This window comes from Anolis carolinensis, unplaced genomic scaffold, assembly GCF_035594765.1.
Source record: "Anolis carolinensis isolate JA03-04 unplaced genomic scaffold, rAnoCar3.1.pri scaffold_9, whole genome shotgun sequence".
Lineage (NCBI taxonomy): Eukaryota > Metazoa > Chordata > Lepidosauria > Squamata > Dactyloidae > Anolis > Anolis carolinensis.
In genome coordinates, this window is record NW_026943820.1 from 24342974 (window position 1) to 24415062 (window position 72089).

General features: G+C 39.3%; 1 long non-coding RNA gene across 1 annotated transcript; it reads right to left on the reverse strand.

Annotated features, from left to right (window-relative positions):
* Positions 1 to 35133: 35133 nt before the first annotated feature.
* LOC134293572 (uncharacterized) lies at positions 35134 to 46456 on the reverse strand. Its single transcript, XR_010000524.1, has 3 exons — positions 46054 to 46456; positions 37038 to 37180; positions 35134 to 36209 (listed from the first exon to the last, which is right to left on the reverse strand). It is a non-coding gene; the product is annotated as an uncharacterized LOC134293572 (long non-coding RNA).
* Between the last annotated feature and the right edge of the window lie 25633 nt (positions 46457 to 72089).

The following is a 72089-nucleotide window of genomic DNA, read 5'->3' on the forward strand; positions in this document are numbered from 1 at the left end:
TTTCTATATAATAAAAATGAATTTGATTAATGGAAATCACTTTCAGGGAAAGGGTTACAGCGTTGTTAGAAATAAAAAATGATGTATTAATCCAATACTTTTACAGATGGTCCCAACCTCCTGACAACTGCTATTCATTTGAGATGCTATTAGCATGCATAATTATGCTAATTAAGTTGTAATTAAGCACCAATTCTTTAGAGGGCTTTTTCTTCTTCCTTTCCTTCCCTCTCTCTACTTTCTCTTATTCTCTCTCTCTCTCGGCCTAAACAACTCACAGCTCTCTGGAAAGAGGCAGACTTTGTTGTAACACAGAAAATAGGATCCCCCTTTATCTCCAAGACATGTCAACCAAAGAATGTAAGATATCTTCCCATAAGAATGTAAGATATCTTCCCATAAGAATTCTTCCGTTGTCATGGTTCGACCATCACCTGATCAGTCTAAGACTTACCGTGTCCCCAAAAAACCTCCGCAGGGGTGGGGGACCCATTAAGATGGTCCGCCCCAGGAGACTGATGGATCCTGATGGATTCCTGAGATCTCTTGGGGATTCTCCTGTCTTGGGCGCTGACGATCCTGTCGATGCCCTGGTAGAATAGCTACAATAGCGAGATTGGATTATTGCAACGCACTCTACGTGGGGCTGCCTTTGAAGACGGCCCGGAAACTCCAACTAGTTCAGCGGGCGGCAGCCAGGTTCCTAACAGGAGCGAATGACAGGGAGCGGTCTACGCCCCTGTTCAAGGAGCTCCACTGGCTGCCGTTCACTTTCCGGACCCAATTCAAGGTGCAGGTGCTGACCTACAAAGCCCTGAACGGTTTGGGACCCACTTACCTTTCTGACCCGCACGATCTCTTCGTTCATCGGGGGAGGCCCTCCTCTCTCTTCCGCCTCCGTCACAAGTGCGGTTGGTGGGGACGAGGGAGAGGGCCTTCTCCGTGGCGGCCCCCCGACTCTGGAACGCGCTCCCCAGGGAAATTAGGCAAGCTGCCACCTTGGAAGTGTTCAGGAAGAGCCTGAAAACCTGGCTCTTCAAACAGGCCTTTGAAGAAGTACCGCCCACTGTATACTAAACCCTGGTACTAGCGGGTCCTTCTGACCAGTTGTACCTCTTGGTTAACTCCTTGACGTAGCCTCAGTGTTCACCCCAGTCTAAGGCTCTTCCCATGACCTTGTAGCACCTTAACTTCCTTCTTGTTTACAAGTTCCACTCAGTGCACTTTGCCCAGCTCATTTTATGTTTTTATTGCTTTTATTTCTCAAGTGTTTTATAATGATTGTGATTTTTAATGCCTTTTAAATTTATTTGTGTGTTTTTGTATTTGATATTATTGTATGTTGGTTTTATATCTGTAAGCCACCCTGAGTCCCTCTGGGGAGATGGTGGCGGGGTACAAAAATAAAATTATTATTATTATTATTATAAGATATCTTCCCTTATCTACCCATAAGCATTGATAATACAGTAGAGTCTCATTTATCTAAGCCTCGCTTATCCAAGCCTCTGGATTATCCAACGCATTTTTGTAGTCAATGTTTTCAATATATTGTGATATTTTGGTGCTAAATTCGTAAATACAGTAATTACTACATAGCATTACTGCGTATTGAACTACTTTTTCTATCGAATTTGTTGTACAACATGATGTTTTGATGCTTAATTTGTAAAATCATAACCTAATTTGATGTTTAATAGGCTTTTCCTTAATCCCTCCTTATTATCCAAGATTATTATTATTATTATTATTATTATTATTATTTCATACCCCGCCTCCATCTCCTCGGGGAGACTCGGGGCGGCTTACAAATACAAAATGAACATACAATAACATCAAGTACCGAAAAATGTGCAAATGTAAATTAAAAAGAGATGAAATAAAGTCACAATCATTAATAAAACACAGGTTAAAATACAGCAATAAAATATTCACTTATCCAAGCTTCTGCCGGCCTGTTTAGCTTGGATAAGTGAGACTCTACTGTATTTGTAAACATAATGTCAGAATGTTGCACCATTTAGCCATGACTCCTTCCTATTAAAAAAACAAACTTTCCTTGTGAGATATATTTCTTCAGAAGTATAAATATGAAAGTTTTATGTGTGTATATGCCACTTGATATATAGTAGAGTCTCACTTATCCAACGTTCTGGATTATCCAACGCATTTTTGTAATCAATGTCTTCAATACATCGTGATATTTTGGTGCTAAATTCATAAATACAGTAATTACTATATAGCATTACTGTGTATTGAACTACTTTTTCTGTCAAATTTGTTGTATAACATGATGTTTTGGTGCTTAATTTGTAAAATCATAACCTAATTTGAAGTTTAATAGGCTTTTCCTTAATCTCTCCTTATTATCCAACATATTCACTTATCCAACGATCTGCCGGCCCGTTTACGTTGGATAAGTGAGACTCTACTGTATATTTAAACACTGGTATTATCCATGTTCAAACATCAGAAATCAAAAGAGCCATGTCTGTGTACACACGCACGGACACACACTTTTACACAGTTAAGTCCCCATCATTTTATACTACCACAAGATCTATATTACTGAACACAGATAATGGTTGATCAAATAATTAATGGTTTCCACTTGAAATGGCATCACGCAAATTGGAGCAATTAGAAAAAAAAGGGAGTGGGATGGTATAATTGCTCATAAAGCCAGAATTGCTGGCCTGCTGAGCTTCACTTTTAAAATCTATTTGCAGACAGCCCTCCATATCACAGATTAACTTTTATGGATTTTATTATGTATAGGAAATTCACCAAATTCTTCAATTGTGCTTATCCATTTTTGTATATGTGATCTTGGTTCCCCTATAATGCATACAATTTCTCATGGTTCCAGTTTGCTCAAATAAAGGAATTACTGTATATACTTGAGTATAAGCCTAGTTTTTCAGCCCTCTTTTTTAAGACTGAAAAAGCCCCCCTCGGCTTATACTCGGGTGAGGGTCCTGGTTGGCTTATATTCAGGTCAGCTTATACTCGAGAATATATGGTACATTTATTATTTTTCTCCATTAAGAACAATTAAATACAATATGAAAATATAAGACATATGGTTAAATCCGTTCATCCAAGATCCTCATGCTTTTGCCATAAATCATTCCATAAGATCACAACTAATTATCTACCCCAATCAGAGGTAGAAAAGCAATTTGATTATTCTTTCTCCAACTTGAATTTTGGGGCTGTTTCATTAACTGATATAATTTCAGATTGGATTTAAGCATCTCCGTTTACTTTGGCATTCCAACATCATTTTCTAAGTTGTTTGTCTCAAATTTCCCTGAAAGAAAAGAAACCCTAAAGATATCTGCCAAGAATTATGGGGAAAAAATATGCAAAATAAAAGTATGCACAATACTTCTCCAATCTGCCTATCCAAATCCAATTAATGATGGAAGTCAGGTTTTATTTTTTATTAAGCCTCCTTTATCGTATTTGCATGCACATTACTGTAGGCTTCAAGAGAGAGCTGTCTACTGCAGGAAAAGGTAAAGAAGAGTGAGTGGATTTCAGAATAGTCACTTAAGGAGATGAAAATGTACCAAGAAATTGTAATAACATAATATCAGTTTTGGCATGCTAATAACATAGGCTAAATTCAGTGACAGTGCTGCCAAGAGCAAATGTATTAAATGGAATAGGAATTGTTCTACACACCACTTCCAATCCCAGTAATTTCAATTAGCATTGGGCAGTAGAGTTGTGCAAAACTTCGTTTGTGACTTGTTTGTCTGATCTATTTCTTAAGATTCGTACATACGAAGCAATATTAAGAAACATGCGGGCTGTCCACACAAAAATCTTAAAATTCAAAACACTGACTGTGGTGAAGTATGAATTTTAATTTACAGTTATGCTTAATTATAGGTAGATGTTTCAAAAGGGTAAGTATTTGAGATAGCATTACTTGGGGGGTGGTAGCCACCTCAACTCTGAGGTGGGTTGCCATAGAAACAAGGAAGGAGCCAACTGCCACTTGGCAAGAGGAGGCATATTTTTAAAAAGTAGTCAGTCTGTGGTCAGGGAACCACAGGGAAGGCTGGTTCTACGGTGTTGAGAATCAGGAAAGTTTAGGCCTCTAGCCTGTGTAGTTTAAATAAGTCAAGTTGACTTATTTAGATTAGTAGCAAGGGTTTGAGTAACAAAGGGAAGAAAACCCTAGTAGGAGTCTGTACTGTAAAAAAGCTAAGAGAAAGATAGAGAAAGGTAGCGCATAGAGTGATCAGTTAAAGCAAGAAACATCAGTTTAAAGGAAAAAAGTTTAAAATCTGTTTAGTAGAAGGAATAGTCCCTTTGAGAGTTGTTTCATGGAATGTTATCAATGTAACCATTAAAGAAATGTACCTCTAAGAGTGAAGAAACATTGAAACCTTTAAGCTTCTGTACATCAATAAACTTACATCCAAGCCTCTGTTACGTATATTTTTAAATCAAGCTACGCTACACATGAAAGGAAAAGTAAACTTCTCATGGCAACCTGGTGGCGTTGTTATACTGACCTATGATTTTCAGATGAGTTATAAATGCCTCCAGGTCTCTGTTGTGGACACCGCTTCTCCCCTAAAAGGGCTGGGTTTGGTTCTTCCCGAGGAGGATGGTGAGGCTATAGTGGAGGGAGAAGCCCTGCTCTTTCTCCAAAGGGTTGCATCAAGGAGGAGGGAGGGATGCCTGGTTAAATGGTCAGGCTAGGAAGAAGCCCCTACGGCGCATGGCCAGCCCAGAGAGAGACAGACAGAGACCATACTCACATTGAGGTTTTAACGCAAGAAGCAACAGAATTCTGGGAAATACAGTTTAGGGTAACACCTTCTGAATTCTCTGCCAAAGGGGATCTCGCCTTCCCAAACTACATTTCCCAGAATTCTGCTTACCACCTTGTGCCACCTCCTCCTCCTCCCTGAATGTTTTGGTGGGAGAAAACCCATGTTCATTCTCTAAAGGAATTTTGAGATAAAGGGTGATTGTTGGGAGTTGAATCAACCCTGTGAGGTAGGCAAAATTGAAAGGCAGTAACTCCATAGTTTACCTAGTAGGTTTCCTATTTTTATTATTATTTCAAAGACTGGCTTCATCCCAATAGCTCTAAAAATGAGGGAGAAATGTTAAATGGGTCATTCAATTCCAAATCATATTAAATGATTCATAGAATCTTAGAACAGAAAGGGCTGCAAGGGACATCAATTTGAACCCCTTGCCATCCAGATTTTTCCACAACTAAGGACCTTATCCCATTAGGGCAGAAAGTGGAGGGAAATGTCTTCTTATCATAGCATTTCATGCCTTTCCATGTTTAAGAAAAATGAATAATTTATTTATTTTTATTATTTATTTACAGTATTTATATTCTGCCCTTCTCACCCCGAAGGGGACTCAGGGCGGATTACCATGAACACATATATGGCAAACATTCAATGCCAACAGACAAACAACATACAGTATAGACAGACACAGAGGCATTTAACATTTTTCCAGCTTCACGATTCCGGCCACAGGGGGAAATGTTGCTTCACTGTCCACTAGTGGCTGTACTTCCTCATTCCTTTCCTTGTGTTTTGCTGTCAGTTTTTTTATGGTGTTGTAAATTAGTTAAATTAGCCTCCTGCATAAAGCATACCTAAATCTCCCTACTTGACAGATGCAACTGTCTTTCGGGGCTGCATAGGTCAACAGCAAGCCGGGCTATTTAATGGTCGGGGGCTTAACCCGACCCGGGCTTTGAACTCATGACCTTTCGGTCAGTAGTGATTTATTGCAGCTGGTTACTAGCCAGCTGCGCCACAGCCCAGCCCATTTATTTAACACCCCCCACACACACACATACACACACATAATGGACTACATCCATTCTAGGAAAATCTGAGGAAGTGTAGTCTTTGCCCATAAAACTTTCTTTTTTTCTCTCTCGCAATCATGGAAGTCCAAAATCGATATTAAAGTCCTATGAAATACTGGTTACTGCTTCAAGGACCTTGAAGAAGAACACCCTTGGTATTTCGATTTTCCAAAAACAAACAAACCAAAAAACAAGAAAAGCCGAAAAGAAATAGTAACATGTTACAACAAACTGGGTATATATTGAAATTGCACAATTCCTAAAGAATAAATTAATACATTTAAAGATGAAGTTCCACTGTTGAAAGTACTCTTGCGTCGTTTGATGGGTTCCACGGGACTTCATTCTTAAAATGTTTTAAAGCATGTAGAAATGTGGTGAACCCTGTGTGATGAGGTCCTAAAACCTTTTGAAGCGATACCCATCCAATCTCTGTTTAAAACTTCCAAACAAGTCCATCCTCATAATGTAGTCTATTCCACTACTGAACAACTCTTACAGTAAAAGAGAGAGTTCTTCGTAAAGTTTGTATGGAATCTCTTTTCTTGTAATTTGAAGAGAACAAAAATCACCTAAGAAACTAACAATACTCAAAGTCAGAGGGGAAGAAAGTCCTGTCAAACCAGGTCAGCAGATATTCCTAAGCAACAAACAATTCCATTACACCATCAGCTGTAGAATAAGCTGGCGCTTCACCACGACCCAAAATCAACACATGTGTCATGTTTAAGATTGTCTTTGGCACTACATTCTCCTCTTTGCTCACTTGCCTCTTTGAGGAAAAAACCTTACAACCAAATCTTGCTCAGAGTGTGAAGTGAGCTTTGCTTAGTACATAAGCCAACAATGTTGATTCTTGTTTTTAAAAGGATTTGCACCCATTGCGGCAAATGTGCCCAATTAACCTTTGTGCTTTTGATGCAGAGCTAAGTGGAATAATAATCTTTTATGAGCTCTTAGCTTTGTGTGGTAGCTGACAGGTGGTTAAAAAAAGAAAAGTCAACTATTCCTACACACTAATAATGAGACACTATAAAACTCTACTTAAATGTTAAACTAAGAAATTTAACCTCTCCCTTAAAACACAATGTTAATCAACAACATAGAACTTGACTACACAAGCCCCTAACTTTGTACTTGTTATGGTTTGCAAAGGCACTGTACTGTGTGTGTTAACTGTAAAATGAAGTGCATGAAGCCAATTGGCTGAGCCTGCAAAGATCTGGGGATTAATTTGATACTGTCTCTGTTCTGCTGCTGCAGAACAAGTATGGACAAGTTTTCAGTTGCTGACTGAGTACTGCTGGTGAAGGAAGCAGTGTACTCAGAGAGAGGCCTTGCTATTTTGAGGCCTGTTTGATGCTGAGAAAAGAGGGAGAAGACCCAGGACTGTATTCCTCTCTGAAGCAGATTTGTGGACTTCTGTAAGTGATCAGAAGGGCAATTGTAAATACAGTAGAGTCTCACTTATCCAAGCCTCGCTTATCCAAGTTTCTGGATTATCCAAGCCATTTTTGCAGTCAATGTTTTCAATATATCGTGATATTTTGGTGCTAAATTCGTAAATACAGTAATTACAACATAACATTACTGCGTATTGAACTACATTTTCTGTCAAATTTGTTATATAACATGATGTTTTGGTGCTTAATTTGTAAAATCATAACCTAATTTGATGTTTAATAGAGTTTTCCTTAATCTCTCCTTATTATTCAAGATATTCGCTTATCCAAGCTTCTGCCGGCCCATTTAGCTTGGATAAGTGAGACTCTACTATACTACTGTTTTTTTGATTTCTTGAAATTAGTAAAGTTCCTGTTCTGCAAACCTGAGTGGCATGTTGTTTTTCTGTGGGTGACTCTGGATCACGGGCACATGTAAGAGGTTCAATCTATCATCATCAATCCGCTACAGTACTCACCACAAATGGGCCACTGGCTGTCTCTATGGAAGAGTTGTTCCAGGAGAGATTTACACTGAGCTAACTGCCTGGTGTAGAGGAGCCCATAGACAATTTTAAAAGAGAAGTTGCACCATCTATATGTCGAACTGTAAGTTGCAAGATTTGAATTGCCTGATTTTGTCTTTAGCCTGTAAATGTAGTTGGATTGATTGGTTATTTATAGCTGTCAATCAATGTTGTTTGCACCAGTTATATTGCTCCCTCAGCTCAATTGTTTGACTCCACCCTTTCCTGGAGCAGGACAGTGTTTCCTTTTTCATTCCACCATCAAGCTTTCTATCAGATGGACGTGAGAGAGAGACTTGGCTCTAAAAGCCCTTGATTAAGTTACCTCTCACACCAATTCTGAGTTTCTTACCCTTGAGACTTACGCTTCATGTTCAGGTCAACCTGAACGACGTTGAGGAGTCTCAAGCGCCTTCAAATAAGTTCTTTGGCAACAGAGGAAGACAGTGTCTTCAAACATAGGCCATTTGGACTGAGGCTGAGGATTGCTCCGGCATTCACAGCCATTGAGAAAGAGGGACCTGGAAAAGCTGCTCAGCTACAAAGCTCCTTGGACTTAAGACAACCAAAGACTGTAATGTATATTTTCCTTTACTCCTTTGAAACTTCCAGCTTATTGGGATAACGTTTTGTGAACAATAAAACCAGTTTTGAGTTATCTACAGTGTTTTGGTACTTGGGAGTTCCAGTTTCCCTAAAGGAGGACAAGAAGCAATCCCCTGGGGAAAGATGTCATGTCCATGCCTCTTTCACTAAGAGTTATAACCCCAAGCGCGATGGCACAGAAGTAGACACATTCATGGAGAATAAAGCTAACAATGATTGCTAATGCAGTTGTGCGCAGAACCCGTTTTCCTTAATATATCAGTTCTTTCATAGTTTTTTACCTTCAGGAGCACGTAACATGAAGCCTACGAAAATCAGCTCAACACAAAAGCAAGCGGGAACTGATCATTTGCTTCCCCTCCAATATAAAAAGAATTGAGAAATATATTGTCGCTTACTTGAAGAAGGGTAACCGAAATTGGAAAGGTACCCGGGAAAGCCAGTTGTAAACAATGTAAACAACTATATATCCTCTGTTATCCACGATGAAACCTGTTCCAGCAAGTAACTGTCCATTCAGTTTCCAGGATTAAAGACTCAAAAAGCAACTGAATGTAGAAATGCTTCTGGGTGAATCCAACAACTAGACCAGGATGGAAGCAAATGGATTCATGCATCCCCCCTAATCAAAACTGATGAATATTCAGCACAACCTTATTGCTGTCTGTTTCATCCAGGTGCTTTCACCTGGGTGTTTATACCCTGTGGGGCATCCAGGCATCTGGAATTTCACTGGATTTAATCCATCCTCTTATACATCATTCACAAGAAGACTTTCAACACTCTCTTAGTGGGCTCAGTATTGCTACTTTGGGAGATACAGCATTCATTTCAAGAGCATCTTTCCGCAGTACAGACAGCTGCTTCACCCACAGGGCACTTCTTGAGTAAAATGCCAGCTGTCCTCTGCTTCTTTTAAAGCAATTGCAAGCAGAGAGTATTTGTCCCTTGGCTTCCATACTGTCTGATCTTTACATTGGTGGAAGACTGTCATCCCCTCACCTCAGAGAGTTGTTCAAAAGTGCAGAAGAGCTTCAATCTGATTGTTAATCCCCATTAGAATAAATCTATTAAGTCAACGAAACACAAGCTGGCCCTCCAGATCTATTGATTCTGCATCCACAGAATCAACCACCCACAGCTTGAAAGTATTTTTTAATCCCAAAAGCGTTTTTCCACTTTCTGTAATGGATACTACTTGTAAGATCCCAGCCAGCCATGGCACCAGGGCCTGCAGTATTTCAGGACTTGCACTTTGACACAGATAATGCTGAGGATTATACTGACATTTCACCCTCCACGGAGGGGCCTCAGCAGCTACAGGTGTCAGAAGATATTGGCTCTGGAGACTTACTAATTGGGGAAGATTCTTCTATTCCTCCCTCACAGATAGAGCCAGATGCTGAGATGCCTGGGAACGAGGTTTTTAATCGTAGAGATTTTGTAACCAGAGAGAGAAGTGCAAAACAAGGGGCCCGTTGGAGCCAGAGACTGGCAAATAGACGGGATGATAGTTAGTGTCCCCATGAGAAAGTTTTGGGAATTTGTACTCCCTAAATTGTGAACAGTCCAGAATCTGTTAAAAGTGTTTCGCTCAGTAGATTTTCTTGCGGTGTCAACGTAGCTCTTCCTTGAGAGAGGTCTCCGTCTCCAGCTCTTGTTTGTTTCCAAGCCAAGTTTTCCAGTTCCAGTCGGGCCGTGCCGAGCTCCGACTCCTGAGTAGACCTTGACTTTACTCCAGTTGTTTCCTTGTTTCCTGATTCAAGTTTGCCTCAGCTTTGACAACCTTGCTGCCTTGATTGCTACGAAGTATTTCCAGTGGACTCTGTTTCTGCCAACCTTGTTTCTCTGTTTCAACTCATGGACACTTTGATTTCTTTGGAGAACTATTGTGGATTATAATATCTGACCTTTTCCTTTACCCATTTGGAACCACCATTGACTTTTTAAAAAGAACTATTCCTTATTCAAACTCTATACCTAATCTCCTTTGGATATATAATTGCTTTAATAAAGATATAGTGTGTTATATTGGCTCTTGTCTGGTTTTCGAATGCTCATGCTGCCTTGGGGTGCAACACTACTTTACTATGCCATTCTATTTAAAGAGATTTGAACATTCACAGATATTGGTATGGGGGTTTCTGGAGCCGAATGCCAACAGATGCGAATAGCCCCCTGCATCTGTGTTGGTTTACCAAATTCTTATTGACGCCATGGATTTATCCTAGTCAGAACTAACAACTGAATGTAGGCTGTGCGGCTGTAGACCAAAGGGTTATCTCAACCATGTTCCTTGAATGGACAACCAACTCCAAAAGTCTGGAATATATCATTACTTTTAAAAAAGTAAATAATAAACATAGGAATCAGATAAATTTACACAAATCCAATCAAAAAAGTACCTAAAATACAGTAGAGTCTCACTTATCCAAGCCTCACTTATCCAAATTTCTGGATTATCCAAGCCATTTTTGTAGTCAATGTTTTCAATACATCGTGATATTTTGGTGCTAAATTCGTAAATACAGTAATTACAACATAACATTACTGCGTATTGAACTGCTTTTTCTGTCAAATTTGTTGTAAAACATGATGTTTTGGTGCTTAATTTGTAAAATCATAACCTAATTTGATGTTTAATAGGCTTTTCCTTAATCCCTCCTTATTATCCAAGATATTCACTTATCCAAGCTTCTGCCAGCCCGTTTAGCTTGGATAAGTGAGACTCTACTGTAATACGTCTAATTTATTGTTGTTGCTTACTATCAGGTTGGCTTCATTTTCTGGCAAATCCTATGAATGAGAAACTCCAAGTAATCCTGTTACTCTGGCAAACTCAGCGCTGTGGCTTCCTTGATTGAATTTATCTCTTATGTGATTTTCCTCTTTTCCTAATTCCTTCTACTTTTCCCTCCTTGTATACTTTTTCCACCCTAAAGACCCACTTGGACATTCTGATTATTTTTGTCTGCATTTTTCTGGTAATTTGTCCCATCAGCCACTTGAATCAGGATTTCATCAGGTTGTCTCTATAATCAACACGGCACAAATACAACTTGAACTGCAATACCATAACTTCATGTGTATCTATCTACAGTAGTGCAACAGAATGCTATCCAACAACTCAGCTGAAGGGTTTAGCTCTTCGAAAAGTTTACCATATATACTCGAGTATAAGCTGACCCGAATATAAGCCAAGGCACCTAATTTTATCACAAGAAAACTGGGAAAACATTAACTCAAGTATAAGCCGAGGGTGGTAAATTTCAGAAATAAAAATAGATACCAATGAAATTACCCTAATTGAGGCATCAGTAGGTTAAATGTTTTTGAATATTTACATAAAGCTCAAATTTAAGATAAGACTGTCCAACTCTGATCAAATCATTCTTCTCATCTTCTTCAATGTAAATGTGCTTATGTATCCTTTTAATAATAATAGAGTAAAATAATACATGGAATAATAATAATAATAATAATAAATACAGGAAAATAATACAAGTAATAATAAATAGAGTAAAATAATAAATGCAATAATAATAATAATACAGTAGAGTCTCACTTATCCAACATAAACGGGCCGGCAGAATGTTGGATAAGCGAATATGTTGGATAATAAGGAGAGATTAAGAAAAAGCCTATTAAACATCAAAATAGGTTATGATTTTACAAATTAAGCACCAAAACATCATGTTATACAACAAATTTGGCAGAAAAAGTAGTTCAATACGCAGTAATGCTATGTAGTAATTACTGTATTTACGAATTTAGCACCAAAATATCACGATGTATTGAAAACATTGACTACAAAAATGTGTTGGATAATCCAGGATGTTGGATAAGCGAGTGTTGGATAAGTGAGACTCTACTGTAATAATAAGATCAGAGTGAAATAATACATGTATTATTAATAATAATAAAAATAGAGTAAAATAAATGTAATAGTAGCAACAATAATAGAGAAAAATAATAAATGTACCATATATTCTCGAGTATAAGCTGACCCAAATATAAGCCAACCAGGACCCTCACCCAAGTATAAGCCGAGGGGGGCTTTTTCAGTCTTAAAAAAAGGGATGAAAAACTAGGCTTATACTCGAGTATATACAGTATATTGTTACCGGAGTTTGGACACCTTTCTGCATTGGACTAAAACTCCCAGGCTGCATAGGCATTGGCTATGGTAGTTGTGGGATGGCCCTTGAGGCATTTTCCAATTCTAGGAGTCTATGACTCTATTTTATTCAATTTGGACATAATGCTCACCTATGACCATCACTAGGGAATAGTAAAACAGCTTCCCTTGTCCAATTGAAAATGTTAAACTTTCCTTCAGGGCGATTTTACTCAGGATTCCCCCAGTAGTTAATCATTTCACCCCTCTGGGACCATCAAATCTGAATTAAATTAAATGATGGTAAACACTAAGCGAGTTCTCGTTGTTGGCTGTGGTCACTGCAGTCACCTTGCTCTCTGATGTGCTTGCCTTTGGGCGCATACGTTCTTGATATGTGAACCAGATGGAGACAATCTCTTCCTGTGATCACCTAGCAACACCCGAGTATAATTTATCATCATAGAAGATTAGCATCTTCGGCTTGACTCACTCTCCCAGTATTTCACTTACTTAGACTTGATTGAAAATAAGCTCTTTCTATTTGTTTAACAGTCTTCTTTATTCCACTTTTACAATAAGGCACTCATAAAAGCTGAAATTTACAGAACACTTAAGATGACTGTATAATCATAAACTTATTTTTCAGCCCGGAGCTTTCATTCAACAGCTTTCATTCACCAACTCTAAAGCTTGTTGATGCATTGCTGAGAGCTGAGATCCAGGACACATACAGATTGCAGTGATCACTTTTTAAAATATGCCATATTAATCATGCAGTGGTGAAGGTCGGTGTTTGAGAAAATCTGCCGTGCCAGAAGTCAAAGGGCAGAGGCCAAAGGGGTTATATGTTAACAGCCCTTTGGAGGTGAATTGGTTAATTAAAAGATGGCCATTGCACCTTCCAATGGAGCACTTACAGGAACTTTTCTGACTGCGACACTTGCCAAAATCTAATTAGAGATTCATCACATCTTATAAATCAATGTTATTGTGTGTCAGGCAGATACAATGCATCAGCCCTAAGTGGAATTTTAACTGTCCAAATCCGTTTGTCTAAACATCATAAAACCTGAAACAAATCAAAGAGCCCGTTATGCTAATAAAAGAGACATCTTTATTATGAAATACTGCGCAGGCTGTGTGAGTGTGTGTCACAGGAACAGAGCCAGCTGTATCACAGTTGCCAAATTAGACCTTCTGGGCTGCAAAAAGAGCCCCTATTGAGATTGCGCATCTATGGCTAGTTGCACACAAATATAATTGCCCCAAATTAAGATTTGGACTTTTCTGCTAAGAATGGGAAAACCTGTCCCTTTCACTCATTCACATTGTAATAAACTTCAAGTATTTTTTGCTAATCGTATAGAAAATTCCACTTGGAAGGCCAAGACAGTAGATGTGACTCAGCTGGAGCCTCAGAGTGACTCTGATGAGGATTATGGGATTCAGGTTCCAGATGACTCTGATGAGAATTATGGGATTCAGGTTCAGAGTGTTCCTGCTGTGGAAGATAAGGAATAGAGAGGCTTTCCCATGGCAGGGAATGGTGTTGATGATACTGAAGCTAGCCAGGTGCAAATTGACTCAGGAAGGGAGGACAGTTCTCAGTCTGATAACATACAGACAGACGCTAACACTAACTAGCTGGCTTGCCTTGACGAAATGGAATCTTTAGATCAAGTTGGCCGTTTGGAATTCAGGATTCGCAGGAGTGCTAGAATAGCAAACAAAAGGGAGGTCAGACTCCAAAGAAATGCTTTGATGCTATGCAAAGGGTATTAAAACAGTGTGCTGAGAGAGAAACCTTTGTCAAAGCAACTTCTCGCTCAAGTCAAGAAGCCAGTTCTCGCTTTCCTGGATTATCTTGCAACCTTGTGTGTTCATGTTCATGGGACTTTGTCATGCATCATTGGAACCTTGTTTTATGCTTTATGGTTCCTTGGATTATTCTTCAAAGCCTTGTTTTGCAACAATATTTTGGAACTTTACTTTTGCTTTTTAAGAACTATTTACTTCCTATTTCCTAATAAACTACAAAAGACTTTAACCTGTGTGCAGCCTGGTGTATTTAGCAAGGTGGAGCTAACCTGAGGTGTGACAGTAGAATACAATGCCTTGGAGTGTGATGGAATCTCCAATTTATCACCATCTATCAGGAGTACTTTTGATTGTGTTTTCCTGTATTTTTCTGCATGGCAAGGAGATGGACTGAATTACCTTAGTGGTCTTCCAGATTCTAGTATTTATATTTACTTTGTTCCATTCCCCTAACTGTTGTGGTGTGCCTCATTCATGCTCAAACACAAATAGTCAATATCCAAGTCCAGAGGTCATACATAGAGAGTACTTGAATCAAAGCCTAAATTCACAATCCCAGTGCCAGTAAGTAAGTGTCCACGTTCCAAGATCAAGCAGGCCAGTAAGCAATTGTAAGACAGAATCCAAAGTGCTTAAGTCCAGTTCTGGTCCAGGGTTCACAAAGTCAGTCACACAATGAGTTCATAGTAACACCACCCAGCAAGACGTTGCCTCCAGCAACAAGACTGTAAACTCAAGAGTCTTTTTGGTAAGGCTGTATGTTTGCTTGTCGATAGCCTGTTTTTTAGCTGACTTGGCAGACCTGCATAATTGAGCTTGCTCTCTGCGAAATTGCACATGAGGGCCCTTCTACACATGACTAAAAACCCAGAAGTAACTGTGTTAAAAGGGAGGGTGGCTAAATGATGTTTAGCCAAAGAGTGGGCAGAATCGGGTTAACAGCACGTGTTTAAAAGGTGTGCTTAAACCCTGATTCAGCCTGAAAAATGACTAGTTATTGTGATTCTAGAAGTTTTGTGGACTAAATAAAAATATCATTGGGAAGAACAGTGGGGACCAAGCTCTCATTATCTTCCCTCCTCCGATGGTTGCATCTCTGGGTTCAACTCATTCTGTTGTCCACAGTCCAACCTTGACTCTGGGTATGTCTATACAGTGGGGAGTCCACATGATGCAAAGTTAGATTCATGGCAGAACCGCTGCATCCAGTCATTAATCCATTTCAAGGGAGCACAGGATTTACTCTGGAGCTTACTGGAAATTTCAGAGGTGTGGACAGTTGGATCAGGCTCAGTATGACCTGATGCACTGTATGCTCCATCAATGGATCAATGCTGTATCATCACCAGCGAGTGACTCTCTGTCAGAGGCTTGCTGGTAACATTGCATTTATGCACTAAGCCAAGTGACCAAAATGCAACATTCCCAAGCTTCTGGGAGAAGGCTGTTTGCTGGCGGTGATACAGCAGTAGTGGCCCCAATGTGCCTTCAGACCTTCAGTGATGCTTCAGAGCTTCATCAAAACCTTCTGGGGCCCTTTGCACTAGATTTTTCTATTAGGTATACTAATTTTTTATGTATAAGAAACCATTTTTGTATGATGAAGCATGCAATCATATGAGTTTCATAACGTCAACGAAACAAAGCACAGCCTCACCGTGAGTCTACTTTTTAAAAATCCAAAACCTTTCACAGTGTAAAGTCCTGAAAAGTCTTCTTAGCCTTTTTGTCATTTTATGTACAGTAGAGTCTCACTTATCCAAGCTAAACGGGCCGGCAGAAGCTTGGATAAGCAAATATCTTGGATAATAAGGAGGGATTAAGGAAAAGCCTATTAAACATCAAATTAGGTTATGATTTTACAAATTAAGCACTAAAACATCATGTTATACAACAAATTTGACAGAAAAAGTAGTTCAATGCGCAGTAATGTTATGTTGTAATTACTTTATTTACGAATTTAGCACCAAAATATCATGATATATTGAAAACATTGACTACAAAAATGGCTTGGATAATCCAGAAACTTGGATAAGCGGGGCTTGGATAAGTGAGACTCTAATGTATTTCTTACATGTGTATCTTGACTTTCCTCCATCCAAGTTCGCATGCATGGTTTTTCTCCGCCCATTACTTTGAAACGTAGATCATGCTAACCAAGTGAGTGGCCAAAAGCAACATGTTTTGCTTTCTCTGGAGCACATCCGGACCATTTAAAAATGATCTAAGATGGCCCATTCTGCAGTAGTTTCCATTAGCTGCATACTGCCTTGTAACAACATGTTATCAAAATGGAAAGGAAAAAAAAATCATTGCATAATACAGTTCATTGCCAGGTCACTTGATTGCATGTTTTCTTCCTGCATTACAAGGAAACCATTAGCTGATTTATTGCTGATACATACATCGCAATTTCTAAGAAAACATTGTCTGTGATGTGATAAAGACCACAAATGTTTCCGTGTGGGATCAAACCCCAACATCTATATACTGTGTTTCTCAGTCCTCAGTGAACTTATAGCTCTAGCATTTGAGACGATAATCTATGCATTATAAAATATGCCACTCCTCTACATCAATGGACTAAGCAATGGAGACAAAATCTCTTAGTAGCAGAGAACAGCACATAGTAGTTCCTATCACAAATCTGCCTAGTGAACAGAAGATATCTGAAAAGTGAAGGGCAGAATTCTGAGATAACAGACAAATGTGTAAGTGAAGCAAATTGCCTTATTTTGAACACTGAAGTGTGCTAAAAATGTCAGAGTGCCGGGCAGCATACATATAAAGACAGCCCTCCAGATTAGTATGTTAACCTTTGCAGATTTGATTGATATGTACTCCATAGATCTCGATCATCCGCCAGAAGTCTATGCCAGAGGTTGATGAGATATGCTGGAGGACCAAGAGATCCCTAGGAATTTCTCTAGGAATTTCTAGTTCCTCCAGGACGATTCTACGGTCAAGTTGACCATAAAGTGTTATAGAGTGGAGCCTACTGTAGTAGGATGAGTGTAATAATAATAATAAAGTTCTGGAACACAACACACCAGATATCACAGTTGTGGAAAAGAACAAGGTTTGGATCATTGATGTTGCCATCCCAGGTGACAGTCGCATTGATGAAAAACAACAGGAAAAACTCAGCCGCTATCAGGACCTCAAGATTGAACTTCAAAGACTCTGGCAGAAACCAGTGCAGGTGGTCCCGGTGGTGATGGGCACATTGGGTGCCGTGCCAAAAGATCTCAGCCGGCATTTGGAAACAATAGACATTGACAAAATTACGATCTGCCAACTGCAAAAGGCCACCCTGCTGGGATCTGCACGCATCATCCGAAAATACATCACACAGTCCTAGACACTTGGGAAGTGTTCGACTTGTGGTTTTGTGAAACGAAATCCAGCATGTCTATCTTGTTTGCTGTGTCATACAACATCGTTGTGTCAATAATAATAATAATAATAATAATAATAATAATAATAATAATAATAACAACTTTATTTTTATACCCTGCCCCATCTCCCCGAAGGGACTTACTTGGGGTGGCTTACTTGGGGCCATGCCTGACACAACAATACAATAACAGTAGTAAGACAATAAAACAAAATCGCATCAATAAAATGTTGGGTAAGTCACACTAAGTTTAAGTAGAAGGCAATGCAAACTTCCTCTGAACAAATCCAGCCATGAAAACACCATGATAGGTCCATGTTAGAGTCCCCAGAAGCTGGAGATGTCTTGAAAGCAAATGATGACAATGGACAAAGTGTAAGAAAAAAAACTATTGCTTTTTAATGATTCAAATGATATGCATTCATGACCAGTTCAACTAGCAATTGGTCATGTAACACTTCCCAAGGCTGTATTCAATAGAGTCACCATTTCTTTACATTGATGATGATGTTGATGATGATGATGATGATATTTGTTTATATTCCTCTCTTCTCCCCAAGGGAACTAAGAGCAATTACAGCATATAAACGGACACAGGCAAAGATTCAATGCCTTGTTACAATGACATACAGTGAGTCACAAGTACACAGACAAAGGCCAAGGCTTCTCCTTTCATTTCCGGCTCTGGAGTCAGTGCTCATTTCTGGCTCTGAAGGAGGTGCTCTTCTCTGTTTCCATGTATACACCAACTGGTTTTGTGGCTGGCAAGACTCTTTCCCTTTTCCTGCTAAAGCAGTACCTATTTATCTACTCACATGTGCATGTTTTCAAACTGCTACCCTGTTTCCCCGAAAATAAGACATCCCCAGAAAATAAGACCTAGTAGAGCTTTGGCTGCATTGCTAAATATAAGGCCTCCCCTGAAAGTAAGACCTAGCAAAGTTTTTATTTGGAAGCATGCCCGCCGAACAGAACACCAAGCATGCAGGATCGGTAAATGTACATACCATAGTGTGTTGTACATGGAAATAATGGCAGTAACAAGAAATTCTTGATAGGATTCACAGTTTGTCTGGTTTGTGATGACAACTACTGTACAGTATATAATAATTGTTCATTTCTTTTGTTCAACAATAAATGTGAATTCTTCTTCATGGAAAAATAAGACATCCCCTGAAAATAAGACCTAGAGCATCTTTGGGAGCAAAAATTAATATAAGGCACTGTCTTATTTTTGGGGAAACACGGTAGGTTGACAGAGCTAGGGCTAAGAGTGGCAGCTCACCCCATTCTGATGATTCTGATGACTTTCAGGTCAGCAATTCAGCAGCACAAGTATTTAATCCATTGTGCCACTGCAACCCCTACAATGTGATCATCTTTTCTTGCCAACTTCAACTTTTTTCAGGCATTGTTCTACCGGTGTATTATGTTTAGAATATAGAACATGCAGTCATGCCGGCCACATGACCTTGGAGGTGTCTACGGACAACGCCGGCTCTTTGGCTTAGAAGTGGAGATGAGCACCAACCCCCAGAGTCAGACATGACAGGACTTAATGTCAGGGGAAAACCTTTACCTTTACCTATGTTTAGAGTATAAATCAAAACAGATGTAGAGATAAAATCATCTTTGCCTAACACCTAGCAGATTGGAAATCACTTTGTTTTTTTATGCTCTAACCAATCTGTGGCCTCTTGTCCAGAGTATAGGTTACACATTAAAATCAGACATAACATTGAGGTGAGAGAAAATGTTCTTTCAGCGCATACTGTATTCTCCAAAACTGAAAAAGTGTAAGAATCCCTGGTCTAGGCTTGTTATAGAGGTTCTACATCAGGGATAGGGGACTACAGCCTCAGTGACGGATCATATTCAGAGGAGTTGACATATAATAATATCTGAAGTTCCATGTTCTCCTGCCCATCATTCTCCACCCCATCATTGCACTATAAGTGTATCCATGAAAGAGAGGGAGCATCTATATCGTGGAATTAATGCAGTTTAACACCCCTTTAACTCTCATGGCTCAATGCTATGGCATTATGGGATTTAGAGTTTTATGAGGTCTTTCGCCTTCTCTATCAAAGAGCGTTGGTCTTGACAAACTACAAAACTCAGGATTCCATTACATTGAGCCATGGCAGTGAAAGTGGCACCAAACTGCATGAATTTTCCTTTAAGAAACTATTGAAAACCTGGATGTTTGGGCTGGCCTTTGGAGAGACAGCTATTGGATGACCAGCCTCATTTTAATTCTATTCTGAATGTTATTAGGTTCCTTTCATCGGGGTATTTTAATCTAATGATTTTATCTTATATTGCTGCTATAGTCCCCCCCACCTTTGTAGTTGACTGAATTGCATTGGTGGCTGTTTGATATTATTACTGTTGTATAAACCTTTGTTTTAACTTCTGTTTTATCATCTTCTTGTGTTTTAAACTGTGTGTATTGTTAATGTATTTGCGCTGTTACTTTTGTAACATTGTGAGCCGCCCCGAGTCCCCATGGACATAAATCAAGTTTTATTAATTATTATTATTATTATTATTATTATTATTATTATTATTATTATTATTATTATTATTAACAAACAGAGGCACAAAATGACCCAAAATAAAGGGAACCGACAAAACCATTGATCATATCCTCAGCTGCTGTAAGAAAATCGCACAGACAGACTACAAACAGAGGCACAACCATGTGACCCAAATGATTCATTGGAACATATGCCTCAAGTATCACCTCCCATCAGTAAAGAACTGGTGGGATCACAAACCTGCAAAAGTATTGGAAAATGAGCACGCAAAGATACTGTGGGACTTCCGAATCCAGACTGACAAAGTTCTGGAACACAACACACCAGACATCACAGTTGTGCAAAAGAAAAAGGTTTGGATCATTGATGTCGCGATCCCAGGTGACAGTCGCATTGACTAAAAACAACAGGAAAAACTCAGCCGCTCTCAGGACCTCAAGATTGAACTTCAAACACTCTGGCAGAAACCAGTGCAGGTGGTCCCGGTGGTGATGGGCACATTGGGTGCCGTGCCAAAAGATCTCAGCCGGCATTTGGAAACAATAGACATTGACAAAATTATAATCTGCCAACTGCAAAAGGCCACCCTGCTGGGATCTGCACGCATCATCCGAAAATACATCACACAGTCCTAGACACTTGAGAAGTGTTCGACTTGTGATTTTGTGATACGAAATCCAGCATATCTATCTTGTTTGCTGTATTATATAATAATAATAATAATAATAATAATAATAATAATAATAATAGTAATAATAATAATAATAATAATAATAATAATAATAATAATAATAATAATAATACAATCTGCCAACTGCAAAAGGCCACCCTGCTGGGATCTGCACGGATCATCCGAAAATACATCACACAGTCCTAGACACTTGGGAAGTGTTCGACTTGTGATTTTGTGATATGAAATCCAGCATATCTATCTTGTTTGCTGTGTCATACAATAATAATAATAATAATAATAATAATAATAATAATAATAATAATAATACGATCTGTCAACTGCAAAAGGCCACCTGACTGGGATCTGCGCGCATCATCCGAAAATACATCACACAGTCCTAGACACTTGGGAAGTGTTCGACTTGTGATTTTGTGATATGAAATCCAGCATGTCTATCTTGTTTGCTGTGTCATAATAAAATAACAATAATAATAATAATAATAATAATAATAATAATAATAATAATAATAATAATAATAATAATTCTACAACGTAGATGCACCCAGAGAGAGCAAGTGAACAACACATAGAACTAGCAGTATAGAATGCACCCTGTTGTAAAGTTATTTTCCCCAAAGTAATTCTACTGGAGTTGACAGATCCTGGGCCATTAATATGGATACTTCCTCTCTTTCTCTTCTTCCTCTTCCTAGAGAGAGACATTTGACTATCCATAACTCAAGATACATATTTATTGAACTAGACCCGAGAGAAAATTCTTGTTAGATTTGCAGTGAAATATACAACTGAATTTGATGGGAGACCTGGTTGAACAAGGTTCTCAGTCTCAATCTACTGGTTTTTTTTTTTTATTAAAAAAAGAGAGACTACCTTCTTTTCTGTAGCACTTCACCCAAACGGACAAAGAATCAAGAACAAATTTTCCCCCATTTCTAGGACAGCAAAACATTCACTTACCAAGGCAGAAACCACTTTTTTGAAGCGCGCCTCTTCATTCTTATGCAATGGCAAGTCATCAATTCTGCATGAGTCTGAGAGCACATCTTGTCAGAAATTATATCTACTTCGGCGGGAGGGACAATGATACATATGTTTGTATGAACACATAATATGTTTTATTTAAGGTATGGCATAAAGATTTGTTTTTGCCCTGGAGCAGAGTTTGGCAAAGCTGTTTAGATAACAGGAAGAAAAGACATCTATCCAAATTGTCACTCTATCCATAGTGGAGAACAATATTCTAAATCAATGATGGGCAAGCTTTTGCGCTTGGTGTGACAAAATTCACCAAAAAACCTAGCATGACTTGGGTGGTGTGTCACTTTGAGAGAAAAAACCCATAATTTCGCAATATGTATAGTTTAAATAACAAAAATGTATAATTGTAATATATAAATGTATTTAATAAATCAAAAACTATTTACTACCATTATTTCCATGTACAACAATCTAGTCATGAATAATGAATAATAATATAATAGTAATAATATGGTAATATATTACAATAATAATAGAATGATATAATTATATATATATATATATATATATATATATATATATACACACACATACACACAGTAGAGTCTCACTTACCCACACTCGCTTATCCAACGTTCTGGATTATCCGACACATTTTTGTAGTCAATGTATTCAATACATCGTGATATTTTGGTGCTAAATTCGTAAATACAGTAATTACTACATAGCATTACTGCATATTGAACTACTTTTTCTGTCAAATTTGTTGTATAACATGATGTTTTGGTGCTTAATTTGTAAAATCATAACCTAATTTGATGTTTAATAGGCTTTTCCTTAATCTCTCCTTATTATCCAACATATTCGCTTATCCAACATTCTGCCAGCCCGTTTACGTTGGATAAGTGAGACTTTACTGTATATATATATAAATGTAATGTGCATAATTCCCATGGACTAAACAACAAAACCACTGGACCGAATCACATCATATTTGGCCACAAAAGACATAGTCATCCAATCAATCTGAAGGCGGCAGCGTGTCAGCAAAAATGGCTAGACGTGTCAGTGCTGACACGCGTGTCATAGGTTGGCCATCACTGTTCTAAATGAACTTCCATCTATCAAATGATAACAATTCATTGTGGAGACTGATGGGAAAGATCAAGGTGATCCAAGAAAGGTATCAATGTAGAATGAAAAAGGAACTCCTGGCCTTTCTTAAAAATGTTTTTCAGTAATGAAGTAAACAAGCATGTCAGGGAACACAACTTCACAAAGCCCACTTACTCTGGTGCTAGCTTAGTCCATGCAGGGGACTTTTTATGAACAGCTCCAAAGCAGATATAAAACAATAAATTATTCCAACACTTGAGAAAAAAACTCTATTTAATGCAATCTATATATATAAAAGGGTAATGAAATTTCGGCCTAGGACTAAACAACAAAACTACACATCCCAGAAACTCTAAACTTGGCAGCACAACCCCTCATCCATGCCTCTATGTTCATACAACAAAAAGAAAAGAAAAATAAAGTCCTAATTAGAGGGAGAGGAATAATTCCTTTCATCCAATTGCTGCCAGTTAGAAGGCTAAGCTCCGCCCACTTGGTCTCCTAGCAACCCACTCAGCCCAGTGGACAGGCAGAGTTAGGCCTCACTTAGGCCTCTTCCACAGATTATCTAATTGGCACTAGATTTCCCATACCACCATACTTCGACACAGCAACGCGTGGCTGGGCACAGCTAGTGCATATATAAAATAAGCGTAGACAACTATTTCACATCTGAGAATAAAACAAGCCAGGTGTTATGGGGTCCGACTCCCCCTCCCTCTTACCTGTGTCGGCCCCATCTACACTGCCACATAATGCGGCTTGGAACCGCATTATATGGCAGTGCAAATGGAGCCATTCAAAGCTTTTAGCTCAGAAGAGAGGATTGCAGCTTATCATAAATTGCTGTCAGGAATTCCAGCAAATTTCAAAACCTCTGGGGCCATCTCAGAAACTCAGTGTCCCAGCAAGACAGCTTGCTTATGGCAGCCTTGGGATACAAGTACAAATCGAAGGATATCACAAGAGCCATCCAGTCCAATTCTTTTTAATGCAGGAATACACAACGTCCTGATGGAAGTAGGCTTGTGCATTTCAGCTAAACCTCGATCTGTTTCTGTTAGCCGGATACCCGTTGTTACCGGCATGACTCAACAACAACAACTCTTTATTGATTAGTCAGTTTTGACCATATCAAAACATATGAAACATACAAAATGTACACACTTACCCATACATACAATAAAACCATGTATAGATACAAAGCATCCCAGTCTACTAGCCTACCAACCCACTTTTAGGTAGTTGTGCAAATCTATATATATAAAAGGGTAATGAAATTTTGGCCTAGGACAAAACAACAAAACTACACATCCTAGAAACACTAAACTTGACAGCACAACCCCTCATCCATGCCTCCACGTTCATACAACAAAAAGAAAAGAAAAATAAAGTCCTAATTAGAGAGAGAGGAATAATTGTTTTTATCCAATTGCTGCCAGTTAGAAGGCCAAGCTCCGCCCACTTGGTCTCCTAGCAACCCACTCAGCCCAGGGGACAGGCAGAGTTAGGCCTCACTCAGGCCTCTTCCACACTGCCTATAAAATACAGATTATCTGATTTTAACTGGATTATATGGCAGTGTAGACTCAAGGCCCTTCCACACAGTTATATAACCCATTTATAATGGACTTAATGTAAGGTAAAACCTTTACCCTTTACCTTAACTACCACCAATTCCTCAATACTTTATTTCCCATACCACCATACTTCGCCACAGCAACGCGTGGCCGGGTACAGCTAGTCTATATATATAAAAGGGTAATGAAATTTCGGCCTAGGACAAAACAACAAAACTACACATCCCAGAAACATTAAACTTGGCAGCACAACCCCTCATCCATGCCTCTACATTCATACAACAAAAAGAAAAGAAAAATAAAGTCCTAATTAGAGAGAGAGGAATAATTGTTTTTATCTAATTGCTGCCAGTTAGAAGGCTAAGCTCCGTCAGGGGAAAACCTTTACCCTTTACCTTAACTACCACCAATACCTCAATACTTTATTTCCCATACCACCATATTTCGCCACAGCAACGCGTGGCCGGGCACAGCTAGTACAGAATAAAAAGATTAAAATGAATTATTCCCTTAAGGTAAGGTTTAAGTGGGGGCAAGGGTAAGTAAAACTAGTGGCTTGTCCATAGTAAATTTTAAATTTGGATTTTGTTATTGGCATTAATGTCACAGCTCTCCGCTTCCATCTTCTTGCAAAGATGTCAAAGTACACAGAATTCTCATTCTTTGTCAAGATTGTATCTTTCAACAGTGTTGGGTTGGTCCAGCATAGAACAGCTGTGCGGATTGTTCATTAAAGAAAGGAAATAGAATAGATTTCTTCATAAGCCAGGTATCAATACAATCAGATTACTCAATTGGATAATGATTAACCAAGGAAACACAATTATTGCATGAGGATTATTGCTTGAGGAAAAACCCTTTTCCTTGATCTTATTCCTAGGTGATCATCTATGCCTGCTTTACAAAGGACAACTCACAATTTTAAAATTGCACACAACCTTGATCTCTCTCCTCTGCGACCAGCAAGGATTAATCTTCACAGTTTTCTCCAAGAATGAATAATATAATAATTGAACTTTTTAAGATAATATGTACACATGTGGAGGGAAGGATTAAGGGGACTAATTATGGTAAGTGGTGGTGGCGCAGTGTGTTAAAGCACTGAGCTGCTGAACTTGCAGACCGAAAGGTCCCAGGTTCAAATCCCGGGAGCGGAATGAGCTCCCACTGTTAGCCCCAGCTCCTGCCAACCTAGCAGTTCGAAAACATGCAAATGTAAGTAGATCGATAGGTACTGCTCCAGCAGGAAGGTAACGGCGCTCCATGCAGTCATGCCAGCCACGTGACCTTGGAGGTGTCTACACTGATATCATTTACACCTGGGGGTTATGTGGCATCAACTACATATATCTACAAACAAAGTCCACTATTCCTTGTTGTAATGTGCTTTCGAGTTTCTGACATATGGCAATCCTAAGGTGGCCCTATCACAGATTTTTCTGGGATGAAAACTATGTGAATTGCCCAAAGCCACCCAGTGAGTTTCCATTGCTGAATGGAGAATTGAACCCTGAACCTCACCCTGGACTGACTCCTGAAATCTATATATTTTTTTTCTCAAAGCACATTGCTTTTTATTGGCATCAAACATCTATTTTAATGGCTATTAGAAAGTGCTTTATTTGAAAGTACAAATATTTATTACAGCATTTATATTCCGCCCTTCTTTCTCACCCCGAAGGGGACTCAGGGCGGATCACATTACACATATAGGCAAACATTCAATGCCTTTTAACATAGAACAAAGACAAACAAACATAGGCTCCGAGCGGGCCTCGAACTCATGACCTCCTGGTCAGAGTGATTCATTGCAGTGATTGATTGCAGCTGCTCTCCAGCCTGCGCCACAGCCCAAGGCAAATGGATAAGTTAACACAAAAAATAAGAGAAGGGAAAAACAAAACAGACTGGACAAACTTTATAAAATTCCTAACAAAAAGAAGAATGGATTTTATGACAGACCTGTCCAATATATAAATTAGATTAAATGGAATACATAAAGATACAATTAATGAAAGAGACAACTCCGAAGCCAAGATGGGAAGTATAACCCGATTTTTTTTCTCTCTTTTCTTCTTCTTTTTTTTCTTCTTTTTTTGGGTCTTTTTTTTACCTCTATTTCTATGTTTATTTTTCCTCTTGAAACTTTCCCACTTTTCTATTAATACAGTAGAGTCTCACTTATCCAACATAAATGGGCTGGCAGAATGTTGGATAAGCGAATATGTTGGATAATAAGGAAGGATTAAGGAAAAGCCTATTAAACATCAAATTAGGTTATGATTTTACAAATTAATCACCAAAACATCATGTTATACAACATATTTGACAGAAAAAGTAGTTCAATACACAGTAATGCTATGTAGTAATTACTGTATTTATGAATTTAGCACCAAAATATCACAATGTATTGAAAACATTGACTAAAAAATGCGTTGGATAATCCAGAACGTTGGATAAGCGAGTGTTGGATAAGTGAGACTCTACTGTATATTGTTCCACCACTTTCAATGTATCATGTTTCACTATAAAAAAAATAAAAATTATTCACACATACAAAAAAAACTAAAGAGCATTGACCACTATGTAAAAAAATATAATTGGTCTTCCATCCATGGATTCAGCATCCCTTTGAAGCCAACCATAAGACTGATGTGACCCTGGATGAAAATAAGCTTTAACTGTGCAAAGGCACTCCTGTTCCCACAAGGATGGTAAAAACATCAAAACATCCGGGCGTCCCCTGGGCAACGTCCTTGCAGACGGCCAATTCTCTCACTCCAGAAGCAACTCCGGTTGCTCCTGACATGAAAAAAAAAACTCCTGTTCCTTGCTGAAACCACGCTTAGGCTTGACTCCTGGATCAGTGTCTTCAGGAAATGTGTGATGTCATATAAGGCAAACTGAATCCTTATTTCCAGATAATTTAATTTGCTTTAATTTGAGTATCCCAGTTCAGTCCATTCCTGACACTAGGCACTGGTTTCTGTTGCCCATCGGAGTCGGTCCCTTTTCGGCCTGAGCCATTCCAAATCTGTCCATACTGGATCTGAGTCTATATTAGCTAAGCATTGTGAGATGACTATTGACCTTGCAGCCTGGCAGCAATTTATTTCGGTTTGCTGTTGTGGTTTATGGTTTTATGTTTTTCTCTTGCTCGGCTATGACAGCCTGTCAATAAAATGAGCAGTACAAAATATATTCAAACCTGGTGTTCATCGATGTTTTATGGAAGTCCCAGGGCACCCCCTAACATATGCTTCTGTCATCTCTTCCTGAGAAATTCCGTGTTCTGGTATTTAAAATACTGTTTGACTTTATCCAGTGACTGCTCGGGTCCTGTGAGTTTCACTGCCATTATCCTAGGGGGGCTTCAAAAGAGGAAAAAGAAACACACATCTTGTTTACAGCTCCTCCATACAAGGTGATTGCAGTCCTGTATGCATATTAACAACAGTTCGAAATCTAGCACCTGATTCAGTTCAGTTGAAATGGGTTTGTGTGTGTGTGTGCTTTTATCTATAATTACAGTGAAAGCGAGGAAAACAATTGTGTGGAAATAGTGAGAGGAAAGTAAAGAGCAAAAACAGAAAAGAAAAAAGAGAAAAAAGAAAAATAAAGTTTAAATAAAAATTTAAAAAAAATGTTTGATTTCCCATTGTCCTCTTGAGGATCTTAAAATCTTGTTGTCTATTTTCGTTCTCTGGTATTAACAGTCTTGTTATTTTAATGTATTTCATATATCAAATAACTTCATTTAAATCCAGTTCAGACTTAAGTATTTATATTCATATAAGACAAACATTCATATAACATAGAACAGAGACAGAGACAGACACAGAGGCAATTTAAACCTTCTCCAGCTTCCAGCTTCCTGAGGGTATGTTTGATTCCAGCCACAGGGTGAGCAGCTACATCATCATCCACTGCGACGGCAACTTCCTCATTCCAACGGCGGCTGGGTGATTTTTATGGTGTCATAAATTAGCCTCCCCACTTATCAGTCGTACCTAAATTTCCTACTTGATAGATGCAACTGTCTTTCAGGTTGCTTAGGTCAACAACGAGCAGGGGCTATTTTTTATTTTAATTGTCGGGTGCTCACCCCGACACGGGCTGGCCTCGAACTCATGACCTCTTGGTCAGAGTGATTTATTGCAGCTGGCTGCTAACCAGCCTGCGCCACAGCCCAGCCCGAGACTGTGTATAATTTACATCTTTATCATTTTTGAATAAGGTAAAAGATATCCTGTGTGTCTTACAGAACACGTTTATTTTCAAATCATCCACTTTAACTCAATGGGACTTAATTCTTAGGACATACATTTTTGGATTGAACTCAAAACATTAATATGTTTTTGACCTCTCCCTCCTTTTTCTTTTCCTATAAATCCAAGAATTGTTTCATATAAAAAAGGAGAGTTTAACTATGAAGAAAATAAATAGCTCTTGTTCTTCAGCATACAATAAAGTTAAGTGTTTTTGACTTCTTGAATAATATATTGAATCTTTTTAATACTTCTGAAAAGATCTAAATGGTATTTTCCAATGAACAAAGCATGGCATTAGCATTTTAATACACAGTCATACATTTTCCCAGTTCTTTTCAGGGCTATTCCTTATATAACTGAAGGCTAGTTCAGCGTTGTGATAAATTTCAAACAGAAAGAGGTAAATTTTGTTATTTGGATCTATTCTTAACCCAGATTTTACCCTCCAGTGCTTCAATAATGTTATCAAACAGGACAGATACCAGCTCTTTCTCAAAATTTTGCCCTCATTGTTTTTTGGAATTGTTCTTGAAGTCACCATGACTGAGGTGGATGTATCTATTAGAAACCCACTTCTTTTAATCATCCATCTTTTATTTATTTCCTTCTCTTAAGAAAGCAGTTTTTGTATTCTCCAGGACATAGTATTTCATACTGTGGATGTTTCCTTTTTTTAAAAAATACTTTTTATTAAAGATTTTCTAAATATTTGTACAACGAAAGCGTGGGAACATTAGTTATAGAAAAGTTTGAAAAAGAGAGGGAAAAAAGAGAGAGAAAAGGAGAGAGAGAAAAAAGGTATTGAGCTTCCGTTCATCTCTTATTTCTGTCCATTGTTCTTCAAGTCTGTTTATTTTCAGTTCTCTCCCGTCTATATATATAAAAGAGTGATGGCATCAGGGCAGCGAACAAAACAACAAAACTACAGGCCCCCCAACCCCCAACCCATCATCCACGGCTCTAGGTTGATACAACAAAAAGAAAAGAAAAATAAAGTCCTAATTAGAGGGAGAGGAATAATTGGTTTTATCCAATTGCTGCCAGTTAGAAGGCTAAGCTCCACCCACTTGGTCTCCTAGCAACCTACTCAGCCCAGGGGACAGGCACAATTAGGCCTCTTTCACACTGCCTATAAGATACAGATTATCTGCTTTTAACTGGATTATATGGCAGTGTAGACTCAAGGCCCTTCCACACAGCTATATTACCCATTTATAATCTTATATTATCTGCTTTGAACTGGATTATCTTGACTCCACACTGCCAGATAATCCACTTCAGTGTGCATTTTATACAGCTGTGAAGAAGGGGCCTCAAATAATCAAGTTCTAAGCAGATAATATAAGATTATCAATATACAGTAGAGTCTCACTTACAGAACGTTGGATAAGTGAATATGTTGGATAATAAGAAGGGATTCAGGAAAAGCCGATTAAACATCAAATTAGGTAATGATTATACAAATTAAGCACCAAAACATCATGTTATACAACAAATTTGACAGAAAAAGCAGTTTCATGCGCAGTAATGCTATGTAGTAATTAATGTATTTACAAATTTAGCACCAAAATATCACAATGAATTTAAAACACTGACTACAAAAACATTGACTACTAAAAGGCAGATTGCGTTGGATAATCCAGAACACTGGATAAGCGAATGTTGGATAAGTGAGATTTTACTCTACTGGGGAAAACCTTTACCCTTTACCTTAACTACCACCAATTCCTCCATACTTTATTTCCCATACCACCATACTTCGCCACAGCAACACGTGGCCGGGCACAGCTAGTCTGTTTATAAAATTTTCGATTTGATTTTTTTCTCTTAAGGATTGTATGTCGTCTTCATATGTTCTTCAAATGCTGACCTCAGCTTATATTCGGGTTGGCTTATATTCGAGTATATACGGTAATTATTTGGGGTTCTTTGACTGCCCATCTGTAGAACAGATAACAATGCCCATTTGTCTGTGCTGAGCAAGTTGAGTTACAAGAAATGTATTACATTTATTAGAATATTAATCTTATAGATACTAAAAGAGGGAGAGAGAGGCTAGCTCTCATACTTTTTATCTGCCTGTCTGTCTGTCTTTTCTGTATAGAAATTATCAGCCTGTGGAATAACTCCTGACTTCACGCATTCTGGTTCTAGACAAAAGACAAGGTATTAGACTACAATACTGAAAGAAAGGGGAAAAGTGGTCAACACAGGTATTGAGAGACATCCTATAATACATTGTGAAAGGTGAACATGAATGCACTGTTAGAAGGCAAAAGAAGCAAGAGCAGAAAATATATATCAGTTGTGTTGCCTGTGGCACGAGACAATCAAAACTAATATCCTGTATGATTTCCCATAAAGGTACAGCATTAAAAAGCAGAAACATTATTTTGCAAGATGGACATTAAAGGCACAGAGCTCATCAATGGCTAATCTGATTGATCCCCTTTGTGACTATCAGCCTCATCTTTCAGTGAATGTAGCCTGGGAAACAAATGTCTCTTCAGTTTCAAAGTCAAGGCTCTTCAAAACAGCCAGCAGGAAGAGCAATGATAGATCTATTTTGAATAGAGCAAAGTAGAGTCATTGTTCATGCACTTTCATACACACACACAGGCACAGTTGCCTTGGTGCCAGATCCATTTCCATGAACCATGTTTGTCGCAGCTACCAACTCCAGATCAAGTACACTTCAGTGTCAATGTGTAACTAGTCAAGGCAGTCATCTGAGCTCCATGGAGAGATTTGGAAAGTCCTGCTATAAGCAGAGCCGGCCCTAGGTATTTTTCAAGTGTAGGCGAACAGAATTTTGACGCCCCTCCCCCCCAAACCAATCACTGAAAAATAAAAGCGTTGGATAAGCGAAAATGTTTGATAATAAGGAGGGATTAAGGAAAAGCCTATTAAACATCAAATTACATTAAGATTTTAAAAATTAAGCACTAAAACATCATGTTTTACAACAAATCAACAGAAAAAGCATTTCAATACCTTGCGGAGGCAGGCCGCAGGAGACAGGAGTTGCCTCGATGGCGCCCCCAAACAAGATGGTGCCACAGGCAACTGCCTAGTTGGCCTGGTGGTTGAACCGCCTCTGGCTCTAAGGCACGAAAGCAGGCTCTATGGATAACACTATGTAACAAAATCCGAAAAATATTCTGTTTCTGGTTTGAAAGTGTTATTTCTTGTTTATTTGTGTGGTGCTTACTTTGAAAATAGTTGTAATACTCCAGAAACTCCATTTTTGTGGCTGCCACAAACTACCCGTATATACTCGAGTATAAGCCGACCCGAATATAAGCCGAGGCACCTAATTTTACCACAAAAAAACTGGGAAAACATTGTCTCCAGTATAAGCCAAGGGCGGAAAATTTCAGAAATAAAAATAGATACCAATAAAATTACATTAGCTGAGGCATCAGTAGGTTAAATGTTTTTGAATAGTTACATAAAGCTCAAATTAAAGATAAGACTGTCCAACTCTGATCAAATCATTATTCTCATCTGGTGTAGAGCAGGGTTGCGAGGACAATGGCTTTGTAAACAATCACCTTGGTATCTCTACAGATGTTCCGATCATCAAACACTCTCTGCTTCATTCTGAAAAATGCTGCACTCGCAGAGCAGAAGCATACGAGAAGCTCGGCCTCTCATTGAACATCGAGAAAACCAAAGTGTTCTTCCAATAGGCACCAGCTAATCCCTCTGCAATGCCAGGAATACAGCTTAATGGTGTCACATTAGAAAATGTTGACCATTTCCGCTACCTTGGCAGCCACCTCTCCAGTGGCTGTATTTCAGTGTCGATGTTGACTTTTGTGGAGAGGTGGCTGCCAAGGTAGCGGAAATGGTCAACATTTTCTAATGTGACACCATTAAGCTGTATTCCTGGCATTGCAGAGGGATTAGCTGGTGCCTGTTGGAAAAACACTTTGGTTTTCTCGATGTTCAATGAGAGGCCGAGCTTCTCGTATGCTTCTGCGAAGGTGTTTAGAGTAGCTGGTAGGTCTACTTCTGAGTGCGCACAGACTACATTGTCATCGGCATATTGGAGTTTCCCAATCACACATACAAATCATTAGTATTAGTTTGTGTGGTATAAATAAGCTCTTAACTCAATCAAGGTGACAAATCAAAATGCAACAAAATCATAGTCAAGCACAAGCTGCCCAAATCTATGTTCTGTCCTTTCCCACACACCCAAATCTGAGGGAGCAGGGAGTAAGGGAAAAACAGATATCAGATAGGATGTATAATTCTTTTTTTCGCTAGATACCTGACTGTTCATTTCAACTTGGAAGAGCTACATCACCTTTCAAAAGTTTTCACCTTCCATTTTTCCAAGGAACTTTATCCTTGTGGCATGTGTGTCACTTTTCACGGTGCTCGAACCAGCTCTTGCAATTTTCACATAATGGCAGTTGTTGACAGGTTGTTAAGGCTAACAGTGAATATGTTTGAAAAACTGTCAAGCTAGTATAAAAAAGGGTTGTTTTTTTAAAAAAAAGCACGAGAGGTAGGGAAACTTCCTCTTCCATTTGTAACAGCATGTTAAAATGGTACAGATCGTCTTAGAATGGCCAGGCTTACTTCCAATCGCATTACGGGACTCGCAACGACAGCTGACATGACTATATGATCCTTCAACATTAGTGTTAGATTTTCACGATAAAAAGGTCAGGAGGACATTGCCACAAAATCCCATTTATCTGAATGGGAATGATTTGGCCTTTTAATGCTCACTTGAAGCAATTGCACACTGGCATGCTTGGAAGTTTGTAATTTTATTTATTGACTAGCTGTGCCCGGCCACGTGTTGCTGTGGCGAAGTATGGTGGTATGGGAAATAAAGTATTGAGGAATTGGTAGTAGTTAAGGTAAAGGGTAAAGGTTTTCCCCTGACATTAAGTTCAGTTGTGTCTGACTCTGGGGGTTGGTGCTCATCTTGAGTCTACACTGCCATATAATCCAGTTGAAATCAGATAATCTGTATTTTATAGGCAGTGTGGAAGAGGCCTGATTGAAGTGGCCCTGGGTTGAGTGGGTTGCTAGGAGACCAAGTGGGTGGAGCTTAGCCTTCTAACTGGCAGCAATTGGATAAAAACAATTATTCCTCTCCCTCTAATTAGGACTTTATATTTCTTTTCTTTTTGTTGTATGAATGTAGAGGCATGGATGAGGGGTTGTGCTGCCAAGTTTAGTGTTTCTGGGATGTGTAGTTTTGTTGTTTTGTCCTAGGCCAAAATTTCATTACCCTTTTATATATATAGATGGAATGTATATCACACCTTCATTCCAGCATGGTTCGTAGTAGTTTAATACAAGCTGATGTAAAAAAAATTATTGTTTTAGGAATGTTGAAAAATACTTTAACATCTCCAGTTAAGAATAGTTCAAATTTTGAAAAATCAGACTATTGAGACCAATAAGCTTGACTTGATATAGATGATATCAAGGGACACAATGGTCACTCTGAACCCATGCTCCGCAACAACTATGGCATTATGATTCCACTTTAATTGCCATGCTTTCGTCCTATGAAATCCTGAGATTTACAGTTTATTAAAGGTAAAGGTTTCCCATTGGCATTAAGTCTAGTTGAGTCAGACTCTGGAGGATGGTGCTCATCTGTATTTCTAAGCCAAAGAGTCCACGTTGTCCGTAGATGCCTCCTAGGTTATGTGGTCATCATGACTGCATGGAACATAGTTACCTTCACATTTGCATGTTTTCGAACTGCTAGGTTGGCAGAAGCTAAGGCTAACAACGCTGTGAATATGTAAAGAAATTCTTGCATCCCAGCCTCAGCCCAAAACTTGTCTACAGGTCCATCTACACTGTAGAATGATTGCAGTTCGACACCATTTTAACTGCCATATTCAATGCTATGGAATCCTGGGATTTATAATTTGGTGAGGCACCAGCAGCCATTGGCAGAGAAGGCTAAAGGCCTTGTAAAACTACACCTTCCATGATCCCAGAGCATTGAGTCATGGTAGTTAAAGTGGGATCAAACTACATTCATTCAACAGTGTAGATGCACTCTTTATTCTGATACTGAGAAGCAGTTCGGTATCTTCCACCAGTGAGCAAAAACAGTCAGAGGAAGCAAAATGTGAGCACAAACCAAAGTCTGACATTTCACTTTTTAAAAAAATGAGCCAGTGAATAATAATAATAATAATAATAATAAAACTTTATTTATACCCTGCCACCATCTCCCCGTGGGGACTCGGGGCGGCTCACAATGTTACAAAAGTAACAGCACAAATACATTAACAATACACACAGTTTAAAACACAAGAAGATGATAAAACAAGTTAAAACAGAGATTTAAACAACAGTAATAATATCAATAGTAATAATATCAAACAACCACCAATGCAATTCAGTCAACTTCAAAGGTGGGGGGACTATAGCAGCAATATAAGATAAAATCATTAGATTAAAATATCCCAGTGAAGGAAACTGAATATAACAAGGTAATCTTCATTGCTAGGAGAAATCAACACAGGACGCATTTTCCTTTCAAGAAAAAGATATTTGTTGGAGACCTCTCAATAAAAATTATTTTTAAAAATATATATTTGTATCAAAAATCCTTTCAAATTTGATTCATTTAAAAATCCTACAGTTTACAATTTGTCCCATGCTTGCTAGTTAGCCAGTTGCTTTCACTGTCAACCAGTTCAATGAAGCTCTAATAAAAATATATTGCTGTTCTTCAATTTTAAATATATTTGTTGTTCAACCACCATCAATCTTGAATTAATTTCACAGAAATTCCAATTTCACATTATAAATGGAAGCAGAATGACATATATTTCATGTACATTTCTTGCAGCAGAGCCAGCATGATGCTGGACTATGGTTTGGGGAGGGGGCAAAATTCTGTTCGCTTACACTTGAAAGTTACCTAGGGCTGGCCCTGCAGCTGACGATCTCTATGCTAAGAGGACGGTCATCCGTGCTTTCCCATCTCAATGTGATGAAGTCGTATGACTGGAGTTCAAGGTTTGATGCCTTGCTGGACTGTGACACTCTTCTGCAAAGGTTACATTGTCTCAGCCTCAGAGGAAAACAAAGGCAAACACCTTCTGAACAAATATCTCCAATCAAGCCCATTAAGAGCTTCACCTTCATGTCACGTGAAGTTCACACACAAAAACAACATAGTCATAATAAATGCAGTTAGTTGGTCTTCTGAAAATCTGGGGTTACACATATTCTCTTGAATGGATCCTATTGCTTCTGCAGATAAAAAGAATTGTATAGTTTATATAAAGTGTTTGTCTTTCATTAAACAAACATATACTCGGTCACTACTTACCCATGGCATTATGAACTGACTCCCCAGCACTACAGCACAATCATTATTAAGAGCATTTCTAAGAATTGCTCTTATCAGCCCAAGTCATTTTGTTGCCATTAACAAGTAACTTGTGATCCAATAAACGTCACAATGAGCTTCATTTAATTAAAATCGTAAATATTATTTGGTAATGCAGATTGACATTTATACCTTCATTTACCGGCTATGTGGGATTTATGGCTATAGCTTTATTTGATGGAGGCCACAAATAATGCCCATTAAACTGCCATGAGATGGACACCAGATCACATTAATGAAATTAGACAAGGCAAGGCACCGATCCTTGTGCTTTAAAAAGAAAGCCAAAATCTCTCCATAACCAGATGTTTTCTTTGGCAGCTGGGAGAATTTGCTATATTCTTCCTAGTTCGAGCTTAGCTTTCCTGAGATGTAACACAACACAGACAGTGCCTTTCCGGATACAGTCCGAGCAGATTATAGCTTCAAATTCCTATCACAAAAGTATAAAGCTAAATAAATCTATATCATTTTTTTAAAAAAGTAGGCTCTACAAGAGCATTAAGCCTGACAGGCATTAATGCACATATAGGTAAAAGCTGAGTTTTGCCCCTTATCTTTATTTAAGACAATTACAGACTTTAAACAAAGTGTTACCTTTTAAAAAAAAGAAAATAAACTTTTCCTCATTACAGAAGAGTTAGGACAGGAGGCCAAAGCTGTTTCCATGTGGATTCATTGCAGCTCACCTCTCTGATAAAATTTTGTCACCATGTAATCTGTCTCATCTGGTAATATTCAGTTGGGTAGCATGTTGCTCTTCCATTGTGTGAAATTTCCAACTGTGGCTTATATCCTTGTGAAAGGAGATCCAGTCTCTCTGGCTCTGTTGCTGAAAGTAAACAGTGTGTTGAAAAACAAGGGTGAGAAATGAACACAGAATTGCCTCCTGGGCGAATTATCTAACTGGATGCCACTGTGAAGTTGAGAATAAGCCATCTGGAAAATGAATGAGCACTTACAGCCATTATATGTACGGCTTCAGATTCACTGGTACCTCCGGGAATGAACGTGGCTTATAAAGATATCCCAGGAAAGTACTGTATATACTCGATTATAAGCCTAGTTTTTCAGCCCTCTTTTTTAGACTGAAAAAGCCCCCCTTGGCTTATACTCGGGTATGGGTCCTGGTTGGCTTATATTTGGGTCAGCTTATACTCGAGAATATATGGGACATTTATTATTTTTCTCTATTATTATTGGTATTATTACATTTATTATTTTTCTCTATTATTGTTGCTATTACAGTAGAGTCTCACTTATCCAACATAAACGGGCCGGCAGAACGTTAGATAAGCGAATATGTTGGATAATAAGGAGGCATTAAGGAAAAGCCTATTAAACATCAAATTAGTTTATGATTTCACAAATTAAGCACCAAAACATCATGTTATACAACAAATTTGACAGAAAAAGTAGTTCAATACGCAGTAATGCAATGTAGTAATTACTGTATTTACGAATTTAGCACCAAAATATCACGATATACTGAAAACATTGACTGCAAAAATGCGTTGGATAATCCAGAATGTTGGATAAGCGAGTCTTGGATAAGTGAGACTCTACTGTACATATATTTTACTCTCTCTTTATTATTAATAATAATACATTTATTACTTCACTCTGATATTATTATTATTATTATTATTATTATTATTATTATTATTATTATTATTATTGCATTTATTATTTTACTCTATTTATTATTACAAAGGATCCCCGGTGGTGAAGTGTGTTAAAGCACTGAGCTGCTGAACTTGCAGACCGAAAGGTCCCAGGTTCAAATCCCTGGAGCGGAGTGAGCGCCCGCTGTTAGCTCCAGCTTCTGCCAACCTAGCAGTTCGAAAACATGCAAATGTGAGTAGATCAATAGGTACTGCTCCGGCGGGAAGGTAATGGCGCTCCTCACATCAATTGTTGCTGGTAGGTTCTATGTCAGTGGGTAGAGAATCTGTTCAAGGTTTGGAACAAATCCAGACTTTAAATCTTCTACCCCTAAAGTAGGTTCAGGACCTTGGATAGCTCCTTCAAAGCTCAGACTATTTAACAAAATATATTGTGCTCTATACAGGCAGTCCCCAAGTTACAAACAAGATAGGTTCAGTAGATTTGTTCTTAAATTGAATTTGTATGTAAGTCGGAACAGATACTTTTTAAAGTGTAACTCCAGCAATATATACAGCCCGGTGGTGAAGTGTGTTAAAGCACTGAGCTGCTGAATTTGCAGAACGAAAGGTCCCAGGTTCAAATTCCGGGAGCGGAGTGAGCGCCCGCTGTTAGCTCCAGCTTCTGCCAACTTTACAGTGTCTGACTCTGGGGGTTGGTGCTCATCTCCATTTCTAAGCCAAAGAACCAGCGTTGTCCGTAGACACTTCCAAGGTCATGTGGCCAGCATGACTGCATGGAGTGCCGTTACCTTCCCGCCGGAGCAGTACCTATTGATCTACTCATATTGGCATGTTTTCGAACTGCTAGGTTGGCAGAAGCTGGAGCTAACAGCGGGCGCTCACTCCGCTCCCGGGATTTGAACCTGGGACCTTTCGGTCTGCAAGTTCAGCAGCTCAGTGCTTTAACACACTTTGCCACCGGGAGATAAAGAGAGATAAAGCAGGGTATAAATAAAAATGGAGCCCCGGTGGCGAAGTGCGGCGGGAAGGTAACAGCGCTCCATGCAGTCATGCCGGTCACATGACCTTGGAGATGTCTATGGACAACGCCGGCTCTTCGGCTTAGAAATGGAGATGAGCACCAACCCCCAGAGTCGGTCACGACTGGACTTAACGTCAGGGGAAACCTTTACCTTTTATAAATAAACTAGCTGTGCCCGTCCACGCGTTGCTGTGGCAAAGTGGTGGTGATATTGGTTAAAAATTGTTGTGTAATTTTTATTTGACGTTATTTGTATTTTTTAATTAATTTTATTGTAAGTTATCTTTTTATTTATTATATTTTATTATTTTCTTGTATTACTTTTAGTTATTTTCTGTTATTATAGTATTTTATTGTATTAATTTTTTAGTGTTTTAAATTATTTTTTAGTGTTTTTTATTATTTTTATTGGGTTGCTAGGAGACCAAGTTGGAGGAGCTTAGCCTTCTAACTGGCAGCAATGGGATAAAAGCAATTATTCCTCTCTCTCTAATTAGGACTTTATTTTTCTTTTCTTTTTGTTGTACCAACCTAGAAACGTGGATGATGGGTTGTGTTGTCAAATGTCGAGGTTGGGGGGCCTGTAGTTTTGTTGTTTTGTGGGTCGCCGTGATGCCATCACTCTTTTATATATATAGATATAATCATCATCACCATCCCCTGAATTTGAAAGAGTGGCAACTGATAAGTGGGAAACTTAGAGACTTCTTTTTTCATATCATAAGCTTAATTCTATTGACTTTAATTCAGACAGTGGGCGAGAGTTGACACATAACCCAACAACTGATTCTGTTGTCTCTGGGTGTTACTTTGCTGCTAACAACTGCAGGGAAAACTTTTTGGCTGCTCTTAGAGACAACCCCAGACTACTTCTGAATCAAATCCATCTGCTTCCTGTCATATCTGGAGGTTAAGGATACCATTACTAGGGGGAAAAAACACTTGATATAAACCAAATGCACCCCATCAGCGACATACTAAGATGTAATGAGGCCTCGGAATTGCAAGAGGATCAACTTATCGCTCTTTAAATAAACATGGTTGGTGGAGATGGCTACAGACCAGCAAGAGCCCCATCCGGAAGACCTCCGCTCCTCTTCCATGCCTGACAGATGAGCTACAAATTTACACAAACTTGTTTGCACCGGGACTGCACAGCCCCGCTCCAACTTAAATTAGCAACTGTGTGGGCCCCTTGCAAAGCATATCAGAGGCCAGCTGTGGAAGGAGCTGTCACGTTCTTGTCAGGGGAAGTTTTCTGTCCAAAGAGCTTTCGTCATCCCGCGTTCCTCAAGTCGCCAAGTGTCAGTTGAAGAGACAGCTGAAGTCACTTGCAATGAATGGTCTCCAATCAGAGCTCACTGCCCTTGTCACAGAAAGTCTCACCCCGCAGCTAAAACTGTCACTGATCATGTTTAGATATGTACACTGAGGTATCAGATTAGAAGCGAGTATTCACGAGATGGGAGTTTAAAGGAGGCCAAGTTAGAAGGGAAAAAATACCTTAATAGGGGAGAACCAGGGGCTCGGAGTTTGGAGCATTCTCCTTGCTTTCCTAAACCCAATTTATAGTTTACAGTATTAAAATGTACACAAATCATCATCATCATCATTATATTTTCTTTTTAAAAAAAGACTTTCCAATGCTTTTTTAAACACAAACGTATCCGCTAGAATGGTATAGTGGATTCCATACAAACGATTGCTTCATTAAATCAGGGGGGAAACCGTAATCCCGAAGGGTATATTACGAACCACAAAATATTAGAATCTAAAAATAGCAGGAATGTGTGCTCTGTTTTTTTTAATGATTTATTTTTTAAAATATTTAAACCTTAGGGATAAGGTGGAATCAGCAAAGACATTTTGGACCTCTTCTTCATCTTAAATGCTAATAAAGGGCACAATTCAGCACAATTGTTTCTTGCCAAAGGACTTATTTTTTTTCCAGTGGAGTTCTGGAAAGCTTTTTGCTTGAATATTATTGAAATAAATGGCTGTTTCACAAGACCCATTGCGGAACAAAGGGGACAAGTTTGAAATAAGATGTGTGTATTTGGTTGTGCCGTTGTAGGATCTTTGTAAAATACCAGTCTAAAGTCCACTTTGGTCATTTTATACTGGCTTAATGGTATTATGGATGTTCCCCTCATTAAGTGACAATTCTCCATTTATGTTTAAACCCATTTTTGATAGACCATGATCATGGCACTGCATTCAGCTGCCAATAGTGCATTGCGAGTTTAACCTGTGAAGCTATTTAAAAAAGTACCTGATTGTACAGGATGAATTATCTGAAATGCTTGGAATCGGAAATATTTTTTTCATTTTATTTTTGCTTTGGAATATGGGTATTTGCATGCACATACATGCGAATAAGGTATCTTGGAGCTGGAATTCAAGTATAAACAGGAAGTTCATTTATGTTTTATGCACATTTTGTATACAAACATGAAAACACTTTTATATAATGCTAACAGGTACCTGGCAATGCTCGGGTTAGGTCTTTTGTAATGATAAATATTAGAAGTGGTCATTGTTTGTTTTGGGGTTTTATGAATGCTTCCATAAAAGATGTATAACAACTACAGCTCTCATCATCCTTGGTAAGTTGCGCCCAAACGCTGCCAGTATTCAAAGTTGGCCATGTTGGGTATGCATGTCAAGTGCCATAGAGATCCATCATCATCTGGATAAACAGTGGTCTCTGGATGCAGGGGCCGGGCTGTGGCACAGGCTGGTGAGCAGCCTGCTGCAATAAATCACTCTGACCATGAGGTCATGAGTTCAAAGCCAGCCCATGGCGGGGTAAGCACCCGTCAATTAAAAAAAAAATAGCCCCTGCTCGTTGCTGACCTAGCAACCCGAAAGATAGTTGCATCTATCAAGTAGGAAATAAGGTACCACTTATAAAGTGGGGAGGCAAATGTAACTAATTTACGACATTGGAATGAGGAAGTGCCGTCACAGTGGATAATGAAGCAGCTGCTCCCCCCTGTGGCCAGAATCGAACATCCCTTGAGGAGAAGGTTAAATTGCCTCTGCGTCTGTCTCTGTCTTGGTTCTATGTATATATGGGCATTGAATGTTTGCCCTATATGTATATAATGTGATCCACCCTCAGTCCCCTTCGGGGTGAGAAGGGCGGAATATAAATACTGTAAATAAATAAATAAATAAATAAATAAATAATGCAGGTGAATTACAACTACCAAAATTCAACTTCAGTTCCCACCAAACGCCGCCAGTATTCAATGTTAGCCATGTTAGGCATGCTTACTAAGTCTGGTCAAGGTCCACTGTTGATTGGGTTTACAGTGTTCTTTGGATGTGAGTAAACTACAACTCCCAAAATTCAAAGTCAATTCCCACCAAGCCCTGCCAATATTCAAAGGTTACCATGATGGGTATGTGTGCCAAGTGTGGTCCAGATCCATTATCAGTTGGGTACACAGCGCTTTCTGGATGCATGTAAACTATAACTCTCAAAATGCAAAGTCAGTTTCCTCCAAAAACCTCCAGTACCTTCTGTTGGTCATGGGGGGGATCTGTGTGCCAAGTATGGTCCAAATCCACCATCATTGGGGTTCAGAGTGTTCTTTGGATGCCAGGTCAGTCCCCCAGTGGCGCAGTGGGTTAAACCCTTGTGCCGGCATGGCTGATTTCTTGAAGGTTGGGTTGCTGACCTGAAGGTTGCCAGTTCGAATCCAACCTGGGGAGAACGCAGATGAGCTCCCTCTATCAGCTCCAGCTCCATGCAGGGACATACGAGAAGCCTCCCACAAGGATGGTTAAAACATCAAAAGATCTGGGCATCCCCTGGGCAACGTTCCTGCAGATGCCCAATTCTCTCACACCAGAAGCGACTTGAAGTTTCTCAAGTCACTCCAGACACAAAAAAGTCCACATCCAGCACCTCCCGTACATTCTGTTGGTCATGCGGGTCTGTGTGCCAAATGTGGTCCAGATCCATCATCAGTGGGGTTCACGTGGCTCTGTGGAACTGGGAGCCAATAGGAAATCACCCACAAACATACATACATACACTTTTTTATACATAGATTTTTAAAAATAATGTAATGTATGAAACAAAATTTCTTTACCATCAGAAAGCAAATGTGTCAGTAGCCCAGCCACGATGGGTAATTTCAGATTTTGGAGTATTTCAAATTTTGGAATTCCAGAAAAAAGAAACAGAAAGAATATGAACAAAGTCTGGGACTTCCTTGTCTACTTGGACTTTGCCTGTCATCATCAGCATGTTAAATTCAAACTAGAAGTGCAATACCTTAAAAATATATTGTTATATGGTTTTCTTATCATATAATTCCAGTGTTAAATGGAATAAGGTTCTCTGTATCATAGAGATCTCTTTGGACTCCAATTATCACAATGAATCAATCAAGCACCAAAGTAGGGCTGTGATTCAGATTGCAATGAAGAAAAACAGGGTTTGGTGTCTTTCCTAATCTCAGAATGATTGCACGCATTTGGTATCAGAGACATAAAACTACTTTTCATTTATATACATTAAGACTTAAACTGGGTGAAAAATCTCTAGCTTTGATAAATCATAGTCACTGTTTAAATCAATTAAAACATTTTTAATAGATTCATCTAGGGATTGATTGACGAAAACATTATACCCTTACTTCCGACTCAATCTCCTATGATTCTTTCAAGTTAAATACAAATATCTGCTTCTGTTGCCTTCAGCAAATATCTATTAACTCCACTGAGAGCATTATTGAAAAATCTAATTGCTTAGTTCTGAGCCGAAATGTAAACCTCTTTATTGAAAGTCCTGGTGGTGATTTTCATTCTATCGCGAGCCAACATATTTCCCTGCAACTCTGCCACGGTTTCATTATCAGAACAATGACTGACACCTAAACAACAGAGCTGACAAACATAGCAGGGTTGATAGGATGGAACAATTCCAACAACGTCACAGTGATCATAGCAAGAAGACAGCACCACATAAATATTTTACATGTATACAGGCCGGGATGCTATTTCCTTTGCCTTGGATAGCAAACCTGGGAAGAAAACACAATACGATGCTAGGAAAAACAGGGTTTGTTGCACACACAAATAAACACGCACAAATACACAGTGGAGTTAATAGATATTTGCTTCTGAAACAAAGCTATTTCTTTAATTTCTATATTTATTCAACAAGCGGATAGAATATGAACCTGTTTCTGATATGATCCAATGCTATTGCAAATCACCTGTGAATCTTTCTGAAACAAAACAAAACACCTGCCTCAGGTGTATTGGTGCTTGCAGTTTTCTTTCGCATTATATCATGCAAGTTTATGTATAGCTAGCTATGCCTTAGGTCTGTCTCTTAATATACTGTATATACTCGAGTATAAGCCTAGTTTTTCAGCCCTTTTTTAAGACTGAAAAAACTCCCCTCGGCTTATACTCGGGTAAGAGTCCTGGTTGGCTTATATTTTGACAGGCAAGAGGCCACTACAGCTAGAAATGTAAACCAAAGATATGCACTATACAACAGTAATTAAACCAAAATATAATCCATGTGTTACCAACACATATACATTCATAGAAAGTAAAACTCTATATTCAGAGACATTTAAATTTGGACTCACAATTAGAGATTGATACAGTCCTCCATGTGGAACATGAACTCTGGTGGGCATTGGGCTCACAAACTCTGAATATAGAGTTTTACTTTCTCTGAATATAGAGTTTTACTTTCTATGAATGTATATGTGTTGGTAATACATGGATTATATTTTGGTTTAATTACTGTTGTATAGTGCATATCTTTGGTTGACATTTCTAGCTGTAGTGGCCTCTTGCCTGTGCATTTCAGGGAATCCTTTCTTTGTATGGCTTATATTTGGGTCAGCTTACACTCGAGAATATATGGTACATTTATCATTTTTCTCTATTATTATTGGTATTATTACATTTATTTTTCTCCATTATTGTTGCTACTATTACAATTATTTTACACTATTTTATCATTATCATTAATACATTTATTATTTCACTCTGATCTTATTATTATTATTATTATTATTATTATTATTATTATTATTATTGCATTTATTATTTTACTCTATTTATTATGACTTGTATTATTTTCCTGTATTTATTATTATTATTATTCCATGTATTATTTTACTCTATTGTTATTATTAAAAGGATACATAAGCACATTGACATTGAAGAAGATGAGAATAATGATTTGATCAGATTTCGACAGTCTTATCTTAAATTTGAGCTTTATGTAACTATTCAAAAACATTTAACCTACCGATGCCTCAATTAATGTAATTTTATTGGTATCTATTTTTATTTCTGAAATTTACCACTCTCGGCTTATACTGGAGTCAATGTTTTCCCAGTTTTTTTGTGGTAAAATTAGGTGCCTCGGCTTATATTTGGGTCGGCTTATACTCGAGTATATACAGTATGTGTTTTAATGGACTATATTTTTATTGGTGTATTTTAACTATGTTGTACCCTAAGGGTGTGCAATTTGGAAAAAAATATTTCCTGATTTCTATGCTGTTTTTCAGCATCCACCCATTCTGTTTTTCAGGAACTTCCTTATATCGAGAGGGGCAAAATGGCATTTTTTGGGCTGGTAGCCGTAACCTTTGTTTGCTATCCAGCCATTCAAGGCAATGGAGCAACTTCCCTTTTTTTTTGTATTTTTAAAGTATTTTTTGGGATGGAAGGAAAGTGCAGGACAGAGTACAAGCAAGCAAGAAGATAGAGAGAGCTGGGGAGGGAGCCGGCTTCGAGCCGTCAAGAGAGATAGGTAAGAAATAAAACAGATTATGATGATGACGATGATGATGATGATGTAGCAGAAGCTCTTTACTACATTGTTAAGTTGAATAAGTAAGCTCTTTACTACATTGTTAAGTCCAATAAGATATACTGGAACATATCCGCACAGCTACATGGTTCTAGTGTATTTTCTTTCCTAATTTATAAATTGGATCCCCGGCGGGACAATGGGTTAAACCCTTGTGCCTGCAGGACTGCTGACCTGAAGGTTGGGTTGCTGACCTGAAGGTTGCCAGTTCGAATGCGCGGATGAGCTCCCTCTGTCAGCTCCAGCTCCTCATACGGGGACATGAAAGAAGCCTCCCACAAGGATGGGAAAAAAACATCAAAACATCCGGGCGTCCCCTGGGCAACGTCCTTGCAGATGGCGAATTCTCAAGTCGCTCCTGACATGAAAAAAATTACAAATTAATATAGAGTCTCACTTATCAGACACTCGCTTATCCAACATTCTGAATTATCCAATGCATTTTTGTAGTCACTGTTTTCAATACATCGTGATATTTTGGTGCTAATTCGTAAATACAGTAATTACTACATAGTATTACTGCGTATTGAACTACTTTTTCTGTCAAATTTGTTGTATAACATGATGTTTTGGTGCCTAATTTGTAAAATCATAACCTAATTTGATGTTTAACAGGCTTTTCCTTAATCCTTCCTTATTATCCAACATATTCACTTATCTAACATTCTGCCAGCCCGTTTATGTTGGATAAGTGAGACTCTACTGTACTTCTTTATATCTTCAAACTAGTTGTTGCCACGTGTTGCTGTGGCTAGGACTTAATTTTTCTTTTCTTTTTGTTGTATGAACGTAGAGGCGTGGATGAGAGGTTGTGCTGTCCATTTTCAAGGTTGTGGGGTGTTTAGTTTAGTTGTTTTGTCCGGTGCCGTGATTCCATTACCCTTTTATGTATATAGATATGTGGAAAGGGCTATTGATTTTTTAGGGGTCCAAAAATACTGGGCTGGTATTTCCACCATATTTAAAACAAAAATAAACCAAACATCTCCTCTTGTGTATAAAATGACGGTGTTGCAGAGAATACAGCTTCAGTTTTCATACCTATCCACCCACATTAATCCAATATTTTAAAATGACGATCCTCCAATTATCCTTACTCAGCAGTCAGACGACAAATTCCCCCACATAACCGTGTGCCGCTACAAATCACACTCCCTTTTATTTATCTGAGTATCTGATGATCCAGACGTTTTGAATGCCAGCCTACGTATCACATTTTCCTAGGCACAAATTATGATGCTTTGAGGGCTTAGAAAATTCGATGTCAACTCTAATTTGAACAATTACGAGGCAGGTTGCTTTCCCCTGTAATGACTTTAACCTGTCAAAACGCTTTTCTTTTGCAGGAGTAAAAGCAACAGGAATATGTGTGTTTACTGCTGGAAAAGTGAAGTGCATCACTCCCTCCGTGTCTGTGTGACACAGCTTGACAGAAAAGCAGCTTTGATATAGGATCGTACATTGTGCTCAAATCACTACCTGTCTGAGTGTGTAAATATTGCCATTATAAAGCCCGCCATAAAATCCAGCCATTGGGCTGAGTTGTGGCAGTCAAAAGGCCAGCTCCCTTCTCCCCTCTTCACATTCATTTCGGTTAGGAGTTACAGCTCTGGAAAGCGGAGGAGAGATGAACAGAAACAGACATGACCAAAGCAGAACAGGCATGTGCCAATGTGGCGTATGACCAGTGGAATATCTTTGTCATAAATGATTACGGCAGGGTGCGGTGGGTTTCGTAGTGCCTGGATGTGATCCAGGAGGTGACTGCAATGATGTAGCAGAATATTTTGAAACCCCACATCACTCAGCCCAGGAACCTATTTGCTCCAACAATCCTGATTCATCGTGGGGAGTCCTGATTAATCCACTGTCAGGCGACTTTTTCAACTACTTTTAAAAGACTTTATTGCAGGGGTTTGATTTGTATTTTCCCATGGTTGTAGGAAATAGCACCCTTTTTTGCATTTTTTCCAGGGTTGCTGCAGACTCAACAGCACCCTGACAGTTAACCATTAGCAGAGATTTGTAACCATTCTGCAGAGCTTTTGCTGCTCAAAGCTTGCAAAGTATCCTCTTGTTTTTGAGACTACCCCTTTTCCTAGGGATGAAACCTCCATTTTGAAAAGGCATTTTGCCTTTTTTGCAGAAGAGAAAGGATCTCAGATCTCAGGTCAAGGTAGGCCAGCTCAGACAAGCTATCGTAAGTACTGACCTCTTGCCTGAGTTCAGATAGGGGAAGACCTGCTCTTTCCAAGATAGCAACTCAGAACTGGGGCAAAGAATATCCCAGGATTTCATGGCCATTGGAAGAAGCTCTAATTACTTCATCTCCAAGCTAGCTTTGAGCTTAGATAGTGAAAGACCTGCTCTTTCTGATATAGGAGCTCAGGGCTAGGGTAGAGAGGATCTCAGGATCTCTTCGCCTTTGGAGGAAGTTAACCCAGCAACTAAGGGGAAAAGCAAGAAAGGAATGTCTGCAAGGTTTTATAAGTTGACTATTTTATAAGTCCTATGAGGAGCGATTTAAAAAGCTGGGCATGTTTAGCCTCCAGAATTGAAGGCTGAGAGGAGACATGATGAGAGTCATGGATGAAGATGTGAGGGGAAAGTCATAGGGAGGCGGGAGCAAGCTTGTTTTCTGCTGCCCTGGAGACTAGGATGCGAAGCAATGGCTTCAAACTATAGGAAAGGAGATTCCACAAGAACATTAGGAAGAATTTCCTCACTGTGAGAGAGAGCTTTTTAGCAGTGAGAGAGAGCTTTTTAACTCTCTGCCCCAGAGTATGGTGGAGGCTCCTTCTTTGGAGACTTTTAAATAGAAGGTGGATGTCCATCTGTCGGGGGTGCTTTGAATACCATTTTCCTGCTTCTTCGTCAAGGGATGGACTGGATGGCCCATGAGGTCTCGTCCAACTCTTTGTGTCTATGATTCTATGATAAAACTATCTATTACACTAAATGGGCCATGAATTCTTTGTTCATATTGGAAAATCAACAACAGTAAACCTGTTTCTATGAAAAATGTTGTCTATGAAAAATGGCCCCGGTGGTGAAGTGTGTTAAAGCACTGAGCTGCTGAACTTGCAGACCGAAAGATCCCAGGTTCAAATCCCGGGAGCGGAATGAGCACCCGCTGTTATCCCCAGCTCCTGCCAACCTAGCAGTTCAAAAACATGCAAATGTGAGTAGATCAATAGGTACCGCTCTGGCAGGAAGGTAACAGAGCTCCAAGCAGTCATGCCGGCCACATGACCTGGAGGTGTCTATGGACAATGCCGTCTCTTCGGCTTAGAAATGAAGATGAGCACCAACCCCCAGAGTCGGTCATGACTGGACTTAACGTCAGGGGAAACCTTTACCTTTACATATGACAAATATTAGAGGACATAAATAGCAAAAATAAAAATGATATATAAATGTGTAGGTGGACGAGAGAAACTATTAATATGAAGGGGAAAATAAACAAGACATCATATTGGGAGAGAACAATAGGGGACACTGAGATGGGAAGGAAAAGTTGAAATTATTAGAACTGAATTTTAGTCAAAATGTTCAAATTTTATTACATTAGAGTCTCACTTATCCAACAGTCGCTTCTCCAACGTTCTGGATTATCCAACGCATTTTTGTAGTCAATGTTTTCAATACATCATGATATTTTGGTGCTAAATTTGTAAATACAGTAATTACTACATAGCATTACTGCGTATTGAACTACTTTTTCTGTCAAATTTGTTGTATAACATGATGTTTTGGTGCTTAATTTGTAAAATCATAACCTAATTTGATGTTTAATAGGCTTTTCCTTAATCCCTCCTTATTATCCAACATATTCTCTTATCCAACATTCTGCCGGCCCGTTTATGTCGAATAAGTGAGACTCTACTGTAATATCACTTGTCAGGAGGCATTGACTTTAACTATATCTGTTCGTATTTAGCTAGAGTTCAAGGAATTAAAAGAGAAACACAATATAACATTTTGATAGGTGTGTTGGCTTGTGAGGGGGAGATATTCTTAATGCTTTTAATATCTTTTATTTTATTGCTATTTTATTTATATTTTAAAGGGGTTATGAGGTGGGGAGGTTTTGAGGAAAGGGTTTAAGTTTTATGTTTTGGAAAACGTAATAAAAAAGGGCTGGAAGGGACAAGCAAATGACTAACGAAGTTGAACCTGAAAATAAACTCTCACTATTGCAAGTCCCACTTCTTTCTTTTAATGAAGAGACCAAGTCATCTTCTGTTCTGGGCTAATTTCATTCCTGCAGTTTAATCCCATTCCCTGGTAACTTCTATGCTTAATGTTCTCCTCCTATAAAAGACTGTGTTCCATCATTCATGATATCATAAATCGCCATCCCTATGGATACGGCTTTGTTGTCACAAAACAAAGCAAAGGCCCGTCGCAAGGGGCGGAGGCGTCCAGTTAGGAAAAGAAACTGCAATTTGCATCACAAATATCTTGGCAATCTGTAAAAGCCGAAAAAAGAAATACAGCAGATAGTTTATGACACTTTAATGAGGCTGGGGGAGTAACATGTTGTAGTTTTCCAACTGTGCTCAGAATGCGGCTGCCGTTCTTTAAAACTCTTGAATTCCCTTAATTTAATTGTCTTTAAAACGCCTGCATCTGTTTTGCTCGGTGCCGCAATCTGAAAATTCACATGTCTGATTGTATAATTGAACATGTAGAGAGAAATGCATTTCAACACCTGTCGAGGAAATGGCCTTTTATAAAGACATGTCTACGGAAATACGCTTGGAATTTTAAAATCTCAAAGCCTCCCCCTGCCCCCCCCTCCGCAAACTCACATCTCCCCTTTAATCTTTTATTAATGGCTTGTGTTCCCCTTCCACCAATTGAGCATCGCATTACGAGACACGGAAGCACCACTCACCGTCTACAATCATAGGAACTTATTTGAAAATCAAGGGCTTAGGCTGATTAAAACTGGCACGCCGGGCCCCAGGGCGGCTGATGGACATTTTATTACGGAAAAGCAGCGCCGTCAATTTGACAGCTGCAGGATGGGTGGCAAAGTACGGAACAACAAGCAAACAAGCGCCTTCTTTCGGTTCTCGTGCATCAATCGGGAGAATATTTTCAGACCGAATCCAAAATGTGTTGTCAAAGGCTTTCGTGGCCGGGATCACAGGGTTGTTGTATGTCTTTCGGGCTGTGTGGCCATGTTCCAGAAGTATTCACTCCTGACGTTTCACCCACATCTATGGCAGGCATCCTCAGAGGTTGTGAGGCATGGATAAACTAGGCAAGTAAAGGAAAAATATATATATCTGTGGAGAGTCCAGGGTGTGACAAGAGTCCTTTGTCAGTTGGAAGCCAGTGCTAATGTTACAGTTAATCACCCTAATTAGCATTGGAAAGGTTTGTCCCTTGCCTGGGGGGGGCATCCTTTGTTCAGTCATTAGCCATCCTTGGGGCTCCTCTGCCCTCAGAGTGTTGCTTCCCATCTACTGTTCTGATTTTTGAGGGTTTTTTTAATACAGTAGAGTCTCACTTATCCAACACTCGCTAATCCAACGTTCTGGATTATCCAACGCATTTTTGTAGTCAATGTTTTCAAATACATCGTGATATTTTGGTGCTAAATTCGTAAATACAGTAATTACTACATAGCATTACTGCATATTGAACTTCTTTTTCTGTCCAATTTGTTGTTAAACATGATGTTTTGGTGCTTAATTTGTAAGATCATAACCTAATTTGATGTTTAATAGGCTTTTCCTTAATCTGCTGGCCCGTTTATGTTGGATAAGTGAGACTCTACTGTACTGGTAGCCAGATTTTGTTCATTTTCAACCAGACGTATAATGTCGCTAAGTTCTGCATGGCGGCAATTAAAATCCGGCAGATGATGATTGAGAGCCAAAAGAACTAAGTATCATCTATGGAATAGAGTTGGGAAAGCAAGCAGATATAGACCGATATTTATAGTTATAGATTGTTATTTACAGTTATGGGTATTTCCTACCCCGCTCCCTGGTGCCATCCCCACTCCTTCCCTTTAGACCCCTCCCCCTCCCCCCCCCCCCCAGATGATCCCGTGTGTTGTCTTAAGGGTACTGGTATGTGATCTTCAGCCTAGATTTTAAATTTTGTCAATGATTCAATTTTATAATGTGTTGTCAAAGGCAACACATTATAAAGAGCACTTGATGAACAAGCCTGGACACAGTATATTATTTGAGAACACAGAAGTGCTGGACCAACAACTATCATGTCAGACTACACAGAAAAGCCATTGAAATCTACAAGCATGTGAACAACTTCAACAGAAAGGAGGAAACCATGAAAATGAACAAAATCTGACCAGTATTAAAAAACTCAAAAATCAGAACAGTAAATAAGAAGCAACACTCTGAGACATGGGAACTAGGGGCAGCTAACAAAGGATGCCCCCAGGCAGAAAGTAGCCAGTAGATGAAGCCATTCAATGCAAATAACCCTAGCACTCAAGACCTGGCTCTTTACTAGAGTTTTTAATCTATGTTAATTTTATCAATATTTGTATGTATGTATTTTTATCCTTTACAATTTTATCTTGTAAATCGCCTAGAGCATCTTGGATGGAGGGCGATTAATAAGTAATTAAATGATGATGATGATGATGATGATGATGATGAAATTAGGGTGATGTGTTGTCGAAGGCTTTCATGGCCAGGATCACAGAGTTGTTGAATGTTTTCCGGGCTGTCTGGCCATGTTCCAGAAGTATTCTCTCCTGAAGTTTTGCCCACATCTATGGCAGGCATCCTCAGAGGTTGTGAGGTATGGAGAAACTAAGCAAGGAAGGTTAAAGGGGCCGGGCTGTGGCGCAGCTGGCTAGTAACCAGCTGCTATAAATCACTACTGACCGAGAGGTCATGAGTTCGAAGCCCGGGTCGGGTTAAGCCTCCAACTATTAAAAAAAAATAGCCCCGGCTTGCTGTTGACCTAGCAGCCCCAAAAGACAGTTGCATCTGTCAAGTAGGGAAAATTTAGGTACGCTTTATGCGGGAGGCTAATTTAACTATGGTACAACACCATAAAACTGCTCACAAGGAAAAGAATGAGGAAGAACAGCCACCAATGGACGGTGAAGCAAGAGCTCCCCCTGTGGCCGGAATCGTGAAGCTGGAAAGATGTTAAAAATGCCTCTGTGTCTGTCTAAAACTGAATGTTGTTTGTCTGTTGGCATTGAATGTTTGCCATATATGTGTTCATTGTAATCCACCCTGAGTCCCCTTCGGGGTGAGAAGGGAGGAATATAAATACTGTAAATAAATAAAAATAAATAAATAAAGAGTCCTTTGCACAGACTGTAAACCAAAAAGAATAAACTCTGGGTGCATTATATCATTTCCTATAACTCTTCTGTCACCATCTATTTATATTTTACTGCATGTATTTATTGCCTCCCCAACACTATCATAGACAGTCACACTGTTCCCTCCATGCTCAGAAACAGAAGAAATGATGATAAATAGTATGATTAGATGAAGTTTGTATGTCTATCGAAACAAATGTTGGGAGATTAGATGTTGCCTTCTGTTTTTCTAGCGACTGTCTTAGGGTTTTTTGAGTTACAGCCCGTAAGTGAGAGACCGAAGTGTCAAAATAAAGTAATGTAGCAGCAACGTCATGTTCTAATACTCACTTGAAGTACCCTACGCTATGTACAACCAACAAATGATTTATTAAACACTACAAGATAGATACTTGATAAAGTCTTAACACTGCGAGGAGAAATGACATATGCACAGCGTGAGGAAATCAAAATGATTAATTGAAGAAAGAGCCATGTTGCAGTAAAAAAAATAAGACTGGTACTTGGCAAGGAATAAATAAAGCAACGGAGACACATCATTTGTAGCCCGGCAATGGACTCCCTCAGCGCCGTTAAAAAGCACATTTCTAATAAAACCCGCTTAAAAGCAGCTTTGCTCAAAGCATTGCCTGTGTCTACGATAAACCTAATGCATTATCGTGGTCTTTTCTTCTTCTTCTTCTTCTGTCAGCGCACAGATCGGTCAATGCTGTTCAGGAGGGAAAGCTTTATAGCAAGTGAGGTGGGGAATAAAATTGTGTGCTTCTATGTACGTGTTGCCTTGTAATTCAGAGTAAATGTTATGAAGGGAAGACGCATGGAGTTCCTTTTGGCCGCACTCCTTCTTCCCTAAACCGGAGTTGTTTTTAATTCCTTCAGAGTCTCCTAATCTATATATATATATGGGTAATGAAATTTCGGCTTAGGACAAAACAACAAAACTACACATCCCAGAAACACTAAACTTGGCAGCACAACCCTTCATCCATGCCTCTACGTTCATACAACAAAAAGAGAACAAAAATAAAGTCCTAATTAGAGGGAGAGGAATAATTGTTTTTATCCAATTGCTGCCAGTTAGAAGGCTAAGCTCCACCCACTTGGTCTCCTAGCAACCCACTCAGCCCAGGGGACAGGCAGAGTTAGGCCTCACTTAGGCCTCTTCCACATTGCCTATAAAATACAGATTATCAGATTTGAACTGGATTACAGTATATGGCAGTGTAGGCTTAAGGCCCTTCCACACAGCTATATAACCCATTTATAATCTTATATTATCTGCTTTGAACTGGATTATCTTGACTCCACACTGCCATATAATCCACTTCAGTGTGCACTTTATACAGCTGTGTAGAAGGAGCCTCATATAATCCAGTTCTAAGCAGATAATATAAGATTATCAATATAATATGTAATAATTACTGTGATATAATAATACAGAACAATACAATCTCTAAAATCAGGACAGTAAATAAAGAACAACACTCTGAAAGCATAAGCCACAGCAACGCGTGGACGGGCAAAGCTAGTGGAAATATAAATCTTGGCCCTCAATCCCAGGAGCTGGTCTCCATTTGAATAGCCTGGACTATAATGGCCAAAAGATTTGCTATCTCTGTGTCATCTAAGGCACTGCACCCCTCAGCTCAATGTTGTTGAAATTTGGCAACAGTAGAACATTTCTGAACACCACCATTCGCAACAACAATGAACAGTCTTTACAGAGAGCTCCACAGAAAATGCTTCTGCTGTCCTCCATAAAAAGGAAAATCGGGCTGTTTAGCAAGCCTTGCAAATGCCGATTTATTTTCAGTAAATGTTTGATTTTTATACCTATCTGTTGCACCCCAAGGCAGCGTGAACACTGGAAACTAGACAGAGACCAATAATCATACAATATCTTTATTAAAGCAAATATAAATTCAGGAATGCATAAGCAGAAAGGATGAGTGGGAAATAGTCTTTTGTGATGAGATATGAATAAGTCCAAAAAGATGAAGGAAAATGTCCAATATTATTGTCCAAAGTCCAAAACCGAAACACGTTCAAACTGTTGGGAAGTTTGAGCGGGGAACAACAAGGGAGCAAGGTTGAATAACAAGGTCCCCAGTCACTAGGAGATTGTGGATATCAAAGCAGGAACAAGACGAAGCGAAGATCAAACTTGATTCAAGAACAAGGCAAGGAAGTGAATTTACTCTGGTTTAAATCGGGAGTCGCGGCTCAGCTTGGTGAAATCAAGGAACTGGAGTCGGTGAAGTGTTCTCAGGAAAACGCTACGTTGACACCGCAAATTGTCTGCAGTACAAGGCACTTTTATGGAACGAAGATCTGATCCCAATGAAGGGAGACCAAATTCCCCAAAGGTTCCCAAGGGAATCTTCTTATCCACAATCCCCTCGAGATGCCAAGCGGTTACTCCTTCTAAGCCCTTGTTTTTCTGATCTCTGGCGATGCAAAAACTCCTTTCGGTTGAAGGGCACAGTCTCTGGGGAACTCTGGACACCTGGTTCAGCCACGGGAGTAACATCTTCAGTATCTCTTCCAATTAAGGAAGCATCTGAACTATCAACAGCCGGCAGCTGTAACTGAAAGGAGCTGGGAGAACTGGGTAAAAGGTCAGAATAAGCTTCATCCTGGTCAAAGTTCATTTCTGGATCAGGTTCAGAAGCCAAAGGTGGCTAGGGTATGACACTATTTTACATTCTTATATTAGGGGCCCCTGGTGGCACAGTGTGTTAAAGCACTGAGCTGCTGAACTTGTGGACCAAAAAGTCCCAGGTTCAAATCCCAGAAGCAGAATGAGCACCCGCTGTTAGCCCCAGCTCCTTCCAACCTAGCAGTTTGAAAACATGCAAATGTGAGTAGATCAATAGGTACCGCTCTGGCAGGAAGGTAACACAGCTCCAAGCAGTCATGCCGGCCACATGACCTTGGAGGTGTCTATGGACAATGCCGGCTCTTCGGCTTAGAAATGGAGATGAGCACCAACCCCCAGAGTCGGTCACGACTGGACTTAACATCAGGGGAAACCTTTACCTTTACAATATATATATTGTACATGATCTGACTTACAAACAAATTCAGTTTAAGAACGCTTCAATAATATACTGCTCTCATTAAGCCATGAAACAAAAACATGTTTTTGACCATGAACATTTACAATCTTACATTTACAAGAAGATACCTTTATTGCTAATATCTTGTTATTGCCATTGTTGTTTATGAGGCTGTACACTGTATCATTTAGACAAAATATTGAAAAGATACAAAAGATACAAAAAGATACAAAACAATGCCTTTCACATACAGTAGAGTCTCACTTACCCAAAATAAACGGGCTGGCAGAACGTTGGATAAGCGAAAACGTTGGATAATAAGGAGGGATTATGGGAAAGCCCATTACACATCAAATTACGTCATGATTTTACAAATTAAGCATCAAAACATCATGTTTTTCAAGAAAAGCAGTTCAATATATGATACTGTTATGTAGTAATTACTGTATTTACAAATTTAGCTCCCAAACATCGCAATGTATTGAAAACATTGACTACAAAAACATTGGCTACTAAAAGAATTGACTAGTAATAAAGATAATATTGCATAAAATGAACTCACAGTAATAACGTTATTGGAAGTCAAATCCGTAAAAATTTGGACCGGACAGGAGGCAAACTGCATTGGATAATCCAGAATTTGGATAAGCAAAGGTTGGATAAGCGAGACTCTACTATAAAATCACAAGCACAATGCAGTCAAAATATATTATCAAACCAGAAATCTTACTGAAACCTACCCAAATAAACACATTTTAAAATGAAAAATTCAATTTCTTGCCTATGGTTTCTGTTTGGGTGACTAGAAAAAGATGTCTAATCAGGCAGGGTATAAATAATAAACACCAATAGTCATATTGCGACTATTTTTAATGTGTTTGAGATGTTAATTTACAAGTAGCACTACTAATTCTAAAAATATGTTTCATTTGAAAAGAATAAAAATAAAAAGAGGCATCTCTGTCTAGTAAAAATTCCCTGACTCAAGAGAAGACAGAAGGAGAAAGAGATGGATTTAAAGCTTTAGATTCATTTAAAAGCACACTAAGTCCCGAAATCAAGAAATGCCAAATGCAACCAGCAATGTTGTTGGTAAATCCCACCTTATACGAAAGATCAAATTAACCAGAGTCAAATTGCCTGAAAAAAGGGACTTTATAAGAGACTTCTCGCTTATTTTAAAAAGGTTCTTTGGTTATTATGTGGCACTACATTTAGCGCACAAAGCCAATGTTCTAAAAACTTATTACAACAGACAAGAAGAATGTAACCAAACAGAAAAGGAATACCCTGGGAGTGCGATCTATTTATCAAAATATGAAGTTGTCCTGATGGTTTTGCCTCATCGTGTACTTTAGAATGTCAGCAGAATGAATCCAAATATTAGAACAGCAAGGCTCCTAGATGATGCAATGGGAGAAATAATGAGCAATTGCATTTCTTCTTTTGGGAGACCAGTTCTATAACCATCTTAGTTTCACTTCTATTTTAGATGCCTGTTTGCTTTCTCCCTCTGTCATCATTTTTTTTTCTTTTTGTCTCATTCCTTTTGAATTGCAAACACGAAAACAGGGATGGGAAATAAATCTGTATTAACCTTTATATGTATACTAGCTGTGCCCGGCCATGCGTTGCTGTGGAAAAGTGGTGGTGGTATTGGTTAAAAGTTGTTGTGGAATTTTTATTTGACGTTATTTGTATTTTTAAAATTAATTTTATTGTAACTTATCTTTTTTATTTATTATATTTTATTATTTTGTTGTATTATTTTTAGTTATTTTGTTATAGTATTTTATTGCATTAATTTTTTAGTGTTTTTAATTATTTTTATTGTATTATTTGTATTTATTTTATTTTTTATTCTTTTATTAACACTGGGCTGAGTGGGTTGCTAGGAGACCAAGTGGGCGAAGCTTAGCCTTCTAAGTGGCAGCAATTGGATAAAAACAATTATTGCTCTCCCTCTAAGTAGGACTTAATTTTTCTTTTCTTTTTGTTGTATGAATGTAGAGCATGGATGAGGGGTTGTGCTGCCAAATTTAGTGTTTCTGGGATGTGTAGTTTTGTTGTTTTGTGGGTCGCCGTGATGCCATCACTCATTTATATATATAGACTATTTTTTTTATTTGCCATCTACAAAAATATTAGTGAAAAACTGCATCTTTATTTTTCTACCAATAAGAAGCAAACACAATTGGCTATGAGTTTTCTGGGCTGTATGTCCATGTTCCAGAAGCACTCTCTCCTGATGTTTCACCCACATCTATGGTAGGCATCCTCAGAGTTTGTGCCATCTATTATTTATTCCTGACGGTTAATTAAATAATAGTCTACCTTATATCATACAATCTCACAATAATGTGTACTGGTTTTAACTTGATTTAACTGAGTTATCCCTATGTTACATGAATCTTCACTCTCAAAAAGCGATTCAACCAATAGTTACCTGAACTGGAACTATGAAATGAGCAAAATGTGCTCATTTTGGGGATAGGATGAATAAATCTGAGACAGGATGTAAATTGTAATGATATCTCCAGGAGACAAGCAAAAATGGTTTCAATATATTTCTCATGCTCTAGATCAGAGGTCCCCAAACTTTTTAAGCAGAGGGCCGGTCCACAATCCTTCAGACTGTTGAGGGGCCGAATTATCATTTGAAAAAAAAATACAAACAAATTCCTATGCATACTGCACATGTCTTATTTGTAGTGCAACAACAACAACAACAAAAGAACAATACAATATTTAAAAATGAAAACAATTTTAACCAACATAAACCTATTAGGATTTCAATGGAAAGTGTGGGCCTGCTACTGGCCAATGAGATAGTCAAGTTAATTAGGATTGTTGTTGTTGTTGTCGTTGTGTGCTTTCAAGTCATGTCAGACTTTGGCCGAGCCTGTCTAAAATTAATTGTTTATTTGCTGCATTTATTTACTACATTTATATCCCACTCTTCTCACCCGAAGGGGACTCAGAGCAGCTGTATGCACATACAATATATTATATTATTAGCATAACACAATATTAGCATTATATATTACTATATTGAACTATACCACTATACTATTATATAATATGTAATATATAGCATACAATTAATATTATTATATGGTATTACTATTAGTATTATATTGTATAACATAAGATTATTATCAATATTATATGTATATACAATATATTATATTATTAAAACTGATATAAAAATATTATATTATAAAACTGAGGGCGGGGGCCAGGTAAATGACCTTGGAGGGCCACATCCGGCCCCCGGGCCTTAGTTTGGGGACGCCTGCTCTAGATGATAGACAGGCAGACAGATGGACAAAGATAGATACCGAGAACCCCAGCTGTATTCAAAATCAATGGTCAACGGTGATTTTTCCTAATTGCTCCATCTTTTTTCTTTTTTTTCTTTTTGCCCTTTTGTTGTTTTATCCTGTAATATGCAGATAATAATTACATCAAATCTAAACCAAAGCACCGTCATCAATAATGGAACGCGAAACAACTCCACCATAAATAAACCATCACTTTTTAAATGTTTCCATTCTATTTTCATTCCTAACATAATCCATAAATATGAGTCATATTTCATTGTAATATCTTGTTTCTTCTAGCATTCGCATGTTGCCAGCTCAGCAACCTGTGCAAACAAACCACACGTACCTTCTGGAAAATTTCTTTCCCTAAAGCCTGAATTGTCTTTTTTTCTTTTTTCTTTTTTTTTGTATTTAGATCGAATAAGAGATAGTTGAACTTTTTCAGGGCCGTACTAGTGCTGGTCCATGCATACATACCCACCATTTGGGTATTACAGTGATGAGAAACGTGTAGGAAAATGTAACATCTAAGGATGTACAAATCTGAGTGTTTCATCTTTATTCTGTTTCTTAAAATCCCATGGACAGTCTCATCCAATTCCAGGTTCTCTAACTTTGTGTTTCTCTTCTTGAACAGAATCTGTGCCTATTTTGATTTACAGATTTTCCCTCCTGAAGCCGTGCATACTTGCAAGCCGTTCTCCATTGACACATTTCTCCAGCCTCCCAGAAGCATTTCCCTAATGTATACAAGGCTTTGCCTGCATTTGTTTTCTCTACCAATGCAGATCGCAAGCTACGGGTTTTCAAAGTGAGATGTGTTTGCTTGCATTTCCATCCATGGAAATGGATATTTTCGGAGAGAAAATGAAAACCACACAGATTCCTTTTTTCCATTCCTAGCAAATGCATAGCTTAAATTCCTGCATAGAGAACTTTCCACTCTTCATAGAATCAGTTAGTGCATGAAGCTGCCACATCTATCTATATATATAAAAGAGTGATAGCATCAGGGCAGCGGACAAAACAACAAAGCTACAGGCCCCCCAACCTCAAAATTTGACAACACAACCCATCATTCATGGCTCTAGGTTGATACAACAAAAAGAAAAGAAAAATAAAGTCCTAATTACAGGGAGAGGAATAATAGTTTTATCCAATTGCTGCCAGTTTGAAGGCTAAGCTCCGCCCACTTGGTCTCCTGGCAACCCACTCAGCCCAGGGCACAGGCAGAGTTAGGCCTCAGGCCTCTTCCACAGATTATCTAATTTGCACTGGATTATATGGCAGTGTAGACTCAAGGCCCTTCCACACAGCTATATAACCCATTTAGAATCTTATATTATCTGCTTTGAACTGTATTATCTGGACTCCACACTGCCATATAATCCACTTCAGTGTGCATACTAAACATAAAGACAGCCATACAACAGACATTCAATACCACCACTACCTCAACAATTTCTCACCAACACCACCAGACAACGCCACAGCAACGCGTGCCCGGGCACAGCTAGTATATATATAAAAGGGGAATGAAATTTCGGCCTAGGACAAAACAACAAAACTACACATCCCAGAAACACTAAACTTGGCAGCACAACCCCTCATCCATGCCTCTAGGTTCATACAACAAAAAGAAAAGAAAAATAAAGTCCTAATTAGAGGGAGAGGAAGAATTGTTTTTATCCAATTGCTGCCAGTTAGAAGGCTAAGCTCCGTCAGGGGAAAACCTTTACCCTTTACCTTAACTACCACCAATATCTCAATACTTTATTTCCCATACCACCATACTTCGCCACAGCAACGCATGGCCGGGCACAGCTAGTATATATATAAAAAGGTAATGAAATTTCGGCCTAGGACAAAACAACAAAACTACACATCCCAGAAACACTAAACTTGGCAGCACAACCCCTCATCCATGCCTCTACGTTCATACAACAAAAAGCTCCAGCTACTCCAGAAAACAGCCAGACTTTGAGACTGCAAGGCTATTCCCTGCTATTCCACCTGGCCAACAAAGGATTCCCATAAGCCACAGCAACGCGTGGCCAGGCAAAGCTAGTAGTATATATATTTGGGGGGGGGGGGGGGCATGCCATGTTTGTTGAAGTGCAAAGGAGTCAATCGGCAAAGTTTCTCTCTGCTGGTGACATTTTTGAGCTTTCACAAGAGTACAGCAGCTCTGCCTTGAAAGGATGTGAGCTCATTGTCCCCTGCAGGCCCTGATACCTCGGCCCCTCGGCAATTATGGATGGGCTTCCCTGCCTGCTTTTTACTTAATTAACTAATATTATTCCTCACTTTCACATTTCTAAACCTGGCTATTTATTTGAACAGACCTGGGCTGACCCAAGCTGATCCTCTGCTTTCACAGCTTGATAGTCAATGAAACACTGCCATCTGGCGACTTGTTTTCAAATAATTTCCACCAAAATATGCACTGTTTTATTCAATTCATTTTGATAGTCAAGGTAAAGGTTTCCCCTGATGTTAAGTCCAATTGTGACCAACTCTAGGGGTTGGTGCTCATCAGAGCCGGTCCAGCAATGAGGCAAATTAAGTGGTCACTTTGGGGGCCAAAAAGTCGAGACTGCGTTTTCTGCTGATTTGTTGTAAAACATGATGTTTTGGTGCTTAATTTGTAAAATCTTAATGTAATTTGATGTTTAATAGGCTTTTCCTTAATCCCTCCTAATTATCCAACATTTTCGCTTACCCAAGGCTTTTATTTTTCAGTGATTGTTTTTTTTGGGGGGGGGGGGGGGGTTGCCAAAATTCTGTTCGCCTACACTTGAAAAATACCTAGGGCAGGCTCTGGTGCTCATGTTCATTTCTAGGCCAAAAAGCCAGCGTTGTCCACAGACATCTCCAAGGTCATGGGCCTATGCACCTGGGCCTGGCAGTGTCTGAAGCCGATCAATCCAAAAAGCAGACTTGGAGCTGATACCGGGGGGAGCTTTCCATTTTGTGCCATCTGAAAGGATGGCACGAAATGGAAACACAAATGAAACAAATGCAACAAATATCGCACATATTTCTACTAGTTAGGTTCAAAGTTCTAGAATGCTTAGAGAGGGAATTCATGCATTTAGAGCAAAAAATTAGTGGTTTTTAAGGGGAAGTTGTGGGGCTTTGGGAACTGAAGGGAGAGGGTTTGGGGCTTGCAAAGGCTTTTGAATCAACTGAATTTCCCAATGTGTTTATTAATTCAACAATAGGTTGCTGATATTCAACAACTGATTGTGTATATTCTACTTTGGACTAAGGTAAAGGTAAAGGCTTCCCCTGATGTTATGTCCAGTCATGTCTGACTCTGGGAATGGTGCTCATCTCCATTTCTAAACCGAAGAGCCGACGTTGTCCGTAGACACCTCCAAGGTCATGTGGCCGGCATGACTGCTTGGAGCGCAGTTACCTTCCCGCCAGAGCAGTACCTATTGATCTGCTCACATTGGCATGTTTTCAAACTGCTAGGTTGGCAGGAGCTGGTATCAGAGTGGCTTTGCTAGGCACACGCAGCAGAAGTCGCTGACGAAGAAGCTCTGGATAAATGACGACACTGCAGTCTTTGGTTATCTATCAAAAGTTTACTTACGAACGGAAATCCACAAGACCATACACAGCTCTCACGCAGACACACACGGGAAGGGGCAGAGATAGGAAGTAGAGGGCTATTTATCTCATCCTCTGCTGTCTGATGCAATCCAAACTTAACCCTTTACACACTGGTATAGTAAGTAGCACACAGTGTATGATGCAATCTTCAGCACACATTGCACCATGACTCAATTACATTTAAACAACTCTATATACAATCATTCCCACTCCAACAGCTGGAGCAACAGTGGGCACTCATTCCGCTCCCAGGATTTGAACCTGGGACCTCTCGGTCTGCAAGTTCAGCAGCTCAGAGCTTTAACGCACTTTGCCACCGGGGCTCCACTTTGGACTAACCAACAGGATTCTAGCTATTGACCGGCAGTGCATCTAAACTGCAGAATTAATGCACTTTGATACCACTTGAACTACTATGGCTCAATGTTATGGAATCATGGGAATTGTCATTTTGCAAGGTCACCTGCCTTCTCTGAAAAAGAATTGATAGCATTGAGCCATGGCAGCTAAGGTGGTATCAAACGTCATTAGTTCTACAGTGCAGATGTCCCCTGGGTTGCCTTTGGGGTCCCTTCCAGTCTACGATTCTGACACTTGTGGTGCTGACCTTCAACATACCATATGAAAGGGAAGTTGAGTTGGCAGGGCAGACTGCTTACATTCCCGACATTCTCACAGCTGCTGTTATAGAACATAGGTATTAATACCCCCTTAAAAACTACATTCACCTTTCCTATTCAATCCACTTTGTCCGTATGATGCACAATACTGCTGTGAAAGTGAGTCAGGCAAACTCTGGAGGCAAAGGTAAGCACGCAAACATTATTTAGGTTTCACTGAAGCAAGCCGTCAACATCCATCTCTGAGGAATCTTAATGGGGTGGAAAGAACAGTTGCTCTGTTGAAAAAGGCACTCTTGAAGCTGAAACTTGTTAAATATAAGTGTTGACAAGGTGGGTGACATACTCCGAAGGAGAATATATCTAAAGAGGCATGGAATTTAGATCTGTATCATAGCCTTTCAGAAGGCAAGGGCCCAGATTGTGAACACAACTGCCTCGGGAATGTTTAGACCTTTTTTGCCACCTTATAATGGACCGAGCAGCTGATGTTGGCAAAGTGTGAGATGATTCAGATGTTTCCTCTCATGGAAGAGTCCTATGGTACTGACAGGAGGATGACCCTGTTCCGCTAAGTCAACACAAAAGTCTCTCAGGTTACTTTAGGTAATCTGAAATTATCAGAGGTGGTGATGGTACAAGTGATCTCCCTGGCATTTTTCATCTTGCAACTGTTCAGTTATGTTGCTTTCAGCTGGAAGTTCCCATAGCAGCTTTAGCATAGGGCAGTTCTCTTAAAAGAAAATGGATCCAGATCTACTCCTGAAGCCAGCCTTAAACATTATGCACTGGAAGCAGACTAGCAAATGCACATACAGTAAAGGAATCATAAACGGTTAAAGTTGGAAAGGGTTGTGTGGACGATACATCCCAATCTTCTGCAATGCAGGAAAACACAACTGAAGCACTCTTGATTGATTGATTTACAAACTTCCAAAGAAAGAGAGTCCACCTCTCTTTGAAGCAGCCCATTGTTGTGACTCAGCTGGAGTCTCAGAGTGACTCTGATGGGGATTGTGGGATTCCAGATGTTCAAGATGATGGGATTCAGGTTCAAGATGACTCTGATGGGAATTATGGGATTCAGGTTCAGAGTGTCCCTGCTGTAAGAGATTAGGAGCAGGGAGGCATTCCCATGGCAGGGAATGGTGTTGATGATACTGGAGTTGATACCGAAGCTAGCCAGGTGCAAAGGGAGGATAACTCCCAGTTAGATAGCAAGCAGACAGAGGCTGCTACTAACAAGCTGTCTGGCCTTGATGAAACGTGATCTCTGGATCGAGCTGGCCATTTGGAATTTTGGGTTCACAGAAGTGTCAGAATAGCAAACAAAAAAGAGGTCAGAGGCCAAAGAAATGCGTTCACACTGGCTCCAACAACAACAACAACAACAACAACAACGATGATAATAATAATAATAATAATACTTAATTTATACCCTGCCACCATCTCCCCAACGGGGACTCGGGGCGGCTTACATGGGGCCATGCCCAGGACAATACAATATAGCAAAATATAAAAACAACATATCATAATACAATTAAACAATACAATAAATAATCATGTACAGTAGAACACAAAATCAAAAAAGCAATATAACAGGGCGGGCCGCATGAAGACTCAGTTAAAACTTGGGGTGAGAAAAAGATAAGAATAAATGCTCTTAAATGCTTACAAATGATTGTTGGAGCCAGTTTGGACCTGCCTCTATGATAATATCATTTTATATCACCATCTGTCATCGTCATCGTCATCATTACAGAGAGATCTGTGTCCACATGGACTCTTTTTAAAAAATTATATATGTCAAAAGCGACATTGGAGGAGTTTCATTACCAACATTTTGAATCATACCCACAGAACAGGATGTCAAAACAGGATATTACAACTCCCTGAGTTGTGTAGAGAAACCAATGTTGAACGGGGCTTCTAGCTGACCCTTCAGTGGCTCCCATGTAAAAACTAAATGGCATGCATTGAAATGTTTTAAAACTCCAAGAGAAAACATCAACACTTCCTCTTTTCATTAGTGCACTTCCTCCTCTTTTCAACGAGCAAATACTTTGTTGAAGGGGGATCTTTAAACCAAATTGAACCAAGCTACAGTGTAACGATAGTGATGTCCCCTCGCCCTGAATCTCTTTTAACATCCATCGATCCTCGCCAGGCTCTCATTGGTGGGATTAATTAATTTATGAACTTGTCATTACAAGCCATTGATTAAGATGTCTTCCCTTAAAGATTTAATTATGCCCAAAGATAAAAGATTTGCTAATTATTGTCTTTCATCTAATTGAAGCTTTGTATTACAAATAAAGTTCAAAGGTTTAAGACAGTTGCCCTTTCAACTATTTGGGCAAAAGATGAGAATTTAATTAGAGGAGAAACCATGTTCCCTCTCCGGCCCCTCCAAATAGAATCCAGGAGCCTTTCGAGGAAGAGAATTGATGACGGCTCAATATGAGAAGACCCAGGAAAATCTTTTAACCTTTGTTGTCTTTCAAATGTTTTACAACACCTAGTTGACTCTGGATCTATTGGGAAACCGAATAGCGAGTATCAAGTAAAACAGCACTTTGTATCAAAGCCTTGTCTTGTCTCCAAGCAGGTTGCTCAACTTTATTCAATTCTAGCTATGGTTTTTTTTTCCCCTGGTTTTCACCCACTGTATGTTTCAAATTACAATTTCATTGCTATTACCGTATATACTCAAGTATAAGCCGACCCGAATATAAGCCAAGGCACCTAATTTTACCACAAAAAAACTGGGAAAACAGTATAAGCCGAAGGTGGTAAATTTCAGAAATAAAAATAGATACCAATAAAATTACATTAATTGAGGCATCAGTAGGTTAAATGTTTTTGAATACAGTAGAGTCTCACTTATCCAAGTCTCGCTTATCCAAGCCTCTGGATTATCCAAGCCATTTTTGTAGTCAATGTTTTCAATATATCGTGATATTTTGGTGCTAAATTTGTAAATACAGTAATTACAACATAACATTACTGCATATTGAACTACTTTTTCTGTCAAATTTGTTGCATAACATGAAGTTTTAGTGCTTAATTTGTAAAATCATAACCTAATTTGATGTTTAATAGGCTTTTCTTTAATCTCTCCTTATTATTCAACATATTCATTTATCCAAGCTTCTGCCAGCCCGTTTAGCTTGGATAAGTGAGACTCTACTGTATTTACATAAAGCTCAAATTTAAGATAAGACTGTCCAACTCCGATCAAATCATTATTCTCATCTTCTTCCATGTAAAGGCCCTTATGTATGTAGAGTAAAATAATACATGTAATAATAATAATAACAATAATAAATACAGGAAAATAATACATGTAATAATAAATACAGTAAAATAATAAATGCAATTATAAGAAGATCAGAGTGAAATAATAAATGTATTATTAATAATAAAAAATAAATGTAATAGTAGCAACAATAATAGAGAACAATAATAAATGTAATAATAGGCTTATACTCGAGTATATACAGTAATCTTTTATTTATTGTCATATTGATGCATTCATAATTGTATTAATTAGTAAATTTGAAAATATTCAGGGTGGCAAACAATATTGTTCATCTATCTATCTATCATCTATCTATCTATCTAAGTCGAAAATTTTCAGTACATTGGCGGCAATGGTTTTAGGGCCAGAGGGGTGAAAACACATCACACTCAGCCCAGAGCCCAGCTCTACTAATTATTATTATTATTATTATTATTATTATTATTATTATTATTATTATTATTATTACAATATTTATATCCCGCCCTTCTCACCCAACAGGGGACTCAGGGCGGCTTACAATAAAACACATATATAAAAATTGTACAATACACGATAAAACAGTTAAAAAGTATTAACTTACATCGGACATACTATTACTATTCTCCATACTTCCCTGGTTCTGCAATAAGTTCAGGAACATAGTCACTGCGTGTGTTGTATTGTATGGCATTATTTTTTCTCGTCTACTGTAAGCAATTTATATTTACTCATTTTAGTATTTTTATATTTCTGAGCTAAAAAGTAGTACATTTAAAAAAAAAAAAACAACCAATGGCCGGAAAACAACATGTAGTTGAATATAAGAAGCTGCCATGTCCCATTGGTCCAACTCTATGATTCTATGATTCTAAATCATTTCAATTGTATCTAGTCTTGCAATAGCTTTTCGTTTTTCCAGGACACATTTGCCTCTCAATTTTATCTACTAAGTAGAGGTTGACTCCCAAAATGTGACTCTTCCTTTTGTTTCTGGACTCTCAAATCAGCTCTTTGAATGTACATACTTTGTTCTTACCGCCTTGGAGGATATGCATGCTTGGAAACATGGTCCCCTTGGGAATGCATTCATTTTCAAGTGATATATATTTACTGTCATCTTCAACTAGCTCCAATTTTTCTTTGAAATCTGCTACCCATGTGTCTGCATGCAAAGCCTAACAATGCCCATTAAATACAAAATGCTTGTTCTGAAATTATAAAACATTCCAAGTATGTATATGGTCATAATAAATGCTCACTCTTCTACTTAATGAAATTGCTTGACATTTATAGCTATAATTAAAACAAGTATAATCAATCAATCAATTCATATACGATCCATTCAAACTGTACTTTTGAAAATCACCTCTGATTTATGCCGGAGTCTATAAGACCAGAATGTTTAACTCTTTACCATGGCAGGAGTATAGGATAAAAGTACAGTAGAGTCTCACTTATCCAACACTCGCTTATCCAACGTTCTGGATTATCCAACGCATTTTTGTAGTCGATGTTTTCAAAACATCGTGATATTTTGGTGCTAAATTCGTAAATACAGTAATTACTACATAGCATTACTGAGTATTGAACTACTTTTTCTGTCAAATTTGTTGTATAACATGATGTTTTGGTGCTTAATTTGTAAAATCATAACCTAATTTGATGTTTAATAGGCTTTTCCTTAATGCCTCCTTATTATCCAACATATTCGCTTATCCAAAATTCTGCCAGCCCGTTTATGTTGGATAAGTGAGACTCTACTGTAATTAATTAACCAAAAACCCAAACTGATCCTTTCTTCGTAAGATTTCTTTTTAAAAAAATAAGATTTCTGTTTAAATAAGATTTCTGTTGATTGCAATTTTAGAAAAATTCCAAATACTTTCAACCAGATTCATTTATGGCAGATATTAGAAATCGGCGTTCTTCCAGATCCTGTTGGATTGCAATTCACATAGCCATGTAGTTACAAGCTAAGTGTCATGGAACCCAGTTACAGGGCTGAATTACCAAGCCCTGAACTGGGAGTCATAACATAAACAATCCTAGAAGCACCTGGCAGAAGAAGATAGAATATGCCTGGGAACTTGGGGTTGAAAATATAAACAATTATAATTGGTCTAGTGTGTGAAAACGGTAGTAATGTGATATTGGGGGTGGGGATTGATGATGATATTTACGTGTGGTGTTACGTAGCATCAGAGGTGATAAAAATGATTGTATGTAAACATTAGGTCATTCTTGACTTTTCCAAAGTCATGTGTTCTTCAATAAAGATTGGATTTGAGAGCAGCTATCTCTGATCTGCGTTCAGACTGATCCTTTGAAGTGAGCAGGACAATTAAGTCAAGAATCCCGTTCTCACCCTCCTGCGAATTCGCAGTGAAGTGATAATGAGTGGAGAAGGAGATCAAAGCCCTGACGGAGCAGAGAGGCCTTTGCTAGGGGCTCGGCCGTTGGCGGAAGAAACGTTGCAAGCCATAGCTTCCTCTACGGGGTACCCCAAGCCGGACGGCGTGACCCAGAGGATTCCCAGAGGAGGAAGAGGCGTTCCGGCGGCGGCAGAAACCAGTTGGGGATCTGGAGGAAGCATGCCGGAGACCGTGGCCCTGCGGTTATCCATCCTGGAAACGAATTTATCCAGGCTGTCGGAAACCGTGGGGAGGTTGGTGCCACTGTTGGAAGAAAATCTCCAGAAGGAACCCACCCGATATGGCACCGAGACAGAGCCACGTAAGGAAGGAGGTTGGAGCCAAAGAGGCCAGCGAGCCTCAACGCAGAGCCCCATGGCGGCGAGGAGCGAGGGGGATGAAGAATACTGGCAGGAACTGGAGTTCCGGGACAGAATGGCGCGCAAGGTGGAGCACCAGCACGCTCGGGGAACTCTGAGACCACCGACTCCAATAGAACTTCCTATCCAGCTTCCAACCCCCCGAATGGGCGTCGGGGTGGAAAGACCACTGGGGCGAGGAATTGGGTCCAGTGGATTAGCAGATGAAGGCGGAGAGGAGCCGGAGATCCAGGAAGGGGAGGAGAATGTGCCGTACGGCGAGGAAAGGCGAGATGCGGGGGCTACAGCGAGGCCCGAATTCGGGTGGGTGGAAGGACCGACAGCAGCGGCAGAATTTCGGGAGCCGCGCAGGACGACCGCCGGAGTGGGGCGCGGCGTGTTAAAAGGAGCCGTCCAAGGAAACCCGATGCAACCCTTCCCCATGCCCCCCAGACAGCAGCAGCGGGCCGTAGAATGGATGCAAAGGAGGGAAGATCTCAAACTGGAATACGGAGGGGAATCATCTGAACTGAACTTTTTCCTCATTAGCGTCAGAGGATATATAGAAGACAATGCACACACATTCCCCTCCGAAGCAAGCATGGTTCGGGCCATCAGCAACACACTAAAGAGAGGAGCGGCCAGCTGGTATGTACAACTACATGCCAGAAGCGACCCGTGCCTGAGGTCAGTGCCCCGCTTCCTCGCCGCGCTGGAAAACCGGTTCCGAGACCGGCTAGAGCAATTGAGGGCTCGAGACCAGCTTAAAGGAATAAAGCAGAGGGACAAAACGGTGCCCGAGTACGCAGAGGAATTCCTCCATCTCGCAGAAAAGGTACCAGAGTGGTCTGAAGTGACCAAAGTGGAAATATTCAAGGAGGGACTACGCCCCGAGGTTTTTAGTTGGGCGGCACATAGAGACGACCCAGAAACACTAAGGGGCTGGATACAACTAGCGGGGCGCGTTGAATCCACCCTAGCCCAAGTGAAGCGTTTCAGGGGCGGCGGCGGCCAGCAAAGACCGACGGCGAGAGGTCGAGGAGAAACGAGGAAGCAGGAAAGGCCCGGAGCAAGGCCGGGGATTCCCTTCAAAGGAGATGACAACAAACCCAAACCGGGATGCTTTGTATGTGGGAAGACGGGCCATCGAGCAGCGGAATGTTGGGCCCGGAAGGGGGAGCCGCCAAAACCCTCAAAGCCCAAGCCAGCAGTCGGGAGGCGAGCGGAGGAGGAGATGCGAGACCCAGAATCTCCGGAGAGGCTGGTGAGTCGAGACAAACGCATGCTAGTAGTGCCAATCTGCCTATCGGGGCTAGAGAACCGGGCCACCTGCAGGGCATTCGTGGATTGCGGTTGTTCTAGGAACATTATAACTCCGGAACTAGCAGAAGCACTGAAATGCCAGCAGACATTTCTTGACTCCCCAATTGCATTTTCGCAGCTAGATGGATCAGTTGCTGCTGGGGAAGTATCTACAAGGGAAATGCAAGGGGTCCCATGTAAAATAGGCAAATGGGAAGGAAGAATATCCTTTGTGATAGCCCCTATTGCCTCATACCACGTAATACTAGGGATACCGTGGCTTGAACAGGCAAACCCTGAAGTAGATTGGAGAGGGAAGAGCCTGGCATTTAAAGAACAACAGACGCGATGGGAGATTAGCAGATTAGCAGGAGAGGAGGACGAGGGAGATGAAGCAGGCGAAATAGACCCACAGCTATTGCCGCCGGAATACAGAGACTTTGCGGATGTTTTCAATCAGAAAGAGGCGAGTAAATTACCCCCCAAGAGGAATGTAGAAGTAGAAATTGAAATAACCCCAGGAGCAACCTTACCGAAACCAAAAGTATATCCCATGTCTGTTCAGGAGAAGGAGGAATTGAGGAAATATATTGATAAGAACCTGGCCCGAGGCTTTATTAAGCCATCCAATTCTCCTCTAGGAGCCCCAGTGTTATTTAGAAGGAAGAAAGACAACTCCCTAAGACTGTGTATCGACTATAGAAATTTAAATGCAATTACTAAGGACAATAAATACCCTATGCCATTAGTAAAGGATTTAATTACCGTATTGAAGAAGGGGAGTATATTTACTAAACTGGATTTAATTGAAGCGTATCATAAATTAAGAATTAAACCTGAGGATACTTGGAAAACTGCATTTTCCTGCGCATTCGGCCATTTTGAATATAAAATTTTGCCATTTGGATTAAAAAACGGC